Genomic DNA, 67,422 nt, shown 5'->3' on the forward strand with positions numbered 1-67,422 from the left:
GCACGCCAATCACAACCTCCACAAAGACCAGCCAAATCACAATCCACTCCAGTCGCGCGCCATGCCGTTGCGAGAAGTCCTCGGCCAGCATGGACAAGATCTCGTTCGCCGCATCCAGCTTGTTGTCCAGCGCCTCGACCCGCTCGCTGATCTCGTACTCCTCTTTGGTCGCTTGAAAGACCGGCTTCAGATACGAGTTCTCCCAGAAGAAGTCCGGCTCATCCAGCAAGTCAGAGCCGCTCTTCAGCATGAGTCGGTACGATAGAACCTCACCACGCAGCTGCAGCAGACGCCGTTCCGTGATGCTGACGGCGCCCTTCTCCCGCAGCTCGCGCGGCAGCGGTGAGCAGCTGTCAGCCAGCTCCTGTACCTGCAGCTCGATGTAGTCGATCTTGGCAGACTGCGCAAGTGCGTGCGAAGCGCACAGCATCAGCACGCTGCCCGTCGCCAACTCGCCGCGCCTGTACGGGATGACGAAGTGGTCGAAACGCAGGCGCGCTTTGAAGTTGTCGTCCACCTCCAGCGTGTCGCGAGCGACGAGGTTGAAGGTGCACCACACCGGGTAGTTCTCGTTCACGAGCTGCGTCGTGTAGCGGTTGGTCATGCAGTGGCCGATCGCGCTGTGTGGCAGCATGTAGTCGTTCTCCACAATCTTGAAGTACCGCTGGTCGAAGCCCCACCAGACAACGGCGCCGTAAGGGAAAACGAAGAGGTCAAAGTAATGCATGACGCTGTTGCTCGAGTTCGGCGTCGCCGCGGCAGCTTCACCTCCTTCACCAACCTGCGCGAGGGTACTGTTTACGGCTGCCTTACTCCTCGTGTTGCTCCCCAACGCACCGTAGCCCTGAGAGGAGGCGGAGGTAGACTCGCCGAAGCGCTGGGCGGCAGCTGCGACGGCCCCCCGTTCGAGAAGCGGGGGCGGTGGCGGGATGCTGCCGGTATCCTCGCCGTGCACGACTAGATCGCCGCTGCGCTGCGCCGCCGGTGCGTGACGCGAGCGTTGGCGATCGCGTTGTGCGGCCGGCGCGTTCGCTCTGTCGCCTGCGTTCGCCTCGACGTTCACGAAGGATGGCTGCGCGAAGCGCACGTGCAGGACATCGAAGTCGAACTTTGTGTAGTACCCCTGCGCACGGTAGTAGGCCTCCAGCTTGCCCAGGTGCAACTCGTCCGCGACGCAGATGTAGCCGACACGGCCGACGGGACCCGGGTAGCTCGCCGCGTCCTCCAGGCCGCGCTGGCCTGGCTTGGTCCACGTTCCGCCCGCGCGGCGGCGTGTTAAGAGAGCGACGCTGCAGTGTGCGGTAGCGAGGCCGGAGTCCGACCGATAGCCACTCGCGACGGCGTTGCCACCACCGCCGCGGTAGCTGTGGCGGCTGTTCGATCGATGCTGACGGTACCCAGCAATAAGTGGCGTTGGTCCAACACGACCGCCGCGGACGCCACCGCCAACTACGTCCACGTCACTCAGCGCCAGCAGCGCTGCCTCATCATCGTCTTCGAGGTTGTCCTTTGGCGCCAGCAGCGACCGCACGATCTGCTGCTCCGCGTCGTACTGGGCAAACCGACTCCGCGCAAGCAGGTCAAGAAGATGCTGATACTGCTCCTCGCCCTCAACGCCGAGGATAGAGGCGATTTGCGAGACGCGCAGCGTTGTGCAACGCCCCGAAGGGCGCAAGAGCTCCACGAGCTGTCTCTGCAGCTTGCTGGATGACTCCGTTTCGCTGTCCATGATTGCGTAGTCACAGTGGCGTGTGTCTCTGCGTGTGAGGGGGCAGGGAGGTGGTGGAGGGTGTGTATGGGAGCAGCGCGAGATCTGCAGCGCGAGTGCGACACGCGTTCAAAGCAACACCGGAAGCGCCACAGCAGGCATATGCGCGAGGCAGAGCTGTAGAGATGCGCCGGTGCAGCAGGGCGAGAAGTGGTGTGGGTGGGTGGGGCGGGGGGGGGCGAGGGGCTCGCTTCGCGTCACGGCCGCCGCGCTCACTGAATCGATAAAGCCGCAGAGAACGGAAAGAAGAGGATGGTGGTGGGGTTGCGAGAACGGCTAGCAAAACATTAAAGCACTGCAAGGCGAGTGCTTGGGGTGCTTCGACCCTGTGTGAGCTGCCCGCGGTGTGTGTCTGTGCCTGTGTCTGTGTGTCTGTGTGTGTGTGTGTGTGTGAGGGAGAAAGTTGGCGGGGGATGGCTGCTATAATTGATGGAGCGATGAGGTGATTGGATGCAATAAAGATAGGGAGGGGGTCGGGGCAGGCGGGCGTTCCCAGAGGAAGTTGGGTGAGGGACGAGGGGAGGGGAGATGGAGACGGAGAGGGCAGGGCACCAGCCGAACGACGAAGAAGGTGCACACACCGGCACAGCCTCCGTTGTACCCCTCTCTGACTGGGGGACGAGATGAAAGGACATCAAGTCCACATAAGGCAGAATCCGATGATTCGGAATGATGGCACTGTAAGACCGGCGAGCACACACGGGCACGCAAACACATGCGGGCACATCCGCACGAGTGCGTATCGTCTGTGTATGCGTGTGTACCTCTGCATGCGTGCCACGTGTATCCCGTTACCACGGCTGTGGGTTTCTTCGCTTCGGCCTTTGACCTACATTTGCGTGTGCGGTATCATTTTCCGTGTGCAACAGGCTCACACGTGTGTGTGTGTGTGTCCGCACCTTGCTAGGGCGGACATCTACGGGAAGTGCCGTGTAAAGACACGAACACGAATACGAGCACTGGCATACACACACACACACACGTTCAAGCGCGCATCTTGAGAAGCGGAAGGGGGGGGGAAGAAAGGTTGGGCCGGAGGTGGGCGGCAGAACGTGTCGAGCGCCGTCTTGGCAGCTCTCACCTCCCCACCCCGAGAACTCCAAGATGACTCTCTTGCGCTTCACGGCTGTGAAATGAGGGACGCGATGAACGGCGCCACGGCGTCGGTGAACTCCTTCGGCTTCTCGTAATGCACAAAGTGCCCGGCGCCGGGCACCTCCACCTGCGTTGCGTTGGAGAAGAAGCGCGAAATGTGCTGGCGGTGATCCGGCTCGTTGTAAGGCGACTTACCACCAAAGACGAACATGACAGGAAGCGTGCACAGCCGCGGCGCGGCAGCCGAGGGCGCTTGCCCCATCGTCGTTGCCGACGACGTAAACCAGCGAGTGATGGATGGCTGGAAGCTGCCGTAGTCGCCGGCGAGGACCGGCAGATTGCACTTCCACTGCGCCGACTTCGACTTGTCTTTAGGATCAAGGACGATGTTCGTTGCCACAAAATCGCGCATTTCCTGGTCAGCCATGCCGACCCGGATCAGCTCCGCCGTTGCGTCCTTGTAGCTGTGAATCCCGTCCAGCCGCACCTGCGTCATGCGCTCGAGCGTCTCCTTGACGTTGTCAGCGCAGCTGCGCTGTTCACCCAGCCGCATTGTTGGCGTCACGTCCACAATGACAGCACCAGCAACGCGGCCCAGCAGCGGGATGCGGGAAGCATTACCGTTGCCCGTTGATGGTGAGGAGGACGCACCACGGTTATTGAAGAGCACTTCCGCGATGGGCTGCGAGGAAGCGAAGCCAAACTCCTCGTTCACGGCACGCATTCCAGCAATGCACTGACGACGGTACTCCGCCGGCCACGCCCCGTATGACGAAGCCGAGCCCGCGTCGTCGCAGTGATCAGCCCACGATGTCAGCAGCCGATCTTCGTTGGCGCGCCGCAACAGCGCGCCCATCACCGACAAGCCGCCCATGCTGTGCCCAATCAAGATCGCGTTCCGTGTCGTGCACGAGGCTGGGTCACGAAAGGCGCGGCCCAGCTCCTGCTGTTCGCGCAGCACCAGCGCTTCGAGATCGGATGCAAGCGCCGCGTTTGTGTGGTCACTACTGTGCGCACTGCTGCCGTGGTTGCGCATGTCCACCGCGATCGCGCGCCGGAGCTTGTCTTTGAGAGCAGAGTGCTCGACAAGGTGGCGCGAGGCGGTTGCCCAGTTGCCCGAATTGCCAAGGAGACCGTGGGCCACGTACAGCTGACTCGCCGCTGTTGAACACACCGTATTGGCGCTGAACACCTTCTTCGCCAGTTTTATCGGGCGCACGTCGGCCCCCCGTTGCATTATGCAGGGATGTGTGTGTGTGTGTGTGTGTGTGTGTGTGTGTGTCGTGAACACTTCCTTTCCTCCGCCAGCGTGAGAGGGAGGGAGAGACAAGAGGAGGCTTAAGGCGTAGAGGAGCGAGGAAGGGCCGTGCCACCAGCGGCGCGCACGCATGGTCCGGTGATCGAAAGTACGGAGAGGCGTGCACGACCGTGCCGCTGAACACTGAGCCGCACGCCTCAAGGTGGTGGTATGGCGGTACGGTGTGCATACGTTTTCGGTTTGGTGCGCACGAGACTGCCCGGACACCCACCCTTCCACAGCTTTCCTGTCTTGCCTGGGCGGGGACGCGGGCAGAGCTTGGATGAGGTGGGATTGACATCGACACACCCACAACCGTGCGGAGAAGGCCTAAGCAGGAAATTCGAGTGGCAACGTGAGCGAACCGCAATGGCATAGATGAGCCAATGGAAGGAGACGGGGAGGGGAGGAGGTGGTGGGGTTCAAGGCAGATGAGACAACAGAGCAGAGGGCCCTCGGCGGACGTCTGCATTCACTGCCCATGGCCAGCCTTCACCGCAGTCTGGCTGCGTCGTCGCTGCCGTCGCGCACCTCTCGGGAATGGACAGGCACCGCAACATGAGTTCCCTGTCGAGCAGAAGGAGGGGATTGGGTGGGGGGAGGGTGAAAAGAGCACGGGGCGGCTGAGGTGTCCTTGCTTGGCGGTATGTGCGCACGCTTGCGCATGCAGATACGGAAAGAGAAAGAGAGACCCAGAGGGGGAGGAGAATGAAGGCAGCAGCGAAGATGGGAGAAATGATAGAGACGGGGAGGGGCCTGCGACTAAGCCGGGGAAGCGCAGACATGTGCGCGGAGGCGCAGGGCTAAGTACGCAAGTAAGCGAGGTGGCGCCTTTTCTTGCCCTCCCTCTTTCCTTTGGGTCTCTCCGCAGATAGCCAACCTGAAGATGGCTGATAAGCAAGCAAACACCCCCGAAAAAAAAAGCTATTCCCACGTGGCACGTACCGCAAAGCATGCACGGCGGGCACACACACATACACACAGAGAGGAAGCCATAATCAGCCAACAATGCCCAGAAGTCCAGAAAGAGGAGAAAAGAGGCGGGGAGTAGCACATGCTAGCCCCCTTTTCACGCACACGCATGCAGAGGTCTGCAGCCGTCCGCTGCCTACCTGCGCGAACACCATCGCATGCCCTCCGCTGATTGCTTCTCATCCGCCCCATCACAGCTCAAACCGCTCAGACGCGCTCTTTCCTCCGAAGAGGTTGGCGCGCAGATTGCGGAAGTTAAAGTCGTCGCTTGGCGACCGATCTGCCTTGGCGAAGTAGTACGGGTCCTCCTCCCACCGCTCGTAGCGACGCGCATCGTTGTAGCCCACGTCGTACGCCTCGAGCAGTTCATCCTTGCGCACGTCGCCGCCCACCAGCGGAGCGAAGGCCATAAGCACCTGCTTGGGAAAGGAAAAATGGGTGTTGCCAACGTACCCGTGGCGACCAAACATGATATTGTGCCGTGCTTGGTTCTTGTTGTAGCGGTAGCCAGCGTAGCCGTGGATGTAAACGTGCCGGCAGTACTGGTCGAGCTCGCTACTGAGCGACATCATTGTGCCGCGCAGTACGTTGTCCGCGCCCCGAAACACACACGGCTTCTGCGTGTTTGGCGCGGTCGCTGCGATGATGTTCTGCGCCAGGTCATCGAAGTCGGTCCACTCCGCAATGTGGTGACCAAAATAGACGTTCTCCTTGGCCTGTGCCATGTATCCCGGGTCCTTGTTCGAAAAGCCGATCGTCAAGGCGAGGCGGCCCTTCACCAAGTCGACGGCGTTCTTTGGAAGGAGCTGATTGATGCCGGCTGCCATAGTCTCGATCCGCTTCTCCTCGTCCGTGACAATGAACCTGTTGTTCACAATGAAGTCACGGACACGCTCGAGATTGACGGCTCGCGGCCCGCACGCCAGCGCCACTGCCGGCAACACTCCTGACCCCGCGCCCAGCAGGAAGCTGTTGGCCAGGAGCTCCTTCTTCTCTTGCTGCAGGTACAGCGCGACGCCGAGTGCGTACGTGACGAGGAAGCCGCAGCCACCAAAACTAAGCACGGCCTTTGGCACCGGCTTGCCCACCTCGAGCAGCTGCGGCGTCTTGGCACGCACCTTCTTCGCCCACTCCCGCGGATCGGTAGGCGGCATTTTCTTTGTCTCTTCGAGAGGAGGACCCGGCGGATGTTACCTGACGTGCGCGCACTCGGATCCGTGTCCTCGCAACGCAGACGCAGATGCACAGCCCTCCTAGGACAAGGCAGTGGAGGGGGGAGGAGAAGGGGAGGGGGAGGGGGAGGGGGGCAGAGTTGGTGTGTAGCAAGAGCGCAGGCTCGAACCGCGCTCACGGACACTGGGCACACGCACACGTGTGTGCGCACGCGGTACGCTTGCAGACCAAGAGCGATAGAGAGACATAGGAGCGTCATCCGGCGATGTGCGTCGTCTTTCCTTGTCGCTGAGAAGTGTTGCCTTTTGATCGCTTCATTGCGTTCCAGAGCATCTGCGGAGGAGGTGACGCGCTCGCGCGCGTGGAAGGTCCTGCGCAGCTCGACCTGTACATCTGTAAGGGCGCCGTGAGCGCCTGTGTATGACAATCCTCGTGTGACCGCATGACGAAGTGCCGTGCACCTGCGCGCATGACACTCGCCACAGGGAGGCAAAGAGCGAAAAAGGAAAACTGCCGTCACCGCCGTCTTTCGTCACGTGCGCACGTCAGCGAGCTCACGAGGAAGACGTGAAGGCTGACGGGAGAGTGAAGTCATCATGAGAGGAATCAAAGAAAAGAGAAAGGGACAGTGGGGACAGGTAGAGGGGAGGGCTGCCCCCCCCTCCCCGTGCACCTCATATGCCGCTGACATCGTTTTCATCACTACCGTGGCCGTCAACATCACATCGTCACGGTATCCACGAACTCGTAGTAGTTCACTCGGCCCGTATTGTTCGGGTCGATGGCCGCCATGAGGCGATCGATCTCTTCCTTATCGAGTTTCTTCGACCCGTACGTCGCCAGGGCGTGGGCCAGGACACTAGTTGACACGAAACCTTCTGGCATGTCAGGGGACTCGAAGAGCTGGAAGGCGTTGCGAAGCTGCTTGGCGGTGTACTCGGACTGCACGCGGCGTGCCATCATGGTGGCAAACTGCGGGAAAGTCACCATGCGCGCCGATGCTGCCGCGGCCGTCGCTTCGGAGGACGCATTGATGTCGCTGTGGGAGTTGTTCACAACGCTACCGTCATGGGGTGCGGCAGCGGCGATGAAGGAGGGCGGGAGCGGCAAGGACGACGCCGAAGGGGACCCGGCACTCGCCTTCGTGATGGATGGCAAGCTGCAAGTTTCCTCAAACACCTCTTCTAGCTCCTGTTCGGTTGGTTTCAGGTGCAGAGCTGCCATGAGCTTGCGCAGCTCCTGGAGCGAGATGACGCCGGATTGGTCGGAGTCGATGAGGTCGAAAATCTCCTTCAGCTCCTTCTGCTCTGTCTCGGAGAGTTTCTGCATTGTGGCGCCGCTGTGCGCGTGTGTGGGCGGAGGGAAGAAAGAGGGATGAGGGAGCGAGGGGGTGGGATGGAGGGGGGGGGGACGTGGCCAGCGGGATGACGAAGAGAAGCGCACGTCTGCTTCTGCGGTCGAGGGAGAAGAAGCGTCCACTTGAAGAAGAGCGAGCGAGAGAGGGGGAAATCTAGTCGAGCGTGCATGTGGCGGCGGTGGCGTTGGCAGGGCGTGGTGGGCGACGGGGAGGGGGAGTACAGCTAGAAGCGAGGAAAGCGTTAAGGCATCGTGTATGCTACGCGCATCCACGCACGCAGACACCCGTGCGTGTAGCGAAGAGAAGCAGCGGGAGGAGAGGGAGAGGGAAGGAAGGGGTGGCGGTTGCATGGGCGCAGCAGCTCCTCCGCCGGCGCTGGTCTGAACTCGCTTTCTCGTGCCCTTTCCAGCGCCATCGGAGACACTCGATCACTGCTTGTTAACACTTCTCCTCAGCCATTCTTGTCGTTTCGCCCCCTCCACTCCCTCTCCCACCTGGTCAGCGGCAACTGCGGCATGTCTTTTTCTGCTCCGTTTCTTCGCTTCGTCTTGTTACCTGGTTTAGCGTGTGTGTGTGTGTGTGTGTGCGACGAAGCGTGCACACACACACACAGAGACGTATACGCAGAATAAGAAATGGGCGATCGTGGCTGTACGCTGCTGGCAGGGGCACGCGGAGTCCTTTGCTCTCTTTCATCGCGCTGCACGCGTGTCAGAGTGTTTGCTTCAGCGTTGCGGCAAGCTGCATCCACTGCGCCAGCCAGCCAACGTACTCCTCCTGCTCCAAAAAGAACTGCATCTGACACACGTACTCGGCCACTTCGTTGGTGATGCCGACGTTCATCATGATGTACTCGCTCAGCGCCTCGCGCAGTTCCTTGGACAGCTCCGTGATGTAGGGGCCGGCGTAGGCAAACGTCCGTGCGTACTCGCCGCTGCGATCGAACTGCGAGGTCAGCACGCGGGCTGAGTTGAAGGACGACACCGTCCGTGGAGCCGCGGCCGCTGGCGTGGCCGGGGTCGGCTCCGGGGCGTCAAAGACGTTCACTGGCGAGGCGGCACTCACCGTGGACGGTTGGGCCTTCCTCTCCAAAGAGCTACTGCCCCGCCGCTGCGATGGCTTGTGGAAAGAAACGTCCATGGGCAGGCGGCGCAGCATCTCCAGATAGAGCGGCTCGCCTTTGCCGAAGACGGCGTGCTCCTCCAGTGCACGCGCCAGCTTGTGCGACACAAACTGCAATGAGCGCACGCGCAGCTCGCCATTCACATACGCAAGGCGCAAAAACATGCAGCGTCCTTCGTCCCACACCTCCTGCTGTCCTTCCAGCGTCGTCGCCAGCAGCGGCGACGAACGTGACGCCGCCGCCGCCGCCGCGGCTTTCGGTCGCTCTTTGCGGATCAAAACGTCGAACCGCGTCCACTCGCAGATGCCGACGCGTGGGTTGTACAGCGTCAAATCGAGGCTGCGGAACGGAGCGAAGAGGGTGATGTGCATGTCGGAGCGGGCGTAGCGCACGGCATCTCTGCGGCGACTGCCGCCGTGCTGACGACAGTCACCCTCATCCCCCGCCGGGCTATTCCGCTGCGGCGCAGCTTGTCCGTCCTGCGCTGCCGTGTAGCGGCCCCGGCGCAACACCCACATCTCCCTCTCCGCTGCGGCGTCGTCACGTTTGGCGGAGCGCGGTGGACGTCCACCGCCTGTGACGAGATCGTGTACGCTGCGGTACCGCGGTACCATGTCTGACGCGGGCAGCGGTGAGTCGCCATTATCGTTCGCCCTCCTGCCGACGGCTCGGCTGTCCACGTAGCAGCCCTTCTTCAGGCGCGACATGGTAAAGTAGCTCGAGCCGGTTGTGTGCAAAACGCGCCACCCACTCGGCGCAAGCGGTGGCACGGCCGCCACGCCGTCCTTCATGTCCCGCGCCACCTCGGCGCGCAGCTCCTCTTGCACGACGTCAGCCAGTTCGGTGCATTGTGCGAAGAGCCGGCGTCGCTGATCGAGAGCAGCGCGCTCGCTTACTGCGGTAGGGTCCGACTGCGGCGGCAGCGGGTCAGGCGATGCCGTGGCCGAGAAGGCGCTCGATGACGAAGGTGGCGCATCCCATCCCGCGTCCTGGAAAGGAAGAAATTTTACGCTGCCCCATGCCGCCGCGTCGTCTTCTTCTGCGGCTTCCCTCTCATCCTGCCTGTCGGATAGTCGCTCTGCCACGTCGCCGAGGATGCGGTCAGCGTGGCCACTGCCGCCGCCGCTACCACGCCGCCACCCCTCTCCATCGTGCAGCCCAGAGGAATAGCGGCGAGTCGAAGCGGTGATCGCGGATATCGATAGCTTCAAGTTCATGGCACAATTCGATACGCCGCTAGTCACATTCTTGGTGCCATGCCGTCGGCATGGCAGGACTGACCGAGACAGATTTTTAGCGCAGGGCGTACAGGACCACTCCACCGCCTGCCGACGCCTGTGCTCCAACGCTGCCCGCTGTGCGCACCAAAGGAGGCGAGAACGGCGAGCTTCAGCGACATGAGCGCCACAGCAGCACTGCACGACTGCTGTGCGCTGCATTCATGTGGGAACTGTGAGCCAAACCACACACACACACACACGAAGAGACTAACCCAAAAATTGTGCAAGAGCTCCCGGCACAACGCGCCTACGCAGCGCAGGCTCTTGTTCCTGTGTCTCTCTCTGTGTGCTTGAGAGAGAGAGGGAGGGGAAGGCGGGGGAACGGTATAATGGGCGCACGCAAGCCTGCCCATCCCCCCGAAAAAGGGGAGGGATGGAGTGGGGGCGGTCAGATCGCGTGAGCGAGGGGAAGGAAGAGAAGGATTTCCTAACACAGCGAGCGGGCGCAGCCTGCGGAGCGCGATGGACAAGAGGATGCCGCCGCGCAGCAGTGCATGCACACCCATACCGACGTGAACCGGACGGACTCTTGAGCACGGCTCAAACCACCACAGACGAACCCGCAAAGACCTTCGCCAGCACTTGCGAGGAGGGATTGTGACAGACCGTAGAATGGGATGGGGGGAGGTTGGATGGGATGAAGCGGTGCTCAACTTGTAGAAGGTGCAGGTGAGGCGACGAAAAGGCGTGCGAGGCGCTTTATTGTGTTGGCTCTATGGCTCATCCCGTACTTCTGGGATACTCTCAGATACATGACGCACAGGCACGCAAAGACACGCGAGGAGCAGTCAATCAATACCCCCTCTCCCCCTAAACACACCAAACACCGCCCCCTCACCCTTTTTGCTGCGTGGGTACCAAACAAGGATGGCACAGCTCATCGGAGGAGAGGGGGAGGAGAGAAGTGGGAAAGGGGTGCGCGTTGTTTTCGTTCCTTCTTTGATGTGGGACCCTCTGCCTTCCCACACCCCACCCCTCCCTTTCTCGCAGCTTCTGGTTTACATCGACGACAACGCCAGCATACAGACACAGCACAACACACGCACACATGCATATGCACAAGTACACCGACAGCGGCACCAAGGACGAAGGGCATCACGAGCGAGCGGCGAGGAGAGGGAGCGGTAAGGAGGTCGAGGGTGGCGGTGGCGGCGGCTGGAGGGGAAGAGAGTAGGAAAAGAAAAAAAGCAGCGACGAGAACAGTGCGTCGCATACGTGCTCAACGCGCACGGGATGCACGCCCGCCGTGCGCCAACACTCTCCTGCCAGTCTCCTCCCTCCCTCTATTCACTCATTCCACCTTGCTTCACCCTTACACCTTTTGCCGCACTACCGCCACCTCTCCTGTGTTCCCCCCCGCTGCATGGCGGCAACGTCGACGCCGACGCAGCCTAGTCGTTCTTCAAGAAGTACACCGTCACCAAGCAGTGAAACGAGTCGTTCTCGAAGGGGACGTGCACCATGCCGTCCTTTGTATTGTCCCAGAGGCTAATGAACCCGACAGAAAGCGCGGCACCGGTGCGCTGCATGAACACGCACGTGACAATGTACTTGTACGGTTTCTTGAGCTCCGCGAGCTCCGTCAGGATCGAGTTCACAATGTCCTCTACCCAGCCATCTACCTTGGCGGGGTTCCACTGTTCGCCCGCTAGTTTTGTGCGCAACAAGTTGCTTATATCCTCTTGGATGCTTTCACTGCTCAAGGTGCTGTTCTGTTCGAGGTTGTCCTCGGGCTCGTAGTCCGCCATGGTGGCTTGAGAGCAAGGAGGGCGGGGCGGGGCTTGGTGATGGATGATAACGATGGTGAGCGCTTCACCACGGGGTTCTGCTTAGTGTTACGGCGGTGCCGCAGAGGGCACGCGGGTAGCCGAGGTGGAGACGAAGAATGGGAGGAGGGTGTACCAACGAAAAAGCTACACGAGCCATTTGGGGGCGGGGCACTCACTTGTGCGCCGACAGGCATTAACACGTCGGCGTCGTCCATAGACACACACACACACGCAGCTACAGACATGCTCAGAGAGGAAGAGAGGCGCTGGATATATGGAAGCGACGAAGGCGGCTCCCGCCATGCCCTCTTCCCATCACCGAATTCACGGATGTACAATAAAGTCGCCGCTGCCGCCCTCCTCCTCAGCACAGCATCAACGCCATCGCATCCCGTGTAGGAGAGGGAGGGGAGGGGGGGCGAGTGTGTAGGGAAGAGCAGCCGATGACATATCTCAATCGCTGCTCCACCCCCTGCTTTCTGCAAGTACTTCAGTGTGGACGCCTGCGCGTTTCTGTTTTCCATGCATCATGCGTTCTTCTCTTCCTTTCCTTTGTGCATCTTGTGCGCTGCTTGCTTGCTAAGTGTACATGGCAGGGCCACTGGGGCGGCGGCAGCGGCGGCTGAGTGAGGACGACGACGACGAGGGAGTTAAGAAAGAAAAAAGGCGTGTGCGTGGGAGACGGCGGCGTTCCATACAGCGAGGAGAAACAGAGAGCGAGCGGGCGCCCACACGCAGACGTGCTCACACACGCGCGTTGGTGCACGTGTGGGCAATTTCATCTCTTTCAATTGTGTGCGTCGCCCTTCTTTTCGTTTCGGAGCACATGCCCGGGGGACGTAAGGAAAGGGGTTAAGGGGCAGGGAGGCCGCGAACCTACACGCACACACACAAACATCTCTGCAAGTTTGTGTGTGTGTGCGTGTGTGTGTGTGTGCGTGCATCACCGGCAGCGCTGCAACTTCCATCCTCAGCAGCCTCGGCAGAAGGGCGGCGCCACGCAGCAATCGCGCATCCTCACCGACCCAAGACAACAACGCGAGGGATAGTCAGAGCGGCATTTTTGTGTAAGCATGCATGTATGCAGGGAGTGAGCTGCCACAGTGGAGCGGGGGCCAGCACACACCTTCTGCAGCAGCGACCTCCCCCCATCCGCTACACAACTTGCAAACACCATAAGGCTGCCGTATTGCAGTGCTAAGGCTCCCTCCCTCTCTCTCCCCCGCTATCTCGGGCATACTCCCTCCTCCCCTAACGTTTTTTTTTTGCGTGGGTGCGCTTGTCTTCGCCTTCACACTCCGCCGCCTTGGGAGCACGAGCGGGCAATCCTACTGGAGAACATCTCACTTGAGACGCTAGGCGCCGATATAAGAGTGGCTGCGGCGCTCGCAGCAGGAGAGAGGGCGCGTGGTGGCCAAGAGAGGGGGAGGGGGCAGGAAGACACACACACACACACAAACGCACACACACACGCACCGCAAGAGATGGAGAGCAAACCACCAGAAGTAACAGTGAACACGCGAAGCATGCAGCGGCTCGCGCACAACGACGTTATCCACCGCAGCTAAACAACAACGAAGGAACAACACCAAAAGAAATGGGGTAGTGCGGTTGCTACGCTGCAGGCCCATACACATACACACACACACACACAAGCGCGTCCAAGGCGCACACTACACATCTGTTCTCGCCGTCCACCCCCTTTCGTTTTCCAGTTCACTTTGCGAAGGGGCGGTGGCATTCTCAACCCGCCACCGCCCCCTCCCCCCCTCCCTCTACACTCACCTTCTCTCACTTACTCGCGCTCTTGATTCTCTGCCCACCACCACCGCCCTCCTCCCCGGGCTGCTGCAGCTCGCAGTGAAGCGCGCACTGACACTGTAGTGTTGAAAGGCGAGGAAAGAGTGAAAGGGGGAGGGAGGGAGGGAGGGATAGTGCTATCCTGTCCTTCTGCTACGGCTGCTTTTTATAAGCAAGCCCCCGCCCGCCAACCTGCTCGTTGCCACGCTTCTGAAGCGTCCACCTCGTCGCTATCCCTGCGTTTTTTTTTTGTTTCTCAGCCCACACAGTTACCTTTAACCGTCGGCGCACATCCCTTCAGGGTTTTGTTCTGCTGGTGGCCTTCTCTGCCTTCCAAGCACTCCCTCTTCTTCTCCCTTCTACCCATTCCGAGCCCCCACAGACGCACCAGACACACACACACACATATACATGAGAGCTGGAGTGACCAGTGTGCGTGCGTAGAGGCTACAACGGTACTCAACGACTCGGCCTCTTTCGCATAGACGGGAGGAAGAGGCAAGGGAGACGATAGAGGCTGCTGCAGCACGCGCACACCCACACGCACGCACATTCCCTTATTCAGGTAGAGAGGTGCGCGTGAAATAGAGGTGCGTAGGAGAGAGGAAGAAGGGGGAGGAGGGCCATGTAGAGAGGACCGCAGCAAGAGGGATACCTGCAGCGATGGTGGTGGCGGTGGATGGTGGGCGCTAGTGCAGTTTTGCTGCTTCTCCCGTTGCAGAGGAGTCTTTCTCATTCACGCACAAGGACGTATACAGCTTCAACATCTTGTTTGTCGGCATGTGTGTGTCTGTCTGTGCTGGAGAACCTGCCGTGAGGTGTGCCAGCGCAGGGGTCGTCGTCTTTTGCGGCTGCCCTCGATGGGTACTAATCTCTCTGTCTCTCTCGCTTCCGGGTGGCCGCTCCCCTCTGCGAGGCTGCCGCTGGCTACGCCCCGCTGTTACCGGGAACGCTCCCACGTCTCCGCCATCCGTGCCGACGCCCCTAACTCCTTTGCAGAGCCCGAGCAACAACACAGAATCAAGCGGCGTTACTGCCGGAGGTAGATGATGTCGTCTCCGTTCGGCCCGTTGCCGATCGAGAGGATCTTGCAGTTGGTGAAGTACTCGATGGTGGAAAGAAGCTCGCACACGCCGCGCGGCAGCGGTGCGTTGCGGCGGCGCTTCGCCGCGGCGATCGGGTTGTCGCGCCAGCCGTCGATCAACTTTACAATCGGATGGCAGTGGTAGAGAGCAGGCTCGCTCGGCACCGGATCGCCGGCGCGGATGATGTCGCCGTTCTTGTACACGTGCCCATTCACGTCCACCTGCTTGCCCTCTGGGTTGTAGTAGACGTAGGCGATGGTCACGCCGACCTTATCGTACTCGTCTCCGCGGTCGAGGGCGGAGATGGTAAGGTACGGACCTTGGATGCTGTTCACCTCGTGCTGAAGGACGCAGTCGAAGAAGCCGCACACGCGCGGCTTCTTCGTGACGGCGCCGCATTCGCCGTGGTGCTGTGCCGAAGCGATAGCCATGGCGACGCCGATGTTGTACTTGCCGGTCTCGTCCGAGTACTCTACCGGGGCCATGATGCCGTTGTGCCTCGCCTTGTCATTGCTGTGTGGGAAGCCGTCGCGGAAGAGCGTGCGCTGCACAGCCTCGAAGTTGGCACACGTCTCCGACGGCAAGTCGCGCAGCGTCTTGATGTTCTGGGCACTGAAGTAGTCCTGCGGGACGAAGCTGCTGGGGCAGGCACCAATGCCGACCCGGCTGGACCCCGGCGCCTTGTGCACGTTCAGCACGACAGATTTGAACTTCTGGAAGTTCAGCTGGGAGGCCGCCAGTAGCCCGGCCGCCGTTGTGTCTGCCGACGTCGTGCTCTCCCAGAACTTTGTGCGCGCGTTGCTAAGCCAGTACGACTGCGGGCCCTCGAGCAACACTTTCTCGCCACGCAGCACCGCCGCATGCAGCTCGTAGGTGACATCGCAGCGAGCGGGGAAGTCCGGGTTGTGCCGCACACGGTCGCGATACAGCTTCACGAGGAACTCGACCTTGTCCTTCGCCTGCGCGAACGCAATGACGTAGTCAGGCACGCGCACAACGCCGTCGCTGTTCTCTTCGCGGCAGAGGCGCACTACGTCGGCGTCCGAGAGGTTCTTCACCTTGAGCAGACCAAGGTACGTGTCCATGTCCTTCTCCAGCCGCTTGCGCAGCGTCTCGTCGTCGTTGAAGATGTGGTCCAGGCGGATGCCACGCTTCATTACTTTGCTGCCGTGAACGGGCGCCATGCCCTTCAGCGTTGACGAGTTCGCCGCTGAGCCGAGCAGATCCAGAAGCTTGTGGTACGGCGTTACAATGCATACATTGCCGATGAAGAGGCGGTCGCGGTAGTCGATACCGGCGTCGATCAGCTGAATAATCTCCTTCTCCATGAAGCTGACGGGGTCCATGACGCACTCGGGTCCGATGTAGTTTCTCTTGCCAGGCAACAGCAGACCGGACGGTGCGAGGTTGAAGACGAACTTGCGGCCGGCCTTGTCGTAGACGGTGTGGCCGGCGTTCTCGCCGCTGTTTACGCGCGCGATGCACGTGCAGAGCGGGTGGTGGGCCACCGCATCCACGGTCTTGCCCTTGCCCTCGTCGCCGAAAAAGGCGCCGGCCACCATGATCACGTCGTGTGCCTCGATAATGCGGTAGAGCGAGTCCTTGAGCGACGTCTCCGCGTACTCTTTCACGCGGCGCGGCTCTTGCAGCTCCGCCAAAGGCCGCAGCGAGCGCAACGCCTCATAGACAGTTTTCTGGCGCTCATTGGTGTAAAAGGTGTAGCCAGACGCCGTTATGGCGTTGCGTTTCGACCTGCCGCTGCTGCTGCTGGCGTTCGCGGTGTACGGCGCCACGCTCAACGACTTCTGCGAACCATGCGGCGGCTCGTCGTCTATCATCTCCACCTCAACCTCGACGCTTGGCTCCCGGAAGGGGGCCTGCTGCTGGTGCCAAGCGTCCGCTTCATCATTCACGTAGTAGGCCTCCTGTGGGACAGGATCGTGGTGCGTGGACGCGAGCTTCGAGCCCGCTGCTGGCGACGGCGATAGCGGCCGACCGGCGGTGGTGCTCGGGCTCAGTGCATTCGACACGCCGGGCGAGGAGTTGTTGTAGCGCCCACCGTAGCGGCGAACCGGCATCTCCGCTCAAAGAGAGGGAAGGGGGAGGTGGTGGTGGTGGTGGTGGTGGTGCTTCTTTTCCGAAGCACGAAAAAAAGATTTGAGGGACAAGGAGGGAAACAAACGACGCACGTGCGGGTGCTGGAGAGAAAGGCGAGACACAGGGGAAAGGAATGGTGCGACGCGGGAAGGAGGGTGCGGAGGTGCCAGAGGGAGGTAGGGAGGCTGGTGTATAAAGGGGTAAGTGTAAGAAAAAAAGGAGGGAAAGAAAGGATGAGGAAGTGAAGAAGCTCTGGCGAGCTGTTCCAGATGTGGCCGTGTGTTTGGGTAGGGTGGTGGTGGTGGCAGTGACGTTGCCGACTGCTTTTCGAGCCTAAACTCTGCAGTGCTGGGCGTGTTTGCGGGCATGAAGGCATTTAGCGAAGAGAGAGAGACGTGAAGAGTTGATAAGGCTGAAGAGGGCGGAACGTCCACATCGAAGGTCATCCCGCGAGGTGAGGGGGATGTGCGAGATAAGCTCGCTGCCGCCGTGGATACGAAATCGGTACTCTTTTTCAACGGCAGAGGTGAAAGGGAGATATGCCTGGGGGCTGGATGTTGAGAGGATCAGCTCTGTAGTGACAGCTCCGAGCGAAGGGGTGAGAGCGACGGAGAGAGGGAGGACAAGCGAGCTCTACGAGATGATGAATGCCCACTGCGGCTCCACAGCGAAAGTTCCAAACAACAACAAAATGTACATTTCACGAACCGAATGTGCCACATGTGCGTGTATGCATATATATATATATATAGATAGGTATGACGCGCGTAAACTGCACTGCCGTATAAAAATACACTCCACGGGCCTCTAAGTCCGACCCTGTCACAGCCCCCCACCCCCCGACTGCGTGGTGCGAAGCAGCAGCAGCAGCAGCAGCCGAAGCACACGCCGGTAGAGCAGTGCGCCGACTCCGTCATCGGAGCACGGCCCCAGCCCCAAACGCTGCCCACCCGCCCCCTGAGCGGGTCGCCTCACAGCCGCTCCCATTGTGCCGGCCGCCACGCGGTGCACCCGCCCCATCGGGGGGGGGCACTCGGGCCTCCCCACACCAGCGGTGGGCACGATGAGGGCCGGGGGTGGGACACGCTCGAGTCGTGATGACATCTCGCCCATCATGTGGATGGCACAGACGTGTTCACGGTCGCAGGTTGCTCCGACGCCACGCCATCCACGGGCCTCACCGCCACCACGCGCAGCGATGTATCGTGCAGACCTCCTTTGCGTCGCAGGCACTGGACCCTGTCACTGCCAGAAGTGGATCGGCACGGGCATGGACAAGGGGGCCGACTGGCTTTCCCAGAGATAGTGGGGGCATTGGACACTAACACCGCACACGGAGGCGTCTCCCCGTCCATCAGAGGGATGGGGGAATCAATCGTCTGAAGAAAGTTACAAAAGCGAAGGCGTGTGTGCGTGGAGGCGCTGATGATTTTATTGTCCTCCGCACCAGATGGAAAGGCAGAGCAGGGAGGAGGTGGCTGCACATGCATGCATGCTATGAGGGCGACTGACGATGGCGCGTCGCTCGTGCCTTCGCCGTCGTGCACGCCGCAGTGCAGTCAGCCAGAGAGAGAAAGAGAGGACGGAGTGGAAAAGAGAAAGCAGCGACATCCACTCACGCACCCACACGGCACATACACATGTTAAGAGCGTCCACACACCAATTTTCCAAGCAGCCGTGGAGACACGGAACGGGCGCCCCTCCTTTCCTCCCTCGCCTGATTCCCCACTCTACCACCACCACCAGAGAAAGAGCGTCTTGCCGCTACCAATGCACGAGGACCGTACTGGTTGCTCACCTTCCTGTGTGTGCGCGACTGATGAGGTGATGCTCGGTGGCTTGGCCATCTTTTATTTTGTTGTATCGTCTTTTTTTTTCGATGCACGTCTGATGTCGCGTACGTTTTTGCTTCCTCTTCATTGTAGCCGAGGATGGGCGGTGATCTCGCCATCAACCATCCTCCTCCCTTCACGCAAACACACCCAAGGAGGCGCGAAGGCGAAGGCGGGCCCCCTTTTTTGTTGTTGGCGGCAGAGAGCCGAGAAGGAGGGTGAGCAGCGCAGCCTTTGAGTCGGGGGGATCTTGCCAATGGCCTTTCCTTGCCTCCATCGGCTTGGTCACCGTCAGACGGTGCGCGTGCACATGCTGCGCCCCTGCGTCAATGAGGCAGAGACACTTCACTCGTACGAGTAGCGGCTAAGCGGGCGCAGGAAGGGCACCAGTCCACGAGTAAAGCAGTTGGGGTCCTGGAAGCGCTCCGTTGCCTTCGGCACCCTCATCACGCGCTCGCGCCAGTGCGGCTCCGTCACATGATCCAGCTCAGCACGGTAGTGCGCGTTGCCCGCTACCATCATGGAGGCCTTTCCGCGGGCCTGAAGGGCGGCGCGCATGCATCGACTGCGGTACACCTTCTGAATGTCGGGCTCCACGTCGAGCCACTTGCACGAAGGGTTGATGCGCGAGGTGCGGATGGTCATGACACCCTTCGTCGTCGCATATAGAGTGAAGGTGTTGGGGTCCATGCGGACGTTGCGCCCTGGCCTGTACTCGGGTTGCCGCGAGTACCGGTCCTGGCCAAAGCGGCGGCGCTGCTCCTTCAGCTTCTCCACCGGCGTGACGGGGGTGCCAGGGATGACGTGGAAGATCTTCGCCTTCTGCCGCGGCGACCCGGCCTGATTCTTGGCATTGCCGGCCGTCACCTTGCTGGCGTACCGGCTGGGGGTTATGCGCAGCATCGTCAGCGATGCGAATCAACACGACAAGGGGTGAGGAGGAGCCGCAGGTAAGTCGGCGGTGCGAAGGAAGAGAGAGACAGACGCAAGAGCGAGGCAGGACTGCCTTTCTCTTTCTCTCGGAGCCCTTTCTGCTTTTCATGCTTGCCAAGCATCGAGTATTGGTATCGTTGCGTCGTCAACGACGCATGACACACGCGTGCGCATGGCCGCACAGACGACAGCAGCAACGGCAAAAAAAAAAGAAAAGGACAACAACACAGGAGGATGACGAGAAAGAAAGCGTTGAGGCGATGAGGTCCCAGAGATACAGGAAGAGGAAGAGGAGGAGGGGGAAGGGGGCAGCGTGCGTGTGTGTGCGCGCGACAGGTGCGCCGTGCCACCACAAACCACATCGATGACGCCGTTGCTGGTGACATGCGCGGAGAGGCGTGATAAGAGGAGGAGATCATGCGGCACTTCCCTTGCAACTCCTCCCCTCTGTACGGTCCTTCGTCCGCTGTGGCGATGCGTTTGACATCCCATAGCTGCTCATGTTCTCCTTGTTGCCTTTTTCTTGAGTATGATGGGAGGAATCACAGATGTATCCATATATATATATATATCAAGTACTTCAACACTTTCAACTCGCGCGCACACGAACCTTGCGCTTTCTTTTTTTTTTTACAGTCTATCCAGCAAGCCTCTGTTGATCATGGGCGTGCGTGGTTTTCTTGTGCTAAGACTTCCACACAACACACACACATATATATATATATCGTGTGTCTGTGTGTGTGTTGTGTGGAAGTCGGCGTTGCCGCCCTTTTTGTTTTCTCTGTTTTTGTTTCGTTCATTTCCGGCACTCCACCCTCGCCTGCCGCCCCTCTACACACACAACAACAGCAACGAAAAAAAAAACACCATGGCCACTTTCGTCGTTTTTTTGTTGTGTTGTTTCGTCTCCGAGCCTCACGCAAGCATCGTCTCCGTCGTCTCCGCGTGCGTTGTGAGCATGGTGTGAGTCGTGAGGTGGCTGAAAAAAGAGGAGGAGAGATCGCCGTCGCTTGCCCCTCTCTCTCATCGCCCGGACATAAGAGAGCCACACGCCCACAACAAAACACATACACAGATATGGATGCATGCATACACATCACGAAGAGGCGAGAAAGAGAGACGCAAGTGGACCAGGGAAGGGAAGAGGGTGGGCTGTGTGAGTCTCTATGCAGGAGCGAGCGCGAGACAACCGAACGGGGAACAAAACGGCAAACACGAAAAAAAAAGGAAATCACAGCCCACAAAAACCACGAAGAAGCGCTTTCTACGCACACACACAACGAAACAAGATGAGAGTCAAAACATTACAATTAAAAAAAAATACACACCATGTGTCGAAGCTCACAACACAGAACACACGGAAGAACTAAAGAAGATACACACGCACACGCACACGCGCACACGCACAAGCAGAAAATGAGCGGGACTGCTTGCGTGTGATTTTTGTGTGTGCATGCGTGTGTGTATGGGTGTAAATTTCTTTGTTGTTGGAGGGAGAACGTGGGGGAGGAGGAGGAGGAGTCGAAAGAGGCGGAAAAAAAATAGAAACACGCACGCAAAGAAAGAGAGAGAGAGGACAGGTGGAGGAGGTGGTGGTGACCGGAGAAGGGCGACACTCCGGCCACACGTACGCGGGGTGTAGGTCGTGTGCTTGTGCAACCGTGCATGCTTGGGTGGAAGTCAGCGAAAAGGGCACGCACGCACACACAAACAAACACACGCGCGTAGGAGAGGGGGGGAGGGGTTTGTGTGTGTGTGTGTGTATGTGATGGATGGGAGGATTTTCCACACACACACACACACAAACCTTCAAAAAAGAAAGTATATATACACACGAAAGGCGGAGAGAGAGAGAGAGATGCAAAAGCACAAGAACAGCAGGAGATCAGAACAACACGCAAACGCCGAGCGGTGAAGAAAGTAAAAAGAGTGAGCGAGTGAGTGAAGCGGGAAAACCAAAAAGTGAAAATAGCGCTTAATGGCGGCCGGGAATGTTAAGGTGTGCGAGCAGACGGAGAGAAAGACTCAGAGACCGGCAACCAAGGAGAACAGGGTGTCTGAGGGGGAAGGGGAGATGATCACAGTTAGACTGAGGCGCACACGCACTCACGAAGGCACGATCAATTAGTAGTAACCGTAAGACCAGAGAGAGAGATGCGATGAGAGGAGGGGCGAGTGAGCAAGAAGAGGTGAAGAAAAAGTGTCTGCTGTTGTTTTTCTTCATCTCAGAGCCTTCTCGTCTCCCTTCCTTATTCCGCTAATCCCACTCTTGCTGTGTCCGTGTGTGTACGTGCGCTGCTGCTGCTGTCACCGTGCATCGTGTAAGAGTGTGCTATTGCTCTCTTCCTCTTCCGTTGACGTTACCTTGAACAAGTTAACCTCGATTGTCTTGGGAGGGAAGGGTGGGGGGAGAGAAGAGGTGATGATAGAGGGGAGATGAGGGCAGCGAAAAAAAAAAGCAAGGCATAAAAAACAGTCGATTACAATCAACACGGTGTGCTTAAAAGTCAGGGGACACTTAAAAAAGAAACATGTATCACACAAACTCGAAATTAAGACAGAAAAAAAGAAAATCGAGGGTCGACAGTAGGTAGGAGGAGGAAAGAGGGTGGTGGTGGTGGTGGAAGACGAGAAAGGTACTGGGGAAAAGAAGGGAAGTGCAAGAGAAAGCATACGAACACACACACACACACGCACCCCCATAAAAAAAAGAAGGACGATCGGCGAATATGAGTCGAGTACACCAATCGACACGCAAAAAGAAAAGCCAATGCAGGCGTGTGAAAGTTCAGAAAGCAAAACGAAAAGAGCTCAACCGTGAAAAATTAGTCTAAGCACGCACGTGCGCGCGCCCAATGTGGTGCAGGATGATGACCTCACTCGTGTTTGCATTCCTGTTGCTTTTTTTGTTTTATATATGGAGAAACTACCACTCCTTTCTTTTTTTACTCCAAAAATAAGAGACAAACCCTACACACTCGAAGACGGATGATCTCCGCTGAGTTCTTTCGCGTGTCTTCAGCAAGTGTGTGTGTGAGTCGGAGAGGGAGAGGAGCTGTCCTCTGACGGCTGTTTCCACCTCTTCATCTTCCCCTCTTACATTATTGTCTTCTTTTCGGGAGGGGATTAGTAGGGCATACACAGCTCCTCACGCATTCTCTTTTTCCACTTGCAAGAGCTTCACACGTTTTATTTTGCCAGTTGTTTTCTTATTTTTTATTTTCGCCACGTCTCTCTCTCTAGACCCCAACACAACCCGCATCCACTTCGATCTTCACTTTTCCTCTTCTTCCTCTATCACCGGGCCCCTTCTTGCGAGGCGGAGAGGTCGTTGTGTGTGTGTGTGTGGGAGGGAGGAGGGGGGAAGAGAGGGGTTCGTAAGATGTGGTGAGGTGGCGAGTGTGTGTAAGGGGTTAGCGAGCTCGCTCTCTTTTTTTTTCTCTCACGCACCTTGCTGACGGCTTGCGTTTCTTTTTTTTGTTGTTGTTGTTTGCCCGCTCTGGTTTTGCTCTGTCGCTTTAGTCGTCGTGTTCCGTCACTGTCCACCAGCGTCGAGATGGATGGATGGATGAGCGGATGGGGGTGGATGGAGACATATATATATATATATGCGTGTGTGTGTGTGGTTTGCGCCCCTTCGCTGTTGGTGTGGCTGTCGTTCTCCGTCGCTCCGTGTTTCTGTGTGTGTATGTGTGTCGTGTGTATCGTGCGACGCTGCCACCCATCACCTCCGCAAAACAACAAACAAACACACACACACACAAGCACATACACGCACGTCTCCTCCTCGTTTTGTTTCGTTGTCCAGAGAGGACCGAAAAAGAAAGAGAGGAGCGAAACACGTCCGAGGGAGAAAAGCGACCACATGATGGAAGCCTGAAAAGCCAACAAGAAAACAACAAGGAGGGAGGGGGCGCATGTGGGTGGGGAGGGAAGGAGGAGCAGATCAGGCGAAAAGCAGCACGGGAACAAATAGAGAACCATGGCGTGCATGATCAAACACGACGAAGAACCCAACCAAAAAACAACAAAAGAAGAAAGAGACGCGCCTTGCTGAGTTCATCACTCGGGAAGAGGGGGAGGGGGAGGGGGAGGGGAGAAGCATAAAGTAGCACAAAGGAGAACACGGCCCACAAAAGAAAAAAAAAAGGAAGGGCAGAGGGAGGGAGGGGGAGGGGGAGGGGGAGGGTGGGTAGAGGGAGGTGGAGTACAAAGACAACGAAAAAAGAGAGAAAGAAACGAGAACACACAGGCAAACACATGAGAAACGAACAACGAAGACAGGTCAACTTAACGAGGAAGACAATATAAAGCGTGAACCAACGAAGAAAAAAAAAGAGAGGGGGAGAGAGAGGGAAGAGGCTTTTTGTGTGTGTGTGTGTGCGTGTCTGTAGGTGTCTGTGTGTGTGTGTGTGGGTGTGTGTGTTATTCGATCAACGTTGTTGCTGTGGGTTTATATATATATATATCAGATATATATGTAATAGTGAATATATATACATATATATATGTGTGTGTGTTCTTTCGTGTGTACGTGTGTTCGCGCGTGGCACCGTACGCATCCTTTCTTTGTCTGCACGTCTCCTCGGTGCTTCCTCTGGTTTTGGCTTCGCTCCTTGTACTCTCCGTCTCATATTACTTCTTCTGCGAGGGCGACGAGCACACACAGACACAGACACACACACACACACACACACACACGCACACACACACCTACAGACAGACACACAGACATACAGAGCAGGTGTACCAGCAATAAGAAAAGGCGAAGCAACTAAGACGCGGTGGGGGCCGACGGGTGGAGTCAGAGAGGTTGAGAGAGTGAACGACAGTGTGTGCGGTGGTCGTCGTCACCTTTTTTTTCCTGTGTCGCTTACACACACACACACATGCTCTCGCCCCCTTGACCTCGAGCCTGCCGCTGCTGCTGCCGCCGCTGCCTCGTGCCCGCGTTTCATTTTGCATTGTGCTTAGGGCAGGAAGGGCACGATTGCCATCGCCAGCATGGCGGACAGCGATGCACCAGCGAGGAGCGCGACACCCATCAGCTGACCGGCCATCACGCGCTGGCCCTCCGTGCGCAGGCGTGCGTCGATCGGGCCGAACACCATCGAAATCGCACCGAAGAAGCCGTTCGTGAGGCCGAGCAGCGCAAAGAACACGTACGGGGCCGGGTGGCCAGGGATGTACTTGAAGATGCACAGGAAGGTCAGCGGAATGAAGATGAAGCGGCACCCGACGCCAATAAAGAGCACCAAGTGCGAGGGCCACAGGAACTTCACTGAGGATAGCCAGCGGCCGGTCGCATCACCGCAGTTGTACAGCAGAATCGCGATGGTTGCAAACCACCTGTCCGCGCGGTCGACCGGGATCATGAGGGACGGCAGGATGAGCAACGAAACAAAGAAGTTGCAGAAGCAGGCAACCATGAGAGGCCAAATGAACTTCACCACAGGCCACGCGCGCGTGCGCTGCAGCTGCTCCGAGGTGGTCAGGTTGCGGTCGTCAGCGTTGCTGTCGCTGTAGGTGTCGCCAGCCTGGCGGCCCACCACCCGCACCTCGTCGCACTCGCTCAGCTCGTCAGAGCCACCCGCGCCCTCGGCCTTGCGGCGCGCCTTATCAGCCTCCTCGTCGACGAGATCGCCGTAGATCTCATTGCCCTTAGCCGCCGGATTGGTGGTAAAGGGTTGACGCTGGTTGCTGCTGCTGAGGGTGGCGTTCAGCTCCTCCTGGGCGGCTTTGTTGGTCTCCTCGACGTCCAGGCCCTTTGCGGCGTCATTGGCCCGCTTGATGGCACGGAACTCACCGACGTGCTCCTGCGCATAGGAGTTGAAGCGCAGCGAGAGCGCCATGGCGAGCGCAACACCCATGAAGCCGAGGGCGAGGCTGAAGTAGAGGTACGCCTGGCGGAGCACCGAGTCGTACGTGTCCTCCATGGACGCCTTGATGATGCACTGCAGCGTCGAGGAAATCACACCGGAGAAGCCGCAGCCGAACATGATGGCGGACATGAACTTCGGCGGCATCGTACCCACCAGCGCGTAGCACGTCGCCTCCAGGTAGGACTTGCCCACGCCAGCCGCGATGGTCACGATGAAGAAGGCGACCATGGCGCCGACCTGCGACACGCCCCCGGCGGGAATGACCAGAATTACGAACACCTCCACCATCATGAGCGTCAGGGCCATGAAGAAGCGAAAGGAGAGGGAGAGCTTGCGCGCCCACGGGGTCAGCACCGTTGGGCCGACCAATGCCTGCGTCACCACCGACGCCACGTTGTAGAAGGTGAGAATGTTATTCCAGAAAATGGGGCTGTTCGGCTTCGCATTCGGGTCTCGGGTTGCGTACTTGTAGTAGTCGAGCATGTACGCCGGTGCCGATGCGAGGGCATTCAGCGGCATGAGCATCGAAACACCGAGGAGCACGCACGTGGCATACACGTACAGCTCCGCCAGGGAGGAGAAGTTGAGGATCATCTTGCTGTACTAGGGCGAGGAGGAAAGCCGTTTTTCTTGTAGAGCTTCAACAACAACAAGACGTAAAGCAAGACTGGTCCGTGATGGACTTCCACTTCTGTAGTATCCTTGAGGGAGGGAGGGGGGGGGATTGCCTCTTAGGATTATGTGCGCTTGAATCGCTTGGTCGTCGTCTACCTCTTTTCCGATGCGTGCTCTCCCCACTGGTATCTCCAATATAGCCTTCACGTCTTTTGCGGGAAGAGAGAGAGGAGGGGCGAGATGGGTGTGGAGGGCTGCTGATGCACACGTCTCTGCGGTTTAGTGAAGATGCGAAGAGACTGTGTGTGTGTATGTGCGCTCACGTAATTCTTCGTCGCTCTTTCTGCTATCAACGAGAAAGAGGGATTCGGGACGCAAAACGAGAAGGGGGCGTGATGGCGCGTGGTACACGCGAGGGCTACAGAAATGAGGGAAAGACGGAGAGGGGGCAGAGGCGGGGGAACACGGAAGCGGACTTCTTGTGCGAGAACAAAACGCGGTGAGCTGGCGAGAAAAGAAGGAAAATGACTGAATAGGACGGCGGTGAGTACGCCGAGTGGAAAGAAGGGGTGGGGAGTGGGGCGGTTCGAGGTGGGAGGAATGCGTGGTGCGCAGCGGAAGAGGCGGAGACGGCGGATAAGCGCGGCGGTTGCACCAATTCGCACACCCATACACGCAAAAACACCCGAGCAAGAGACGAGAGAGAGGGAGGGAGGGGGATAAAGAAATCGGTCAGCGTGAAACACAGACATGGAGACGGTGTAGGAGGCGCGGGCGAGAAAGGAAAGATGAAGGCGGAGGTGGACCCCTCTCCACACAGGTCCAGCCACACCGCGGCCCACGAGTCTAAGTGGAAAATGCCCGTGTCGCGATTCTCCTACGCTCTGCCCGCCGCCTCCCTCTCGTTTGCCTGGTCACAGCCAACGCCACGCTCAAACACGCACACGCACACCAAACATCACATGCGTTCAGGGATGCGTGCTGGAGTTGATGCTGGAGGCAGCGGGGCACTGTGCCAGTGGAGGCGTGAAGAGGAGGAGGGGGGCCAGGCCCATGCACGCAAGAGTCCATCCTCATCGTCATTATCCCTTCGCCGCTGTCCTCGCCGGTGGGGGGGGTGGACGATATACTCATGTCGTCTTTCGCTTTTTGCGCGTTGGTCGTGAGGAAATAACGAACGAAAACAGCTAAACTGAGAAAGGAAAACAGCTGTAGAACACGAGAGAACCACTAAAGCGGAGCCCGTCCCGTGCGACACACGCACACCCACTCACAGAGAGAGGGAGGGAGAGGGAGACCGGCCAAGAGACAGACACACACGCACGCGCCTACGCGGATGCATGCAAATAACGTGAAGCGATTTGGGGAAAGGCACAGCAAAAGCACAGAGAGGGCCGAGAGGGGAGAAGCGCTTCACACACCTCAAGCACCTCTTCTCGAACCCTCACAGTCCACCCGCTAAGTCGCTTCAGAGTCACAAACACGCACACACGCACGCGTGTAATCGCCTCCTCACTTGCGGGCCTTGCGGGCACCACGAGCTGGCGCGTTCTTGCGAGCCTCGGCCGCGATCAGGCGCTCCTCGCGCTCCTGGATCACATTCATGCGCAGACCCTGCTGCTTCGGCACCGTTACCTGCAGGTGGTTCAGGTCCTTGCCGATCACGAAGATGTTCGCGGCGCGGGTGGCGAACTCGGCGCCCGACGCGTCCTTCAGGTGCGCAATGTTGAACGCACCGGGGTGGCACTCCACCTTCACGATCTCGCCGATGCGGCCGCGGTTGGCGCCGCCGGTCACGATCACGGCCTTGCCCTGGCGGTTCTTGATCAGGTCCACGCACTTCTTCTCCTTGACGTTGTACACGATGGTGTCACCAATGGAGGTGTGCGGGTCCGGGTAGCGGATGCGGTGGCCGTCGTGCGTCACGGCGACCGGCACGCGGCCGGTGGCCGTGTACAGATTCACCACCTTCATCAGCTTGATCTGCGCCTCCGCCTCGGACAGGCTCACCAACGCGAAGCGGCCCTTGACGTCGTACATCAGGCGGAAGCGGTCGCCCGTCTTTGGGATCTCGACCACGTCCATGAAACCGGCGGGGTACTTGCCGTCGCGGCGCGGGTGGTTGTCCACGTGCACCAGACCCTGGCGCAGGATCATCTCACCCTCGCGCGCGTTCAGCGCGTACTTCAGCCGGTTGCGGATGATCACCAGCAGCGGCAGGCACTCGCGCAGCTTGTGCGGACCCGGACGCGGACGCGGCGCGAACACGCCGGTCAGCTTGCTCAGCATCCAGTCCTTGGGCGCATACAAGCGCTTGAGGTGCTTCTTGGCCATCTTTGTGGGAAGAACGTGTTCTACTGATGTTCTGTGAGGAGGAGAGCGAGAAACACAGAAAGAAGAGGGGAGAAGAGTAAGGTCGAAAAGGCCGAGGAGGAGAAGATGGGCACCAACACCTGCAGCAGCACACACGTGGGTAAGGGCATATATAATAATAATAATATATATATATGCGTGCGAAAGAGGCAATGCAGCATACCAGAAGGCGATATAGAAGGCGAGCAAGAGAAGAGACGAGAGCGGAGAGCGGGAGAAGGCGCCACCACGGAGGGCACAAGAAGAGGAAGAAGGCGAGGCAACCAGCACCCCCCCTTCGCCTTCTTTGCGTCCCCCCTCCCCACCGCAGCTTCCCATACCAATACTTCACTCTCGACCCTCGTCGTACTCCGGTCTTTTTTTCCACGGAAGTGGTACCATCCACTCGCCTGAGCTGTCGTTGTCGCGCAACAGCGGCCTCGGTGTGAGTAACTATCCCTATATATATATATATATATATATGTATATACATATACGCGTGTGGGAGAGGGAGCGACAGAGACAGAGGGATTCGTCTCGCCGCTGCTGCTGCTGCTGTGGTGGGTGCTGTGTTGTGTTGTGTTGCAGGTTTGTTTGTTTGGCGTCGTTGGCTTGGTCGCGTGAAATGAGCAAAGAAAAAAAAGAACGAAAAGACGAAGGAGGACGACGCAGACACACACACACACACACAGACCCCTCCCCCCTACCCCACCCCCAAGCGGTGAGGGAGAGGAAGAAGAGGGGGGAAGGGGGAGCGACCTTGGGAATGCCGCTCGTGCCGAACCGTCGGCTAACGAGCAAGAAAACAAAAGAGGGCGCGCGCGTACTGGATCGAGACACGAGAGAGCGAGCTGCCTGCAGGGCGGGTGAGCGTGTGTGTGTATTGGGGGGTCAGTGATGTGCAGTGCAGTAAGTGGTGGATGGGGCGTGTACATGACCTTGAAAGAACGTCACTCGCGAGCAGAGAGGGCGCGAAGAAGAGGAGGGCGAGCGTGACGAGAGAACTGCGACGGCGCAAAATGAAGCTGGACAGCACCACAGAAGGCGCGGGGGAGGGTGGGGCGCAACAGCCGCGGTGCAAGCGCGCATGCGAGGGAGAGGGACGGAGGAGCAGGAAGACAGGCCCAACGAAACAACGAAAAGAGGGAGAGGGGTAGCGAGGTGCACCTGTGGAGAGAGGAAAACTGCAACACATGTGCCTCCTTTACCATACAGGCTTACGTATGTATTGCATTTGCGTGCTCCTCTTCCAATGCAGCCGCGGACTACATCCTACGCCCCCCCCTCTTCTCCTTTTCGATAATATGATCACTACCTTCGGTGCTCGACCCTGTCCCTTCCATCTCCAGCGAACCCCCCCGTCCCTTCGCCGTGCGCGCAGACGGGCAGGCACACAAACCAACGTACCCCTCCCTCTTCCTCTCTCGTCACTCATCAGCAGCATTCCTCGTCGTCCAAATGGATGCACCCACGCCAGACACGAAGCGAGCTCCTCCCTCTCCAACCGGCAACCCCTGACGACGGCGCTACCACCACTCCTCCGCACTCGCTCTGCTTCGCCAACCCCCTCCCTTCCCACACTATCACCCTCGCTCTGTCTCCATCCTTCAAAGACACATCCACGCTTGTACACAGTAATCCACACACGCGCACGCACTCCCTTTCCTTTCTCGTTGTCCTTTCCACTCGCAGTCTTCCGCGGCGGCGGGCGTGACACCCGCGACGATTAACGCTCTGTGGGCGCCGATGACCGTGAAGCTGTGCGCACGGCGTCACACGCACACACACGCACACACGCACGCGTGTAATCGCCTCCTCACTTGCGGGCCTTGCGGGCACCACGAGCTGGCGCGTTCTTGCGAGCCTCGGCCGCGATCAGGCGCTCCTCGCGCTCCTGGATCACATTCATGCGCAGACCCTGCTGCTTCGGCACCGTTACCTGCAGGTGGTTCAGGTCCTTGCCGATCACGAAGATGTTCGCGGCGCGGGTGGCGAACTCGGCGCCCGACGCGTCCTTCAGGTGCGCAATGTTGAACGCACCGGGGTGGCACTCCACCTTCACGATCTCGCCGATGCGGCCGCGGTTGGCGCCGCCGGTCACGATCACGGCCTTGCCCTGGCGGTTCTTGATCAGGTCCACGCACTTCTTCTCCTTGACGTTGTACACGATGGTGTCACCAATGGAGGTGTGCGGGTCCGGGTAGCGGATGCGGTGGCCGTCGTGCGTCACGGCGACCGGCACGCGGCCGGTGGCCGTGTACAGATTCACCACCTTCATCAGCTTGATCTGCGCCTCCGCCTCGGACAGGCTCACCAACGCGAAGCGGCCCTTGACGTCGTACATCAGGCGGAAGCGGTCGCCCGTCTTTGGGATCTCGACCACGTCCATGAAACCGGCGGGGTACTTGCCGTCGCGGCGCGGGTGGTTGTCCACGTGCACCAGACCCTGGCGCAGGATCATCTCACCCTCGCGCGCGTTCAGCGCGTACTTCAGCCGGTTGCGGATGATCACCAGCAGCGGCAGGCACTCGCGCAGCTTGTGCGGACCCGGACGCGGACGCGGCGCGAACACGCCGGTCAGCTTGCTCAGCATCCAGTCCTTGGGCGCATACAAGCGCTTGAGGTGCTTCTTGGCCATCTTTGTGGGAAGAGCGTTGCGGGGGCGTCGAGCTCGACCGAGAAATGAGGGGAAGGTGTTGCGTTCCTCTTGCTTATGTGCAGCGCGAGTCGGGCCGAAGCGTGTGTTGCGCGCGCACGTGTGTATGTTTGAGGGGGGGGGGAGCGCGCACAGAGGAGCAGCAAGGAGGTAGGTGAGGAGCGAGGTAGGGGTTCGAAGAAAGGTGGTTGAGGTATCGATCGAGAAGAATAATATGCTTATTGCGACTGCGATGAGATGCCATGGCAGAAGGGGCGGTGATGAAGAACACCTGACAACAGTACAAGACGTTGCACGTGGTCCATCCCCGCCTCTTGTAACGGCAGTGCATGTCTGGGGGGTGTGCGCGTGTTCCATACTTGGAAGAGCACAAATTACTGTTGAAGGCCGCTTTTCTGTTATACACAGCGTATATGTATCTGTGTATATGATGTTGCGACGATGTTGCTGCCGCGTTGCGGCAGGTCTCTTCGTTGTGGTGGGCAGATGGTGGAAAAGCGAGCCGTTATATACTCGCGGGAGACAGAGGCAGAGGGATGGGCTTCGATAAGAAAGGGATGCACATGTGTAAAGGCCATGCACGTAGGCCAATATAGCAGCCATGTTGGCCCGCAAGAGACGCAGTTCATACAACGAAACAGACAAGCGAGGTGGGAACGATAAGGAGAGGAGGAGACACGTGCGTGCACTTGGGATCACGAGCTGATCAACGGTTACGGGGGTGGTGCACACACACGCACTCACAGAGTAAAAAGGAAAGGCGGAACTACCAGAAGAGGGAGATAACGGAAGAGACGTCGGTGATAGCCGGAAGACTACACCCGGTAAGGTGTGTGCGTGCCTGCTCCCCCACCCCACACCACCCCGCTCTCTCTTTCTCTCCCGTTTTATTTTGCAAGTGGCTCCTTGCACTCGTCAAACGGGCTACAAACGTGGCCTCACCTTCAGCCTCCCGCTCTGGGTGCCTGCACACACTACCACCAGCACCACGACCGCTCGAGGCCCATCTGCAGGCCCAGCCAGCATCCAGCCCGTCACGATGCCTCAGCGACTCTTGGGGTTGCACTGCGTTCTGTTTTTCTTTTTCGCGCGTCGCTCGCTGTATTTTGACGGTGTCTTCTCGCGCACGTCTTCCCACGCGTGCAGAAGTGCGATCACCGAATACGCGTCGCGGACGGGAAGTGGAGAGGGACATGTTCAAGCACGGACACACGGCGGGCAAAAAAAGTCCGAGGCACAGGCGGGGCGGGGCGGGGCGGGTGGTCGGCTTCGTGAGCGCCGATAAATGGCCGCTCCCGTACAGCATCGGCGAAAAAAAGGAGTCGAGCGTGGGGAGGGCGTGGCGAGTCGTGGACGGTAGTGCGGCAAGCCCACAACGCATTACCAGCTATCCGTCGACGCACAGAAGACTGCCGTTCGTTTCGTTGAGCCGGCGTGCTCGAAAGCCTAAAATGCGAGGAAGCACTGTACACAGGCGTCATCTGCCATCATCACTAGGAACGCCTTCAGTCACATTCCGCATCCCTTTGCCCTTCGCCCACCTGCCATGGTCTGATGCCTTCCGCTCTCGCTGTCCTTACAAGGACGCCGGCGCATCTTCGTGATAATCAGGGCATACCCTGGGCAACCCCAGCGTGAACAGGGTGGGCGGATTTACGGAGGGCGCATCCGGGTCGCAACTGCACTTCATGGGAGCTGCGGAGCCTGGAAAGCACGGCCCTAGCGCGCAGTGCAGCGGCCGCACATCGATCGTCACGACCGGGGATGTCACAGTGTTGCAGGCCGAGACAAGTCCGTCGAAAGCGAGGCGGTAATTGTTCGTCTGCGTGTAGCCGTCGTACACCTCGGGGCGGCCTTTCACCACATTCCAGCGAAGCCCGGCCGTCTCCATTTCGCGCACGAAGCCGAAAGGGATAATGCCGCACATGTACGGCGCTGCCGTCTCCCTCGGCGCCGGGCCTGAAGACGACCACGACGGCGGTAGGACGAGCTGCGTCACCCCGTCTGGCCAGCACGCAAAGAGCACGTTGTACTTGTTCATGGCCATGATATGAAAGACTCGCGCGTAACATAAAAGGCAGCAGACAACACCGAACTCGTGATCGATGCGACCGCCAAGTGCGCCGAGGACGGCGATGTTGGGCAGGACGCGCGTCTCCAGGCGTTGAGCAGGCTGTTCAGTGGTGAATGGCGCCGATGTCGTTATCGACTCGAGAAGGCGTCGGCAGCGGTCAGCCTCCTGCCGATCCTCCCCCGCCTGCACCTCGGCGGTGGACAATGCCTCGGGGAGACGAGCCACGCAATCGAATGCAAGGGAAGTGACGTCGGGCGACTGCGCCGCAAGCGGAACCTCTTTATCGAAGCCTCGCAGGGGGTCCACCCCGTTCAGCGAATCCGGCATCCCAACGTCAAGTGCCCACAGACGCTGCAGCAGTGCCACACACTTCATAAAGTCCGTCGACATCTGGCACGCTACGGGCAGCAGAACAAACGGCTCGACTGGCGTTGTGGGCGACGCGGACGCCTCGCGGTGCCTGTGGGCATCACGCCGCCGCCGGATCTTCTCCAGCAGCGTCACGGGAATCGAGTTCACGCTATCATGGAAAAGTAGGCGCTTGTCGCCACCATTGTTGCCCTGGCCATCATCACGGCGGCGAGGCGGCTCTGCATCAGCCGCAGCGGCGAGCACGACTTCTGCGTCACCAGCGTCAGCGAGGAGCATGGCGTGCGTGGCGGGGAGGCTGTCCAAGTCCCCGATGAGGGCATCGCACAAGCGCGACGCGATGAAGGCGCTCTGCGCCGCGGTGCTGCCGCTGCCGCTGCCCGCGATACCGATGCAGCGCTTTGCGCAGTACCTCTTCAGCGCAGCGTACGCGCCGTCCGCGCAAATGAAGTAGGGACGGTGCTCATGGAGCCTGCTGCTGGCGGGGGTGGCTTCGGCTTCCTCTTCGCCCTCCCTCGCCCAGGACGCCGGCGCGACACGGCCACGGTGGCGCTCAAAAAGGCGGATGTAAGAGGCGAAGTCCTCGTCTGTGTTCGCCGGGCTGTTCAACAGAATGACCCCAAAGAGCGACGTGTCAGGGACAGGTGCGTCCGTGGTTACGGCATCCGTTCTACCCAGCGCCAGCACCGCGTTACACGAGCACAGCTTGCGCGTGTGGAGAGCGGGCTGGGTGCCGGGTTGCATGTATGTCTCGAGGCGAGACATGGCGCTCGAGAGGCGGCCAACGGTAACTTTCAGCGGAAGGTCCGGGGAGAGGAAAAGGGCAAAGGGCGCGTGTGTGACATGTGTTTTTCTTCTCTTTTTGGCGCATGGCACCAGGGGTTCACGGACGAGCCAATGGAAGGAGACGGGAAGGGGAGGAGGTGGTGGGGTTCAAGGCAGATGAGACAACAGAGCAGAGGGCCCTCGGCGGACGTCTGCATTCACTGCCCATGGCCAGCCTTCACCGCAGTCTGACTGCGTCGTCGCTGCCGTCGCGCACCTCTCGGGAATGGACAGGCACCGCAACATGAGTTCCCTGTCGAGCACAAGGAGGGGATTGGGGAGGAGGGTGCCGACGGAGGGAGAGACAGAGGGGGGAAGAGGGGAGGGGGAAGATGATGAAGACAGAAAAGGATGCGTGAGAGAAAAGCAAGTAGGATCGACCAGAGGGAGATGGCCGAAGTAGAGAAGTGTACGCCACCCCCGCCTCCTTTCGAGAGAAGGGGGGGGATAGAACAACAAAAACAAAAAATAACATAATGAGAAGATGTCATTGCAACTAGCGGCTGTAGGATACCCACGCAGGGATGCGCGCACACACATACATACACGTATACCAGCACATAGACAAGTGTACACAAACACGAAGAGAGAAGGATAGCTTTACACATCTCTGCGCACACCTCGATGATGACGATGGCAACGCGACAGAGAGGAGGACGGGGAGGGCGGAAAGCAGTAAAACAAAACGAAGGAAAATAAGGGCACTGCAAAGACGGGAAAGAGATGCAGACATGACCGTAAAAACGCCCATCCACACACACACACACGCACACGCACGCATGACAGCTCTTCAGGCTATCTCTTGTCCTCCCCTTGTTTTGGGATGCGCATGTGCCCAGCGTCGCAGTATCAAGGTTCACCGACATTCTCTTCGTCTCTCCGTGCGCGTGTATGTCTCGGCGCACAGCGCTCTCACCGGGATGGCGGAGCACACATAGTCTCGGTGTGCAGCCGAGTTGACTAGCTCCACTCCGTCTTTCCCCGGTCAGAGCATCCTCGTTCCTCCTCTCATCGGCAACGTTGCTGCCCGTACGCCCAATTAGTCTCGCTTGTGGCTGCTCGTGGTCTTGCTATGCAGGCTCTGCGCGGACACCACCTCAGGCGTTGACCTGTGCGACTTTCTACTGTCAACCGTGCCACCGGCCGCATTCCCTGCGAAGCTGCGCTTCGTGGTGGTGCTGCACTTGCAGGAGGCTCTGCTCTCCTCCAACTCGACGCTGCTAGAGCGGCTGCTGAGCTCACTGCCGTAATGGCTAAGGCCATCTTTGTCCACCTTGTCCTCGAGCAGACGCCTCCCTGGGGTACGGACGTAGAGCAGGTAGTAGGCTAGCAGGGCCGCGAAGGCGACGAAGAGGGCGAGGCACTCGATCGTGAGCAGCACCCACCAGTTGTTCTGCACCCACGAACGCTTGTTGCGGGGCACTGCCTGGATGGGGATCGTCGGGAACGGGACCGGGGTGGAGATTATATCTTTTTTCTCACGTCCGGGCATTTTCGCCCTCTGGCCGAAGTGTGTGTGTGTGTGTGTGTGTGTGGCGGTGGCTCGCGCTCTGTCGGACGGGCGTTGCCGCTTCTTTGCGTTGCGCCTGCAGATTATTCAGGTGCGTGCCTGGACGGTCGTGAGGGCGAGTGTGTCGCACTTCACAGAACTGCGTTGCGAAGGATGAAGGGGTGGGAGTGGGAGGAAGAGGATGAGACTGCAGAGGAGGTAGAGCGACACGAAATAGAAAGAGCGAGTTTCCAGGGCACACCGGCGAGAAGGAGGCAGGAGCGGAAGAAAAAACACGCACACACACGCACAACTTCGTCGAGCATGCAGAAAGTGGGCCGACGAGTCAGCAGCGGAGCAGAGACACTGCGGAGAGTAGAGGATAATGGAAGCACGCGGCAGTGAGCGGAACAGTAGCAACTGTCGTCCGTGGCATGGTTAAGGAGGCGAGGGGCGGGAAAAATACGCAGTGGTGTGTCATCCCTATATCCCTCTCGTCCTGTGACGCTGCTCTGCACCGTGCGCTGCATGCTCACGCGTGCGTGAGCGTGGGTTTCGTGTCTTTGCTTGGCTCGGTACGAGGGCTAAGCTGCGTGGGTGTGGGTGCGCGCTGAAGTGCTGGCGCAGGTGCGCGAAAGGTGCGCCGCCGATAATAAGAAGCATCTTAAACGCGTCGGTGCACAGTTCACGGAAAAACACACGCCAAGCATGACTGGGCTTGAGCAACGGTCATGGCCCTCGCCTTATGAGTTCCGTTGCGCACGTGCGCAGGGTTTTGGCACACGCGTACCTGGCAAGACGGTGAGAAGAAAAAAAACGCCGACAGGCCATGCATTCTTCGTTGCGCGGCACGCTCGTGTAAGGGACGCGGGTGATGTGGGGACTGTGCGTGTAAGAGCGACGAGAACGATGAGGGAAGAGAGAGGGGGGAGGGTGAGGTGCCTTGAGGAGAGAGCGGAGGTGTTAAAAAAACGTACAAGGAGCTTCAAGGCACACACCGCCTGCGCGCACGACACCTTCAGAAATGCACATCGTCATCGCTAGCAGGTACATGTGGTACGGTGCACGCGCACACACACAACACATGCGTGTGTACGCATCTCTGTCAGACTACCGGCTCCTGCAGCACACTTCACCAGTGGCGGCTAATGCTGGAAGCACTGAGAGAGGGAGAGGAGCAAGGAAGGGAGACAATAGTGGTGGAAGAAGAGCAGGAGTGCAGGTGCTGCTGTTGCCAGCGCCTGCGCATTACTAGTAACAGCCGCAACCACCACTATCACGGTGCATCATAATTTTTGTCCCTCATTCCCTGGCGTTGATGTCTGCAGCAGCGTTTCTCCATTTCAACGCAGCTGCTGGGCGTGCTCTGCGGGGGGCGATAGGGAGACACAATGAGAGGGCGACAACGCCCATCCACGAAACCAAGCAACACGTGCGCGTACAAAACATGCGCCCGAGGAATACAGCAGGGGAATCATCAAAAAGAGAACGGTAAAAGAAAGCGAAAGGAGCGAAGGTGAGGTTGCGTCGCGAGCATCTGTGACAGCCGTCCCTTCCGCACAAACACACATGCTTGCAGCGACACATCTCTGCTCGAGGGTACAACAACATCCACGTAAAGGACAAGACAGCGAGGAAAGATGCTCTGCGGCAGAGAGCGGGTGAGAGAGACTGGAGGGGGGGGGGGCGGCGGCAGTGAGGGGGTCCGTGCTGAGGTGGAGCTCTACGATCGACTATGATTGATACGCCTAGACACATACAGATAGAAAAATGAGCACATCACACAAGACGAGAGAACGAGGGCAGGAAAAGAGGTATATCGAAAATGAAAAGGCGTGCCTGCGTCTGCGCCGTGGGTAGCCCATGGGAGTGGGTGGGAGCAGCAGCAGCAGCAGGAAAAGGAAGGGGACATTGTGGGTCATAGGGGTCTGCCGGTGGATAGGCGAATGGGTCTAGTTCAATGTCACGCGTTTGCCAGCTAGCACAATCGGATAATGGAGAAGGCGAGACACACACACAAGCACACATAAAGATCCTCGAGGCGACCAATACCGGCAGTGTCGCGCGACGAAGGCAGCGGCAACAACAACGCCAGCACAATATGAGAGAAAGGAGGGGTGGAGGTGGGGGGGTGGGGGAGCAGAGCGCAGTCCCAAGCGGGGGAAGTACCGAACGAGAAACGCAGACATGTGGGAAGAGAGCAGGAGAGTTATGCAGGTGTGCCTATCGGTGTCGGTGTGTGTGTGTGTATAGATGCTTCACTGCAATGTCCTCCGCACATACTCGCAGGCACGTGGACACCTTTCAGATGTCCATGGTCCGCGTCAGACCTCGTCACTGCTGTTACTCCACTCGCCTTCTTCTTCCTCGTCATCGCAGCTATCGTACGAGGAGTCATCGCTCTCCTCCGCCGCATGGCTGTCATCATGCGGTAGGGATCGTGCATCATGCTCTCTGTGGGAGTGCGCGTCGTCGTCGGAGTCACTGTGGCTCTTTCTCTTCGACTTATCTTGGGCTTCACGGTGACGCTCAAAAACGATACAGGCAAGTACCAGGCCCACCACTGCGAGACAGATGATGGAGGAGACAATGATGAGCACCACGGCCCACTTGTACGCCTTCGGCCAGCTCTCGTTCATCGGCTGTAGACTTCCACCGAGCTCGTAGTCTAGGTCACGGATCACCATGTTCGCCGCTATGGGTACGCCGTATAAAAGAATCCGCTGAAGAGCGTAATGAATAGCGTCATCAATAATCGACAGCTCCGCGACGCGGGGCACTGCCGCTACCACATCACTGTTACCGGGCGGCACGACCAGAAGCTTGTCAGCACTAAGTGAATCCACTGCACCGGGATGGGCCGGCAGTAGTTGCTGCCGCTGCCGTTTTTGCTCGAGCGGCATGCTGCTGCTGCTGTGCTCGGTAGCCGGCCAAGAGGACTAAGAAGGAAGCTCCGTTGTACGCGCCGGCTGTTGGTTATACTGACTCGATCTATCTTTTTTCGACTTCCACCACGCTGCGTTTCGCGATCTCGCGCTCGCCCTTCTTCTGCACCGGTGCCTTCCGTGCCACGAGGGAGGGAGGAAGAGGGAGGAGAGAGAGGTATGCGCGCTGCCGGCGTGCTTGCTCGCCTTTCGTCCCCACTTCCCTTCTTGGATTTCCAAGAGGGAGGAGCGAGAGCTGAGGAGGAGGTGCCGTGGTTGAGGGAGGCTGGCTGGCAGAAAGCGAAGCGACGGATCAGACAGTGATGAGATGGAAAGAAAAAAAAAGAAGGCACGCTGAGGGCTGTCGTGAGAGCACTGGGGAGACAGAAGAAGTGGAATGAGAAGAGCCTCTCGAGAGTGAAGCGAGAGGCCGATGAAGGAGAGCGCGCGCTTCGACAGCGGTGTGCCCACTACTCTCCTCGCCTCCCACCACCACAGCAACCCCCGCCCCCCCCAAAAAAAAAAGAAAAAATTGAAGAGAGGCGAGTGTGTTCATGGGCACGGAAAGCGCCGCGAGAAAACGAAACGGAAAGCGGAGGCATCACAGGCAAAGTGAAGGGCGAAGCCGCGAGGGCGGCGGGACGACACATGGAGGGCCACCGTCGTAAGGAAGCCGACGTGACGCAGCGCCATCTGCACTCCTATACGAGCATACGCACGCAACAAGAAGAAAGTGTCCCTGCAGTGCCTTCGCGCAAGGCGACGCGTGGAGGCCGGAGATGCGCAAACCGCTGTAGTTTCCCTCCATTTTGAGGAGAACCGAGATGCCGATGCACGAGGCCCTCTACCGTACAACGAGCGCGCGGAGCTCTTCTTCTCTTGGTTTCGCACACACGAAGGCTTCGCGTCGTCACGGCCTCCTTCTTCCTTTCGGTGTTTTGTTCGATAACGTCAACGCTTCGGCTGGCGCCATTTTCGTTCGCCCGCGCCCGCCCCCCTTCACAGGATGACAACCACGCAGACGGACGCGCTTGCGCAACGACAGCGGCGTGCTGGTCGGGGTGATGTGGGAGCGGGAGGGACGGAATGTGGAGGGGGCGGAGCCATCAAAAAAAAAATTGAAAAGCGACAAGATGAGCACCACCGGTGCAAGGCAAACGACGAGGGGAGAGACCGAGGCAGCAGAAACTGTTGAACACTGAAATTATGTGTGGATGTGTGTGGACGCACACTTGTGGGCGTCGGGGCAGAGCAGGGAAGAGGGGTATTCAGAGACGATGAGGACGTGGAGAGGACAGAGAGAGAGCGAGAAACAAAGGAAAGGAGAGCAGATAGATCGAGTGGGTGGAAAGAGGCGACGGGGAAGCGCGCGGAACACCACCCTGTCCCTGTGCACGCGCTCGGCTTGTGCGCAACATGCATGCGTGTGAGTTGCGGTGGCGGTGCACTACTGGGGAGGGGGAGGGGTGCAGGAGAGAGGCACAGAAGAAGAGGGGGTGCTAGTCTTAGAGATGAGGACCAGGCAGGCGCTAGGGGACCAAAAAGACGAAGTGAGGGTGGGCAGAAAAGCATACACGAAGATGCTGCTCGCTGTTTCGCGCGCGTATGTGCAAGGGAGGAGGCGGAAAGAGATAGGGGCGAGGGAGGAAGGGAGGGAGCGGGCGGACGAGGGACGAGAGAGTCTCAACCCGCAAGCGCTGAGCAGAAACGAAGAGACGATCCCATGTCTACATATCAAGCGGAATGAAAGGAGAATGAGAAGGGGAAACGAAAGTAAGAGACGGAAGACATGTTGGATGGCACACACACACACACACATGCACGCACAGAGGTCCCCACATTCACAAAGGGAGAAAGATGCACGTGTGTGCGTGTGTGTGCAGGTGTCTCTCTATATGCACACGTAGACATGTATAGAAGCAGAATAGCGGAGTCACACGGGCGCACAAACACAGACATCGTGCAAGACACCCACACAGACAAGATGAGTGGCCCATACGACGCAGTCGAGAGCTTCGACCCACACCTGACAGAAACTCCACCCCTTCATCCGATAAAATCGAAAACGGTGAAGGACGATCGCCATCGATGAGAGGTCCTGCGTTGGCGGTGGTGGACCGAGGAGACAAGACAGCAGCAGGGTAAGTCAAGGGGAGGGGGCAGAAATGAGAGAACAAGAAAACGGACCAGGGATACAGATGCACACATGCAGAGGTAGAGAGAGACATCAGAGCAGAGGCACACGCATCGGCGATTCTCAAAACGCGGCAGACGAAAAGGAAAGGAAGAGGGGCAAAAAAATATCTTTTCTTCGAAAAGGAACGGCCAGTAGAATGAGGAAGCGCCAAACGCGCAGGTGAAACAAACAACATAGCAACGGGCGAGTCGTGATCTGCAGGTTAGGGGGCGCAGACAGACGGACAGTGATGGTGGTCGTGTTACAGCAGCCAGTGTCGCTGATGCAAAGCAGCCCTGTCGCACGCACTCGGCCCCTCTCTGCCTCTCTCGCTGTGTCGTCAACTCGGTGTTGGTGAATCCCCTGTAACACGTGCGCGTACGCCAGCGAAAGAGACAGAGAGAGAGCTTAAAAAACGATGTACAACAAAGAAGTGAAAAGGAGAAGCACACGCACACACGCACGAAGTTCGAAAGCCACAAGAAGACTGCATAAAGAAGGGAGGGCGTAGCGAGCGAGCGAGCGAGAAGCACGGACCAGATTCGGCTCACTCGCAACACGTGCGCGTTCTTCTTCGTTGTGCTATGGTTTCTCCCTCATCGTGAGTCGCCCGCCTCGACGTCGCGCGTGGCAGGCGACTCGGAGGGCGACTCGGAGAGGCGGGGGGAGGGGCAGGCCTCGGAGCGCCCTTGCGACGCGGACTTAGTCCTTTTGTGAGACAGGGAGCTCATCAAGAACAGCATGCCGCTCGTGCGCCTGCACCGCTCCCCCCGCTCGTGGCGGTGCTTGATGCGGCGGTACCATCGAAAACTCTGAAAAGCACATCCCATGCTGCACAAGATGACGATGATGCCAATGATAAGCCAGACATACCACAAGTCCCTCGACCAGCTCTTCACCGTCGGCATTGCATAGAGCAGTCGGTTCTGCTCCGCTGCCGGCTCCATGCACAGCGTGCCATACTTTGACACCACATACTCTTTTCGGCCGAGGTACGCATCACAGCCTGGAAGCGTGACCCCCCTGCCCTTGGAGTCAGCCATGGCGACGCGTGAAAGCCGTGGGGGGGGGGGGAATGTGCTCTATTCTGTGATGCGACTGCTGTTGTCGACGTCACCTGCACACACCTATGCATACGCACGCAGGAGCGCAGAGAATCGCATATATATATATATGTCTGTATGTATGTGCGATGGCAGAAGGGGGGGAGGGGGCGTTGTCCTTGCCTTCCGGAGGGCAAGGCAGTAGTGGCTGGGGTGACTCGTGGGAGGGAATGCAGGGCGGACACGTGGCGAGCAAGCTCAGAACAAGACGATCTGCGTGTGTGATGACGATGACTGCCACCCGCACATGTACCAGAAAGCGTGATGGTGCGCGCTCCCGATTGCGTTCACGTGGAGCCGACGTGCTCGTCGGGAGGGGGGAGGCAGGAGAGTGGAGAGGGGGACGGTGAGACGCACAGCATTGCATTACCAGAGATGAGTGGAAGAGAGAGTGGAAAAAAGAAAGTGGCAAGACTCGGAGAGGGACATGACGCTCCGTGAGGAAGGGGGCTCTGCCAGTGGCGCAGCAGCAGAGAGCGAGCGAGGTCCACGCACAGCCTATAGACGACGCCTACAGCACCAGAGCCGCCGCGGCGGCGGGCGGTAGCACTTCCTTTCTGCAGGCGACAGCATCGACACAATTGGCTCCGGCGACAGCTTACCCGCACCAGCGCAACAGAGGCTCCGATGCGTCTGCAAGGGCGCAGCGACAGGGCGTTCCGTGAGGGAGGGAATTGGGTCTCGGTGAGTGGGTAATAGCTTGGAGACTAAGGCGGGAAAGAGACAGGGGGTAGAGGAGGCACCGATGAAGGGCGGGAAACAAGCGAGAGCGCACGTGCTTTTTGTTTCGGTCTAGCGACACGCACAAAAGGAGAGGGAGAAAGAGAGAAGGGGTACCTACACAGAGGCACACAGAAAGGAGTGCGGCGGCGGCGGCAGCAGCAGCAGGGCATGACAGGACATGGGGAGTCTCCCCACAGCCCCAAGCAGAGGCACAACAACGAAAAGAAGGCGAGCAAACAAGAGAGGGGGGTAGGCGAGGGAGCACGGCGAAGTCGTAGGGGAGGTGTAGTGTCAGGGGAAGGAGGGGAGTCGATGAGAGTTGTGGTGAGGGGTGAGCGAGGGATAGAGGGAGAGTAGGGTGTGGGCGGCACGCACACATGCACACGAGGAATGAGGGAAACCACACATCTGCTCTCTGTCTCTCTCTCCACCACTCTCGCGCATGCGCGGCCGACAGAGCGGCGAGAGAGGAGGAAGCGCAGAGGCCAAAACACCCACGCGTGAGGACATCACAAAGTCACACAATGGGGGGATATTGACAAGAAAACGCACACGCGCACACACAAACACACACAAGCGCAGCTCTCCACACAGCTCTGTGCGTGAGAGAGATGCGTGGGGTGATGCGCGCTCGTGTGATGGCGAATCTGTGCATCTAGGCGCTTGCATCTATGCAAAAAAAAAAGAAAAGCGAGCAGGAGCAACCGAAGAAACGAGAGAGCACTGGCGACCCTCACGTCCACCGCAGACGACGAGAAAGAAGACAAGGCAACCGCGAGATGAGTGGGCGAGACGGCTGAGCGAGGGGATCGAGCTCGCCTCCAACGCGAGGGAGCTCACCGTACCCGCAAGGCGAGAGGGAAACACGAGTCAGCGGCGAATTCGAGTGGTGCCGGCACCGCCCGACGTCCCGTCCTCCACAAGGTGAGTGCGCCTCAGCGACCGCCACCACCAATGCCGCAGTGCCGCCACATCCATCGCTGTCGATAGACTGGGAAGAGGCTAAAGTGCGTCCGCAGCGCTACCGACGGAGCGGCGCGATCGATGTTGCTCATGCTGTCGCGACTGGTCGCGTCCGTCACTCCGGCCGACATGCATCGTGAGCGCAGCTCCACCAACGACTCGGCGAAAAGTTGTTCCAGCTCTACTGTAGACACAACGAGGGATCGTAGAGCCGTCTCCAAACCGTCTGACGACCATCTCGACGGGTGCGTCGAGCGGTGCCGTCGTCGTCGTCGCGATGGGAACGACTTCGACGCCGCTGCTCCCGCTGCTGTCGAACGCCTGGCCGCCACGGCCGCAGTGACCGCTCGTATCGAAGCTGCGTCGGGGTGGTTTGGTACGATCAGGTGCACATGCTCGTGAGTGTGCACGTTCCAGAGCGAGAAGAAGAAGGCGTCAGGGATGAAGAGCGACTGCTGCGGCGGCGGCGGTGGCGGCGAGGACCATGTCGGAGGCGAGGCTGCGTTTCCAGGCCTCCGCCGTTGCATGACCTGCCGCGACCTGTAGCAGCACAAAAGAGGCAGTGCGACGGCATCCGATGATGCTGCAGCGATAGCGGGCGTCCTCCCTGTCGCCGTGCTGCTGCCCCGCCAGCTGCCCAGCCCTACATCATTCGTCCGTTTGTAGTAAAGCGGCCCTACATTGACAGCGACCTCGCGCTCACGCTGGCGATGAAAGGCTGCACCGCTGCAGTGCGGCCACCACCACCGCCACCATTCCCGGCAGCATCGAAGCGTTCGTGCCACGCATCCCCGAGCACCATCTCCTTGGAGTCTCAAGTGCGAGCCAGCCCCGCTTCCGACGCCCGGTGCGGCGAGCAGGCGGGCGATGAGCTCACTGTCCCGCGGTAAGCCTCGGTGTAAGCCGCTGCGACTGCTCCTCTTCGCTGCCTGACCACAGGTAGAGCAGCAGCGAGCTGGTGAAACAAAAAGTGATGACGCCGACTTCGGCGGACGTCCACGGCGTCCCTTACAACCAGCGCCGTGGCGCGGAGGTACAGACATTGGACCCGCCTGCGTGGAGCTTGCGGCTTCTGAAAGGGACGCAGTCCCTGCACCCACAGCTCCAGTCGAGCTTTCCTTTCTCACGCGCTGCTGCTGAATCGCCACGGCGTGCGGCACATCGGCAAGCGGCAGCTGTCGCACGTACGCCCTCGTCGCCGCTTCCAGCCAGCGCCACACGCCTCGGTTGATCTGGCGGTGTTGCAGCAGCACATTCGACAGCAGAGCCGCCTCGATGGCCGCCTGTGGGCTCGCGGCGACGGATGCATGCGGGGCGAGATGACCGCGATCGTGTCCGCGTGCCTTTAGCTCTGCCGGTACCCGTCGCGCTGTCTTGTCCAGTGAGCGGTCCGTGAAGAAGGTGATGCAGCGGTTCTGTCGCCGTGCACGGTCGACCGTTTCGCGGGTGAGATAGTACCCGCACCACACAGAAAGGCGGGCGACGGGGTCGTATAATAGGGTAAACCCCTGGCGCGGCAGACACAGAAGCGGCGACGCAGCCACCCGAGTCGCAGAACGCGGGTTTTCGGTATTCTGGCAAGTAGCGGAGACGAAAACGTCTACCAAGTGCTGCGGCAGCGGTTGCCACTGATGCAAGGGTGCTCGTGTGAGGCGTGCGATGGAGAAGAGTGCCGAGGCGGCAAGGGAGGCGGTAGAGCCCCTGGACGCTGCTGCGGCAGCGGCGGAGCGCTTTGCGAGAGGGCGCGTGCCTTTGTTTATCATACGCGTGCCCCACTGAACTTCTTTGGCCGTGTCGCGATCGGCGCTGCTCTGCCGTGAGTGGCGCGCAGGGGAGTAGAGCTTCAGCAGCGTGGGCCGTGAGATGCGCTGTGGGAGCCAGCGGTGGCCTGTGCAGGCAGCCAACCACTCCGCGGCATGTCCGTAGTCGAGCCGCCGCGTCTCGCACACGGATCGATGCGCTGAGCTGCACCAGAGCCTCCGCCACCACCATGACCCCGGCCATGCGGCTGCTGCGGGAGAGGGCAGCAGCTGCAGCGGATTGCGGTACTTGGCCTCGCGCTGAGTGTACAAGCGAGCTGCGCGGCGGCTCAGCCACAGGCTCAGGTGCGCGCCGACGATCACACCGCAGGTGCCCGCAACTGCTGCGGTGGCACATGTCAGCCACAGCTTAAGCGGCTGCGACGGCGCGGGGGACGACAGCGATGATGCTGGCGTCGGCTGTGCACGAGCGCCGCGCAGCGCCCCAGCTGCGAAGTACGCGTGGTCATGCAACAGGCGCCGCGCCGCCTGCGCGCAACACGGCGGAAAGAGCGAAAACAGTGAAGGCGACGAGACCTCTGGTGCTACGCAGTCGCGTGATGAGCTGAGTGTCGATGGTTGCAGAGCGGCCGGGCTAGCGGGTACGCTCTCCATCTGCGTGCTTCTTCGTAGATGTTTTTCGAGGCCACCCAACACCACCACCACCGCTCCGAAGACACGGAAACAGATCGACCTCGGAGAGAGAAGCACAGGGAGGAGAGAGCCGCACATGGGGAGCAGCAGAAAACAGAGAGCGAGAGGAGAGGCCAACGCAAGCAATGGCGACTCGTTGCGGCAGCATGTCCCGCAACCCATATATACGCACTCGCGTGCAAGCGCTGGGTAGCTCAGGGAGATGCTAAAAGGGTCCTCAGAGTGATAGATGGAGTTGGACGACCGCAAGCGTCACCGGTAGACCCTACCGTCTTGTGAGGAGGGCACCTCGCTGCAGTGTTTATACATGCGTATGTATACACCTGTTGGGCTTTGCGCGGGCTATATGGCAGATGAGGTCTCGAGTTCACTTCAGCAGCGGGAGTAGCAACATCTATATCCAGTAGCACACAAGTTGCGTTGGCGAGAGAGAGAGGCAGACACAGCATACGGTGGAAGGGCAGAATGAGGAGATATGCGTGGAGCGGAGGGATGGGTGGGCGCGCGGTGGTGGTGGTGAGCAAAGAGAAGCCAAGGCACCCCTACGTGAGAGAGACACAGACATAAACACAGACACACACGCACACCCTCTCCCACGCGAGGCGGCATGTGCGCGAGCAAGCGAAGGAACACGGAAAAGGCGTCCACAGACAGAGACGCAGCACAGCGACCCCACTCCACTCACTCGACCACTTCCCTGCAGTCAAAGGAAAAGATGCGCACACGCACACACCTGTCCGAAAACCTCTCTCAACGCTCTACCGCCCCCTCTTCCCCCCCTTCCTCCTCGTCGTGCACGTCGGCGGCTCGGTTGGCCTTCCCCCTCCCTCTCCTCTTTTCCACACCACGGCCATCCCCCCATCCTCTCGATGGCCTCGAGAGCAACCATGCGTGAGAATAAACGAAGGGGTGGGGGTGGAGAGGGAGGAGGGGGTGCAGGAACGAAGCTACGGCGGGAAAAATTGTGGAGACGCGTGGGGAGTCCACCTTCCTCGTCCTTCAAGAGCACGCCCGCACGCAAAATAGATAAGGACCATGAACCAACGGGCGGGTTGCTTCTCAGACACTTGCCAACAGCACAGGGAAGACGATGCTGTGTGTGAGAGAGAGACACGGCGGCATCTCCTGTAGCGCAGACGCGCTGGCCATCGAAGCATCCACCTACGCAAAGGCGTGTACCGCCTCAGCACACTCACGGCCGCACCATGTAGCGCACCCGTGCACGGTGTTGTTGATCGGCTTGATGGAGCCCCAAAGCGCATGCGGCTCCCTGTGTTTTTCCATCGGTTTGGCAGGTCCATATTGCCCATGCAGTACATCCGCAGCTGGTGCAAGCATACCTCCGGCTCCGTGTACTTGTCTGGCGACGGTTCTATGTCGAGCTCGCGGGAGGCTGTCGCCGCTCTCCTTCGAGCTGGATACGCCGTCGCTGAACGACTCTGCGTAACTGGAGCGTGGGCGGTGCTGCTTGCACTGCAGACGCGCCATCCTCGCGGAGACCTTGGCTTTCTTGTCCGACGGCACTCGGTAGGAAATGCGCATCACGCGCAGCATGCCGTCCCCCCGCTTGGCAAGCACATCGCACCCGTGGCAGTGGTGATTGCAGCCGTTTCATCACACACGGAAAGGCGATGCACACTACCACGAGGAGCATTATGAGCACTGAGAATGATGAGGGCAAGCCAGTTCTTGTGTCCTCAATACGAGGGGGACGGCGGCGTGTAGGAGAGGGCGTTCTGGCACGCCGCCGATATCCTGCACAGACTGTCCAACTTCATGGCGGGCACCATACCGGGTCAGACACGCTTTTAAGAGGGGTTCGGAATGAGGCCCGCATGTTGTCGCTGTTCATTTCTTTGCGTGTTTGGTGGGGAGGAGGGGGTGAGGGCGCTGCTTGCCTCTTGCGTGCTCAGCGCGAGTTCTCGCGCATGTCGATGCGGATGCGGCTGTGGATTTTTAGGCGAGGATGGGGGATGGGGGGGGGGGCGGAAACGACATGTATGCGCGCCCCGAAAAGGGAGGAAAGCACGCTTTGGCAGTGGTGACGCTGAGAGACGGGGGAGACGGGGGTGGAAAGGCAAGAACGAGGTCATGAGCGCTGCGAGGGAGTACGAAGGCACAGCGAAAGAAGCAGCGAAACAACGTCTGTCACGTGTTCCGTTATGAGCATTCCCGTCTTGCTCGTTCTGCGCGTCTCTACGTGTGTTTGTGTGTGCTTCGCTAGGAGACATGCCCGCCTCCCTCCGCAGGAGAAGATGGTGCAGGTGCGCCCCCCCCTCTCCTTCGCGTGCCGTTGTTGCTGCCGCTTCGATTTCGTTACTCTTGTGATGTTACGGAGCACCACTTCAAGACTGGCCCCTCAAACGCCAATCGCGCTGTCGACGGAAAAGAAAAGGCCGACCGCACTTGTGCCGCTCTGTAGCTGTAGGCCTCTGTGTACGATGATGCGTAGAGCAAGAGATGCGCAAGCACTACCACGCACGCGTCGCTTCTCTGTCTCGTAACTTCCCCAGATGCTCCTCATGCCCCTCAGGCCAACCTCCTGCTCATACAGGCACACGCGCGCATAAGAAAGGTGATGATCCGATGCATTGTGTAGCCACCGCGCACCGGTATTGACATGACGCGGTGGCTACACGCGCTACCTTGTGTGCAGACAGGGAGCACACACACACACATATATATATATACAAGACAAGAAATCCAACAAGGCGGCATTGCAAGGGGGAGGGGGGAGGGCAGCCTCATGCGCATGGCACGTCGAGAACGACACACCACCTCCGAAGAGTTCTTCAGTGTGCACTACGCGCTGCCTTTGCCTCCAGTGCTTGTTGCTTGCCCCGCTCAATGGAGGCTGCGAGCTCGCTCATGCCCGCACCCGATGCCGCCGATACTGCCGCGTACGGCAAGTCTTCGTAGAACTCATGCAGAAACAGAGACATAGACTGCGCCAGTGTCCCCGCATAGCTGTTCCCCTGGTTGGCGAGCAGCACGTCCTGGGAGCCGAGCGCGGCCACCCCGATGCGCGTGCCCTCGCCCCTCCAGTCGGCGTCCTCGCCATCGCCGGGCTCTCCGGAGACGGCGCGTCTGCTCTGATTGCTGCGACGGGGGTTGGTCACGGCCTCGTCGAGCGCGTCGTTGTCCCGCATCCACGCAATCACCGAGTCTGCAGAGACCACGTCGGTCTTGTTGAACACCACGACGAGGGGCACCTGCTGCTTGAGCATGATGCCGCTCGAGTACAACATGGTCGACACGAAGGTTTGCGGGCTGCTCACACAACGCACCGTGTCCGCGACAAAGAGGAGCACCGTGGGGAGCACAGCGCCAAAGGAATCCGCGATGAGATGCCCTGAGGCGGACCATGTGAACACCTCAATCTGGCCAGGTGTGTCCACGATGATCCAGTCCAGCGTCTCCTTCTTCTTCTCCAGCAGCGACACGACCTGGTGAATCTTTGTGGCGAAGAGGTTCAGCGACGTCATGATGGCGCCGTTCGGGCCCAGCCGGTAGTTCTTCATGACCTCCCCATACTGCACGCTGTCACGGATGTCGATGTTCACGTTATACGGGGTGTGGGTCACGGCGGGGTCGAGATTGATGAAGTACGAGCGGATGCCGCTCGTGTGGGCGTAGTGCTGCATGCGATGCACCAGCGTTGTTTTGCCAGTACCGGCCATGCCTACCACAAGGATCACCACCGGCGTTGTCGCGTCGGCAGAGGTCGTGACGGCTGGCGAGGCTGAGGCCGCGGCAGACGAAGATGTGTCGACCATGATGCAGGGAGATGATGGGCCGAGAACGCAGTATACACAGAGAAATGTGTGTGTGTGTGTGTGTCGAAGGGGACGGCGACTGAGGAGGCTGAAGGTTGCTGCACTGGTAAGTCGAAAGATCCGTGTGATACGCTGTATGTATGTACACGCACACACAGGAAAGCCATGCTCACAGAGAGAGGAGGAAGGGGGTGTGGGATGTGGGTGGCAGTCAAGATGGCCATGGAGAAAGTATGTGGCTAGACATCACATCATAGGTGTGCCCGAAAGCAACGAGAAATCGAGAACTTTGCATGTTTGTGCGAAGGAGTCGAGGGAGGAGACGGCCACGCGCGCGCATGTCATAACGGACGTGCCCCCCCCTCCTCCTCCTTTCCGGTGTAGCGCACGTTCCCCACCCTTCAGTGCTCGTCCGTTAACGCACACAATTGCTGCGCCACCTTTGCTTCACGTCCCAAAACATGCCCGCCTCCTGCCTGAGAGGTTCAGCACGTGCACCCGCACCACAGAGACGAAGACAAGGATCCCACGCGTCGCGGTTGTGTTGGGGCGTTGGCCTGATGCGTTCCTGTTTCCTTCTCTTGTAAAGTTAGTTAGACGCCGCTGCCATCCATGCGCTGTCATTGAGAGGGGGGCGAGAGGGGAGGGGGAAAGCACCGCGTGAGTGGCAACTCTGTGCAGAGTGTGGGGAGGAGGGGGGGGCAGAGAGGGGCGGGGGCGTGGCGGCGGCTTGGGTTGTAGCGAGAAAAAAAAGAGAAGGATGGAGGGAGGGAAACAAAGGAGACGAGTGGGGCGCTACGAGGAGAAGTCGTCAGAGTCGTCCTCCACGAGCGCACACCACTCCCTCTCCTCTCCAGAGTCTCCCTCTTACACACAGACCCTCTCTCAGGCATCATTAAAGAGAGAGAGGGGGGGGGGATAGAAAAACGCAGAGGCTACGGCACACTCGTGGCGCGTGTAGATATACACACGTACACTCAGCCATTCATCAACCAACAACACATCCAGGCACACATCCCCTCGGGTGCTGGTGCCAGGGCAGGAAGAGAGACGGGAGGGAGAGGGAAAGGGCCAAACACATAGCGAGATTGTCCATCGAGACATCCACAGCGCCTCTGTTCCTGTGCGCGTGCTTGTATTGTGAGTGTGCATGAGCGCGCATGAGGGCTATTGGTGGAGGAAGGGAGTGGTGCCGGTCACTGCGTCACTGCCGCGTGCAGCCTCTTCCCTCTCCGCACAGACTTTGCATCACACCATGCTCCATCTTTTGCTTCCTACTCCTCCTTTCGATAGTGCGCCCGCTCTACTCCCTCGCCCCTCTGCATTCATCGCTGCATCACACTCTGATCATGTCTTCTACATGCTGAATCAATTACGTCAGGCGACATCACTGAAAATCACGTGGCCTGTGCCATGAGCGCGCAGAGGTGACCCATCGCCGCCGCATACTCGCGCTCGCTCATGCACGATGACCGGAGCAGCGTCGCACGCCACTGTGCCAGGCGACTCGCGACACACAGCAGGTCTCCCTTCATCGGCAGCTGAACGTGGAGAAGCAAAGCCGATACGGTGGCCGCCAACCGCGCCGCCGTCGCAAACAAGGTTAGTTTTGCCATCTTGCATTCACCGTCGTGCCGAAGACGGGGCGAAAGGTGCATGTAGGCGGCGCTGCTGGCCCGCACACCGTTGCCCTCCTCGTCCTCCTCAGCATTTCGAGTGTCGTCCTGTGGCTGCCAGAGCATGGGCAATTCGTTGCAGAGACGGCATACAGCGTAGAGGAGCTGGTAGTGTAGCTGGCACGTCCGTGACCGCAGCTGCGAATTGTCCAGTGCACTGATGCACACTCGTGACGCGGACGGCGAGCCAGGAGGCCCACCGCGCGGCGTTGACAAAGACGAAGATGACGGATGCGGGTGCAGCTGGTGCTGGCGATCCTCACCGGCAACAACCGCAGCAGTGGCAGTGGAGAGACTACCCGGCGACGCTGGCGAGCCTTCATCTTCATGCCGTGTCGTCGTTTTCGCATCATCGTTCGCAGTCCCGCCCGTCAACGCGGTGCCGCAACAGCCGTCAACTTGCACCAGCGTCCGAAGCTGCTGGAGAACTCGGGGTGGGCTCACGTAGAGAGACGTGAGAAGGCGGAGGAGCGCCAGGCAGGTGTGCTGTGCCTTAGCGAATGCAGCGACAGCGACTTCTGCCTGCAGATCGGGGCAAGAGGTAGTTTGTGACGCGCTTCGAGGCTGACCAATGACAGCAGTGCTGTGTAGCAGCTCACTGACGGCGCGCACAAACGCGTCCACCAACGCATCCAGCAGCGTGCGCATGCCTTCTGTCACAACAGCCGCGAGGATGCCTTGCAGAACAAAGGCAGCCTCTGGCGGCTGCGGTTGAGGCGGCTGTAGTTCACCACCATGGCTGGTCTCAGTCCGCCGCCCAGTCGTCTCCTTTCGATTCATAGCCGCTGGCGTCGCCGAAGACACGCTCAAGGTGGCGGGAATGGCGGTGTCACACGCTACAAGATCGGTCCAAGCCGGGTGGCCCATCCACCACTCCACATAACCGAGCGTCGCTGCTTCGCATGGCCACTGGGAGAGCACTTCGCACCACTGCCGCATGAGACGGCGCAGCTGCTCGACAAGTTCATCGAATACGCCGGAGGCAGCCGCTGCTGCAGGCGGAGATGGGAAAAATGAAAAGGAGGCGCGACAGTCACGAACACCCACGCCCTGAAAAAAATTGGAGGAGCCGTGCGTCCTCGGTCTGTCCAACAACACCTCCGCCAGGTCCGCCTCAAATCGTTCTAGTCCATCGAAGATAAGCAGCAGCGCGGACCGTAGCGTGCACGGCTGCGCTGAAGCGGAGGCCACCGACGCGGTAGCGGTAGCCGCATGCGCAACAGGAAAAAATGAATCTAGGCCCTGGGCGGAGGTAGCCGCAGAGCTAGCAGCCGCGGTGACGGTGTCCGCGTCGCGCTCGAGATGAGCAGCCATAGCGCGCGAGAGGGCGTGCGACAGCCACGGCCGCAACCACGCAGGCGGTCGCGTGGGAGGCACAGTGGCAGTTGCCAGAGGCGGACCAATGGCACCGGCTGTCAATGCAGCTATCCCAGACGGTGCAGGGCCAAAGGCAGCGAGGAGTGCGTTGAACGGCGGCGATGCAGCCGGTGGCCGGGTAGCGCTGATACCACTTGCTGGCGCCGCCGCGGAAACGAGAGCCGTCGCCGGCGACTGTGGAGACGCCAACGCCACCGATGACGAAGATGACGCGGACGGCGATGCTAGACGCCGCATCGGCACCGCCGCGCCACCGCCACCGTCATGGCTGCTTGTGTAGCTGAGGCGCTGGTCCAGCTGCGCAGCCGCAGAGCTCCCCATGCGCTCGGGCCGGCGCCGTCGCTTTGACCCGGGCACTAATCGGACGCTCCCGACATCTGATGGCGGCCTTTCTTCAGCGCCCAGTCCGGACGGATGGCGGGAGATGCGGTACCCGCGGGCCACCTGTACCGTCAGCAACGACGAGGGCACCGGCACCTGGGTCCGTCCTGCCTCACCCGAGCGGCTACCCGTTGACCAGGGCAGCACCGTCTCGGACTCCTCGCAGATACCACAACTTGCATGCAACTCCGCCGCGCGATGAGCACGCTCCTCCAGCGCATCCATGCCGCTTGGGGAGCGACTCGCTTCCGGTGGCAGCCGCAGCTGCCTGTGCGTGGGGCCCTCGGCGGAGATACGAGGGGGAGCCGGGCCTGTGAATGTGTCGCCATGGCCACGGTGGTTGCGTGCGGCCGACAGCGCCGCCGACGACGTGAAGCTGTTGTGCGCGTAGAAGGCTGAAGGCACGCGGTAAAGGTGCTGCACAGGCACGGCGGTAGACGAGACAGCGTGCGAGGAAGGGCTCCCTGGAGAAACCGGTTGCTGGCGTTGCTGTGGAAGCTTGTCGAGGATGCGGCTTGAGCTTTCCATCTTCGCCGAGCGAGGCGAGGATGCTAGCGACGTGGAGGAGGTTGGAAGTGCCTGCGGAGCGGCCACCGTCACCGGGTACTGGCGCGCCTTTGCCGCAGCTGTTCCTGTCGGCTTTACGAGACAGTCATGGTGAGGGCTGCCGCTGCTACGGCACCTTTCCTCGTCGCGCTCGCTGTTTTGAGCAGCTGTCAAGCATCTGTCGACCGCCTCGGCCATGGTGGTCGCCGCCGCAGAGCCGGCCCGCATGCCGATGCCACCAGAGCAAGTGTGGCTGTCGCGCGCGATGGACGTGCCGGCAACAGCAGATTCGCTCATTACCAAGTGCGAAGGAGGTGCTTGTCTGACTGAGCAGCCGCCCGCACCACCCGCGTCGCCACCAACACTATCAGTGGTCGAAGCGTCACAGTCGGTGAGGTGAACGTGTCTGCGCGTGCTCGCCGCGATGGTCGCGAGGGCTCTGACGCCGCCCGTCACAGGGACCGCGCCAACCAACTCGACCCCGGCAGCTCCGAAGGACATCGTTAGGAAGTCCGAGGACGTCGTGTGGTGGGCAACGGCGACGCTGGTGTAGCTGGCCGCTTGCACACTGCCGTCCTCAATGAGCGCCGCTAAGCGGGGGGAGGGAGGGAGGGAGGAGGAGGGGGGGGTCGACAGGAAGATTTGAGAAGAGAAAGACGAAGCGACTCTCTGAGAGAGGGCGAAAAGAAACAAGAAAGCGTTACACACAAGAGATCTCTCTATGGCAAAGAGGGGGAGGGGAGAGGCTTAAGGGAGCACTACGGGGGATGGAGGGAGAGGGCCCGCGCCAATCGCCGACAACGTCCACGCCAATGCCAAGCCACCGTCTAGTTATAAGGGAGGGGGGTGGGCACCGGGTGTGCAACGTTCACACCGACCCGACTTCCTTTTCGTTTTCTCTTCCCCCTACCCCCAACAAGGAAGTGCGAACGACCGGAAAAGCGCGTGTGCTTCTAACGTGAGAGTTGGTCCGGTGAACCGTGCACTCTATGTAAGAGCCGCACGCGAGAGAGAAGGGATGGGGGGTGAAGTGGTAGGGTGTAAAAAAACAGAGGAAGCCATCTGGTGCAGGACAGGTGTAAGGGAGGAAGGTGGGTGGCCGGAATAGAGACGGTGAAATGTCAGGGCTGGCAACCGCCAGAAATAGCGGAGACGCAGCGAATTGGCTGCACCGCACGTAGGCATGTGTATCGGGCGCGACGAGACGAAGGTGGGAGGCCGCTGACCGATGCGACGAGTCCGTCTGTTCGCCGGAGAAAAAACCATAGGCACACACAGAGACACCACTCCACACGTGCACGCGCTGTGCCTGTTGTTGTTACTTGTCTTCGACGCGCTTGGCGCACTGCTCTCAGGAGGAGGGGGGAGGGACAGCGAGACAGACAACGAGGGCCGAATCATCACCAGTCAATGCGCTGTAAAAGGGCGTCTACCCTCACCACATACAAACCCAGGCACGTACGCGAGCACGGGACTCGAGGGAGGGAGAGCCGCAGGCATCCGCAGACACATCACCACAGGCACACGCACGAAGAGAGAGAGGGATACAGAAGATAGCAGTAAGGAAACAAACAAAAAAAAAACAAGAGTAGCGAGCAAGAGGGAGTGCGCGTTGGGCGTCCATGGAGAGGGGCTCAGGGGGCGAGGAGGGTTGAAACAACGCAATGAACACACCCACGACGTGTGCGTCACTGGATGCATGCCCCCCCCCCACCTCCAGCTACTGCACATTCAGCAAGAACTAGCGTCACGAGCTAACGCATCCCGCGCCACCCTCTCCCCTTCCCTGACCCAACGCTCAACTCGCCACCTCCTCGCCACTTCCCTCCTCCCTCTCTCTCAGCCTCGCCCCTTTGACCCACTCACCAGCCTTGAGGAAACATGGCCTTGAAGCGACGCACAAAAAACTTCTGCCGCGGCCCACCCACGTCCGAGCCGTACTGCCCGCGTGCACGCCACACGTCCCGTGAGTGAGTCAGCGGCTTCTGGCCAATTTTGGAGTGGTAATCGGGGTGGACGTTGTAGTAGGTCGACTTGAACTCCGTCACCTCCTCAGTTTTGCAGCGGATGTCACCGACCTGGTTGAAGCGGCGCATCTCCGCCGCCTTCTTGCGATCCCGCTCTTCGGAGAAGTACATCATCTCCTTCGTCACCTCGTCGCGCGAGTGAAACCAGTGCATGTTCTCCGCGTACGTCTTGATCGACTTGGCCCGCTCCCATCCAAGGATGAGTCGGTAGTCAATGTCCTTCTCACTCAGCATCTCGTTGTTCGGGTCGCGGAAGGTACTCCGCACCTCCTCGGTAATGACATCGCGGCGCGAGCGCATCGGAAAGCCGTGGGCCCCTTTCAGCAAGCTACGGTAGAGACGAATCTTCTCTTGATGCCTGTACGAGACCGGCGCCCCGGTAGCCTCAGCAGCAGTGCGGCGTGCGACGAGAGACGTGCGCAGCATACTTCCAAGAGGAGGGGGGAGGGGGGGGGGGCTATTTGATGGAGCTAAGAAGTAGGGCGCCGGGCAACAGCGTAGGGAAGAGGTCCATACGTATCTGCAGCGACGAAGCGTCTCTTTGAGTTGAGGATGTTCTACTCAACCGCCAATGACCGCTACGCGCGTGCTGCGATCACAGCCGACAGGAATGGAAGACACGAAACGGTACAGGAGGTGGAGTGCTAGATTCAACGGAAAATAAAAGAACAACAAGGAGGTCCGACGGAGTGGAGTAGAGAGAGACACTCCTCAACGCCTAGCACACGCAGTAACAACGAGGGGAGTGGCAGCGGCAGCAGCTGTTGTTGTTGCTGCAGTCTTCGTGACGTGGCCACACCGGCCAACGCACCACCCCAGGAAAAACGAGGGAGCAAGAACACGAAAGATGCGCGAGGGGAGGACGAGGGCAATGAAGATAGAGCGAAGCACACACACACACACACAAGGAGAGATGCGCACACACGCATGTGCATGCGTAGGCGGTGAAAGGAGGAGGAAGAGGAGACAAGACACGAGTACAGGCATCATCGTGTCTTTGTCTCCTCAAACAAACGCCCCTTTCCCCCTCTTCTCTCTGCTGCCATGCCGTTGTCCCACAGAGAGAGAGAACGCGGCAGCGAGACTGCAAGGGTGGAAGTGGGGGTGCTGTGACACGATCCGTTTTTTGTTTTGCTCGCCAGCAGGCTTGTGCAAAAACTCCCTTCCTTTCTGCTGAGCGCCGGTTTTCCATGGGAGAAGGAGAAGGCGAAGGCGAGGAGCAGGAGAGTGAGAGATACAAGAAGATCTGCAGAATATCACGGTATGGCCATGCCCGTCTGCCCATCCTACCCATCCCTCGTTTTCCGCTGCGCCAGTGGGCGCCCATCGCACGCCTCGACGCCTCAATTCGCCGTGTTTTTTTAGCTCCTTTCGTGGGCTGTGCTCGCCTGGCCCTCTGTATCGTGAAGAGAGTCAACGAAACAGACAAGATGAAGCGAGAGTAGAACACCGAAGGCAAGAGCTGTGTGTGCGTGTGTGTGGACGTGCATTGCTGCTCTGTCCCTCTACCTCTCCACGTACGCGCGAAGGCGAAGCCGAAGATGAACTGGGAAGGGAGCGGGGGAGGGGGCAAGCCGTCATGCGTGGATGTCTCAAACATTTAGAAGGGATGTAGCACCGAGACTGTCATAAAAAAGCGAAAATGGGCTAAAGAGAGACACGAGAAAGGACACGCACCCGAGAAAATTTCTACACTTGAGGAGAACGAGAGCGTCGCCATCGAGGGCGTCCATCTGATCCACAAGGAGGGGTGTGGGCGTGTGCCCGTCCTCTCATCATTTCCCACCCACCCACCCTCAACAACAACAAAGAAAGGAATACCACATCTCTCTTTCTCTCACATGGCGTGTGTGCGTGCACCGAAAACGACAGTGACTGCGAAGATGGTAGAGAAGAGAAAGACGACTCCACAAAAAAAAAGAAGGATGGGGTTGTGGAGTCGCCGCAGGCGGCACCGAGAAAAGGAAGGGCATGCGGAAGAGGGGTGAGGGAGGAAGGGAGGAGGAGGGAGGGGCATAGCAATTACCCGAAGAGTCATACACATGTGCGCACCCGGCTGCTCCCCCCTCCCACCCGCGCACGCACAAAGGCCAAGTAAAAAAAAAAGAATGCCAGAGTATAGACGGAGCACACACATACACACATGCGCACGCACACACGTAGCGAGAGACACCCGTGAGGCATGCAAAAGAAAAATGCACATGTTGAGGGCAATCGTTGAGATGCTTACATAGAGAGTCAGAGCAAGAGCAAGAAGGAAGAGACACGACAGCAATAGTTCCAGTTCTCGAAGCAAGAAGAGCCACACACCTGCACACCGACACGAGGGCGAGCGATGAGAGGCATACACACTACAGCTCTAGCGGTAAGAGAGAGCGGGTCGCATGAGTAGCCGCGGCATAAAAGGGCACACACACACACACTCGTACAGAGACACAAAAGTATATACACAGGGTAAGACACATGGATCCTTGCCCACCAGAGCCGTCGCCGCTGCTGCATCTCCTTTCCTTTCCCTGACGTCCTCTCACGCAAGCGTGTGCACTATGTGTACGACGGAGAGAGAAGCGGCACGAATGCCGTCATCCTTTTTCCTCCGCCAACGCGTCGGCATGGCAGCCATCCGTAGCGAGCGTGAGGGGCGTGGGTTGGGAAGGAGCATCTGCACAGTCTGAAGAAAGAGAAAGTGTGTGAAGGGAGGAAGCAAGAGTGAAAAGAATGCGAGGTGCTGTGTCTCTGCGTTTGTGTGCCTGTGCCCTCCCTCCCCCTCGTCTCCCGTCTCCCGTCCCCCTCCCCCATCGCCCTGCTTTGCAGTTCATCGTTGTGTTGCTGTCCCATCCGCAAACTCCGCACAAGCGCGCGCGAGAGAGGGGGCTAAGCAGCAGATGAAGAAACGACGTGGGGCAGAGGCAGAGCGACCGCGAACAGCAGAGGAGCCGAGCCGCCACCGCCACAGAAAGAAGCGCGAACGCCCGTGTGCAGGCCATGTTCTCGCGCAGAGGGAAGAAGAATGCAAGCCAACCAGCCAACCGTGGAGGCTCCCTTTTCAGGCGCGAAGTGGAAAATAAAACAATAAAACATAAACGAAGGCAGAGAAAGCTATATAGAGAGAAGTAACGACAGAGTGGGAGGGTGGGGTGTGGACGGAAGAGAGAGACACACGCACACAAACGCCAGGATCACCTCTGCAAGGACGAAGAGCGCCTGCGTACGTGTGGCCGTGGCCCACATACATATAAATATATATATATATATATGTATATTGACGAGTGAAATCAGCATAACGACTTACCCCCCCCCCGCCGCCGTCGCCGCCACCGTCGACGTGTGACGGTGCCTTCTCTCCTCGCACAGTTAATAACGAAGTACCTCTGTAGGCCACCATAAAAGACAGCCGCACGCACCAGGCGAAAACCGGAAAACAGCGAAAGGCGCGTGCCGCCGAGAGAAGTCATGTGCGAAGCTAAGGAAGGTGGTGAAGAACGTGTGCCGCACAGTTATGGAATAGGCAATCGCATGAATGTCCTCCGTTTCTCTAAGGAATCCACGTACGCCGCTGGTCCCAGGTGTGTCGCTGCTGCCTTGGGGCTTTGTTGTCCTGCGCTTACATCCAATTGCCTGTAGCTTTCCTGCCACCAGTGTACAAGGAGTGGGCGCCTTCGTTGTCGGCGCCGTTTGGGCTCGAGAAGGAGTTGGGGTACTGATTCGGTGGCATCTGATTTGCCGCACTGTGGTTGTCGCCGTACATGGTGCCTTGCTTCATGTTGAGTTGCTGCACCGAGTTTCCCATATCCCCGTCGTAGTCGCCTGAGGTGTGCTGGCTGCACTGCTGCACGAAGGAGCGTGTAGACACAAAGGACTTTGTGCGCGTGGCCTGATTCGTCTCCTCCTGCGCCCACTCCGGCGCATCCTCCGGCGGCTCGTCCATGCCTTCGTTGTCCTGGCAGCACGCCGTCACAATGAAGACGACGAGGCACAGCACCATGAGAATGGAGAAGAAGATGACCCACCAGTTGTTCTGCACGCTGCTCGAAGTGTTGTGGAGCTCGTACATCATACGGCTGGGACCTTGTGTCTGGCACACAGCCCAGAAGAACGCCCGGCTTGCCCTCTGCGACTCTTCCTTCCACCTGCTGCCATTGTAGACGCTGCTAAAGAGGAATCCTGCGTAGGTGTAGCCGCCCGAGGCCTTGTTGTCGGACCAGGTGGATGTGTCGCCGTTTCCGACAGCAAGGAGGTCCTGGCCAAACATAGAGCTCGGTCGCAACTGAGACTTCTTGGGGGCGGTGGCATTGAACCATGACGGGAAGCCGCTCTGCACGCCGTACACATTCACTGACGGCGACGTCGGCTCCCCGAAGTAGTTGCCGATGTAGAAGGTAACGCCAACGTTGCTAATGTGCAGCGGCAGCTCCGGGTTATCGTCTGTCTCGGTCCAGCGGCCTTGGTTCCAGCGCCAGTAGCAGCCGAAGGACAGGCCGGCGCCGGAGCCGAGGATATGCTCGGTGAGGGGTGGAGGGCAATCGCCAGCCGGGCTGGCGTCCGTGCTGGCCCCAAGGTACGCATACCACTCCGTGCCAGCACCGGCACCGCGCGCCGCCTCGATGACAGCGGTGTGCGCCGCGGCCGTCGGCTCACCAGCAATGTAGCCGCCACCCTCCTGACAGACAAGGCGGCTCTCAATCTTGTGGCCGCTTCCCTCGGGCCTCGCGAAGGTGTTGACCACCGGAACGAACGCAAACCCTTGAGCGTGCTCGACGCCGTGACTGAGGAGCACGACAAGCAACACGGCAACGGACAGAACGACCAGACGACAATGGCGAGCGCCACCCACGTGGTGGGGCGCTGCTGGCCTGCTCAGCTGCATCGCTATGATAAGTGCAGTATGTGCGTGTCGTTTTCCTGCTGCTGCCCGGCGCCCCTACGTTCTTGCGAGGGATACACAGCGAGAGAGATGGCGGAGGAAGACGCGGTAGACGGATGCGGAAAAGAAAGCCGGGCAACTCAGATCCCAACTGGTTCGGAGGCGAACTACAGGAGGGAGAGAGAGGGGTGCGGAAGAGCCTGTTTGGAGATGCGCGAGTGTACACACTGACAGAAAGACAGAGAGGTGAGTGGTAAGGAGGAGGAGGTCACCAACAATGAAAAATGGAGACACAAGTTCGATAGGCACAACTTCTCAGAAGGTTCGTGATGATACTTCGTCTTACTCGTGTCTTTGGTGCGCTGTCCTTTTCTGTGTTTCCTTGCGAATCTCGTGGTCCCCTTGTCTCTTGTTTTTCTTTGAGGCGAGGGGAGGGGGAAGGGGTCGAGGTGTTTTGCGGCCGTTTGATGAGATGCGCGGCTGCATTGGTGTGTTCGTCGCGAGGGGTGGGTGGAAGGAGTGAAAAAAGGACAAGGAGAGGTGTGTGTATGTGTCTTTGGGAGCACCGGGGAGACGCGGAAAGAGGGAGCATGCATGGCGGCGCATCTTTCTCTTTTCGTTTGTGGTGGTGGTGGTGTTGGGGAGGGCCCTTCTTCTCTTCCACTGTCTGAGCGCACTTCTGGACGGATAGAAGAGCGAGAAAACGTTTTTTTTTTCACTTGCGGGCAGAGAGGGCAGGCCAGACAAACAACGGCACAAGTGAAACTGAACCTCCAGATAATGGCGCCGAGTACTGCCACGGTGCTCGCAGCGAAGATGGAGAGGAGGGAGAAAGGGCAGCAGCAGCAGCAGACACACACAGACACAGACACAGAGGCCTGTTCACTTTCACGTGTGTGTGTGTGTAGAGGGGTCTGTGCTTGCTCTACCGCGGTTCTGTCTCGTCATGAAACGTGTGTGCAGGCCTGCCGCATAGCCTCCCTTGCATCCGTATGTTCGCTTTTTCTTTTCGCGTACACGGCATTACCGCTTCTCTCTCGATTTTGCTCTTTTCGTGCGTTCTGCTCTTCAGTGCTTCGCCTCTTGCATGCGCATGTGTGTGCTTCGCCCTTTGCATAGAAAAGCAGTGAAACCGCCACCAAAACAAGGGGCGCACACAGGGAAAACAAAGAAGGGCGAGGGCCACACAAAAACACGAGACGATCCAAAATTCGAAGACGCCGGTGACGATCGCAGGAAAACATAAACAGTAAAAGATAGAGATTTGGGAGACTCAGATAGGAAGCGGCGGGGATGCTCGTCGTTCAACAGCCTCGCGGCTTGGAGGAGGAGCAGGAAAGGAAGAGGGAAGGACCGAGGGCCGTGAAAGAGAAGAGAGCAGAAAAAAAAAGAAGGAAAGAAAAGGGCCTCTACGCTCCCCCTCACCCCCCTTTCCTATCTCTGGCTCTCCTCTCTCTCCTCAATCTTCGCCCATTCTTTTTCTTTGTTTTCAGCGTCGTCTTCTCTTGTAACGGTTCGAGACGGCAAACCTCGCATGGAGTCAAACACGCGGCGCTGCCACTTGTGTGTGCATCGGCCCGTCGCGTGAGCCTGTATTGCATCCCTTTCGCGTCTCTCTTTCGCTTTCTGGGCACCATGGTAGGAGTTCCTTCGCCGCTTCCATTGGTGCCCTGCTCCCCACCGGCACACCAGCCCCGTCATCCTATGCAACTGTAAGGAGACACACATAACACCACTCACCTTCTCCCACGTGCAAGTCTGCAGGAGCGTTGCCATGGACAGCGGAAACACGCGCAGACGTGCTCTCGTGCAGACAGAGGATAGAGCCAAAGAAAAAAAAAGCAATAAAAAAGAAGAGAGCAACGCGAAGGAATGACAGAGGACAGCCATGGAGATGCGCGCACGCGCAGGGTACATCAGCCCTCCCTCCTGTGGCCTCACCACAAGAAAAGCAGCTTTCTTTTCCAAAACCAAAGCCCCCCATCCCCCCCAAAAAAAAAACAAAGAGAAAGAGAGAGATGACGTGCAAGAGACACAGCGCCAACAGACACCCACGCACCCACACACAAAGGGTTGAAAGCGCATGCCAAGGGAGAGCCACACAAAACAAGGCGTCACGGCAGCGCAAACGAAAGGCGACGGGCATCAGTGCTCGAAGGAGCCGCCCCTCCCTCCTCCCGCAAAAAGAAAGAGAAGGACGAGAAGGAAAAAGTGCAAAGACAAAGAGACCGGCCAGAAAGACGAAATGAGAAGAAGCCAAACACAGGCACGCGTACAGATATACATGTCTATATGTACGCACATGCATATATGTATATATGTACGCACATGTATATATGTATATATGTACGCACATGTATATATGTATATATGTACGCACATGTATATATGTACGCACATGTATATATGTATATATGTACGCACATGTATATATGTACGCACATGTATATATGTATATATGTACGCACATGTATATATGTACGCACATGTATATATGTATATATGTACGCACATGTATATATGTATATATGTACGCACATGTATATATGTATATATGTACGCACATGTATATATGTACGCACATGTATATATGTATATATGTACGCACATGCATATATGTACGCACATGTATATATGTACGCACATGTATATATGTATATATGTACGCACATGTATATATGTATATATGTACGCACATGCATATATGTACGCACATGCATATATGTACGCACATGCATATATGTACGCACATGTATATATGTACGCACATGTATATATGTACGCACATGTATATATGTACGCATATGCATATATGTATATATGTACGCACATGCATATATGTACGCACATGCATATATGTACGCACATGCATATATGTACGCACATGCATATATGTACGCACATGTATATATGTACGCACATGTATATATGTATATATGTACGCACATGTATATATGTATATATACGCACATGTATATATGTATATATGTACGCACATGCATATATGTACGCACATGTATATATGTACGCACATGTATATATGTATATATGTACGCACATGTATATATGTATATATGTACGCACATGTATATATGTACGCACATGTATATATGTATATATGTACGCACATGTATATATGTATATATGTACGCACATGTATATATGTACGCACATGTATATATGTATATATGTACGCACATGTATATATGTACGCACATGTATATATGTATATATGTACGCACATGTATATATGTATATATGTACGCACATGTATATATGTATATATGTACGCACATGCATATATGTATATATGTACGCACATGTATATATGTATATATGTACGCACATGTATATATGTATATATGTACGCACATGTATATATGTATATATGTACGCACATGCATATATGTACGCACATGCATATATGTACGCACATGTATATATGTACGCACATGCATATATGTACGCACATGTATATATGTACGCACATGTATATATGTACGCACATGCATATATGTACGCATATGCATATATGTACGCACATGCATATATGTACGCACATGCATATATGTACGCACATGTATATATGTATATATGTACGCACATGTATATATGTATATATGTACGCACATGTATATATGTATATATGTACGCACATGTATATATGTATATATGTACGCACATGCATATATGTATATATGTACGCACATGCATATATGTATATATGTACGCACATGCATATATGTACGCACATGCATATATGTACGCACATGCATATATGTACGCACATGTATATATGTACGCACATGTATATATGTATATATGTACGCACATGTATATATGTATATATGTACGCACATGCATATATGTACGCACATGCATATATGTACGCACATGCATATATGTACGCACATGTATATATGTACGCACATGTATATATGTACGCACATGTATATATGTACGCATATGCATATATGTATATATGTACGCACATGCATATATGTACGCACATGCATATATGTACGCACATGCATATATGTACGCACATGCATATATGTACGCACATGTATATATGTACGCACATGTATATATGTATATATGTACGCACATGTATATATGTATATATGTACGCACATGCATATATGTACGCACATGCATATATGTACGCACATGCATATATGTACGCACATGTATATATGTACGCACATGTATATATGTACGCACATGTATATATGTACGCATATGCATATATGTATATATGTACGCACATGCATATATGTACGCACATGCATATATGTACGCACATGCATATATGTACGCACATGCATATATGTACGCACATGTATATATGTATATATGTACGCACATGCATATATGTACGCACATGCATATATGTACGCACATGTATATATGTACGCACATGTATATATGTATATATGTACGCACATGTATATATGTATATATGTACGCACATGTATATATGTACGCACATGTATATATGTACGCACATGTATATATGTATATATGTACGCACATGTATATATGTACGCACATGTATATATGTATATATGTACGCACATGCATATATGTATATATGTACGCACATGCATATATGTACGCACATGCATATATGTACGCACATGTATATATGTACGCACATGCATATATGTACGCACATGTATATATGTACGCACATGTATATATGTATATATGTACGCACATGCATATATGTATATATGTACGCACATGCATATATGTACGCACATGCATATATGTACGCACATGTATATATGTACGCACATGCATATATGTACGCACATGTATATATGTACGCACATGCATATATGTACGCACATGCATATATGTACGCACATGTATATATGTACGCACATGCATATATGTACGCACATGTATATATGTACGCACATGTATATATGTATATATGTACGCACATGCATATATGTACGCACATGTATATATGTATATATGTACGCACATGCATATATGTATATATGTACGCACATGTATATATGTATATATGTACGCACATCAATCATCCAGAATCCTTAACGTTCCCGAAGAGGCAAGGCAACGGTAAAGGGCACAAGGAGCCAAGCAAGCATCCGAACGGAAAGGAGAAAAGGAGCTCCCCTCTGCACAGTAACTGCGCACACGTTGATGCATACACACCACACCGGCACACACACACTCACTCACAGGACGTGTGAATGCGTGGGGTCATCGGCGAATAACAGAAGAAGCGAGAAATGCAAAAACAACAAAAAAGAGGAGAGCCATCGGGCGGAATGGAGGGGGAGGGAGGAGGGAAAAAGTAAAGCTGGACAAGAACAAAGAGGGAGCTCACATGGCACCACACACCCACACACCACCACACAAGCGCGGACGCATGCGCGCAGAGAAAGAGAGAGAGGGCATGGAAACGGAGCTACGAAGCCCGAAGGAGAACAAGCGGTGGGGCGAGGGGAGGGGCGAGAGGAAGGAGGGAAGCGGGTGGCAAGAGCGAGACAAAGAGGAAAACGCTTCCGCACAGAATAATGAGAAACAGAAAAAAAAAGGACAAACTGCAATACGCTTCATGGCGAGCACAGAAGTAGTATAAGGGCGGTTGTTGATGGACCTCTGCGTCCTTCGTTTTCTTGAACTCGTTCATGGATCCGTGGAATCACGCGAAGAACAAAAAGAAAACTCCGCCGTCACCGCCCTCACTCCCCCCTTCCCTCTTTCCCTCGTCGAGAGGATGTAAGGCTCACAAGGGTCGAGCGCCGTGCAGGTGTGGAAAATAAAACGGGTTTATCGAAGAAAATCCGATGGACAGCGCGAAGGGTGGGGGTTGGGGGGGGGGCAGAGAGCGCGCGTGCTGGTGTTTGGATGCAGTCTCACCGGAAAACGAACGAAAAAAAAAAGGATGTGCACAGCAGCAGGGGTTTTCGAAAGGGGGTGGGTGTAAAGAAAGAAAACAAGCGCTGGTCAAGACACATACATGCGCACACCCACGCACCCACACTCCCCCTTCCCGCCATCTCCCTCTAGAGTCCATCGAAAGGAATAGGATGGGGAGTGCGGGGAGGGGTGTAGAGGGGAAAAGAAACAGAACATAAAAAAAATTGAAGAAGTCGCATGCGCTCATTGCGTGTGTGTCTTCTTTTTCTTTTCCTCGCTCCCTTACAGGTTCACATCGTTCTCATTAATCTCGCCAGCCTGCGGCATCTCAACATCACTAAAGGCCTGCGAAATGCTGCGGCCACGGCTGCGACGGCTGCTGCGACGCGTCAACAGAACAGCACTGGGCTCCTGGTAGGTACCTTCTTTGTCATTCTGCTCCTCCGTACCTGATTGCGGTCCTTCTGGCGAAAGGGTACTCTCGCCCATGTCAAACTTCCTCTGGATGAGGTTGTCCACGGAGTTCTCTGACAGTATGCCGTCTGCGTACTGGCGGCGCTCTCCAACGCTGTAGATGCCAGTCGCACCCATGGTCGTGTCCTCCGGATCTCCCGGCTGGTTCGGATTAAAGCCGCGACCGTAGCGCATCCGGCGACGCTGCACTTCCTGCTCGGGCGACAGCATGTGC

General features: G+C 57.9%; 20 protein-coding genes across 20 annotated transcripts in view; all 20 read right to left on the minus strand.

Moving 5' to 3' along the window:
• The window catches only part of LINJ_13_1030 (conserved hypothetical protein), a gene marked incomplete at both ends in the record, with an annotated part of 1,779 nt that extends 50 nt beyond the window's left edge, over positions 1-1,729 (minus strand). The window contains one exon of the mRNA XM_001464095.1: positions 1-1,729. This exon is cut by the window's left edge and continues 50 nt beyond it. Coding sequence (XP_001464132.1) covers positions 1-1,729 — 1,729 coding nt within the window.
• A 1,159-nt stretch (positions 1,730-2,888) lies between these two features.
• LINJ_13_1040 (conserved hypothetical protein) lies at positions 2,889-4,100 on the minus strand (the record flags this gene model as incomplete). Its single annotated transcript, XM_001464096.1, has 1 exon — positions 2,889-4,100. One exon carries the CDS (start codon positions 4,098-4,100, stop codon positions 2,889-2,891), a length of 1,212 nt encoding a protein of 403 aa, XP_001464133.1.
• Positions 4,101-5,323: 1,223 nt separating this feature from the next.
• Positions 5,324-6,286, minus strand: LINJ_13_1050 (conserved hypothetical protein; the record flags this gene model as incomplete). The annotated part of the gene is made up of 1 exon (XM_001464097.1): positions 5,324-6,286. The coding sequence occupies one exon, from the start codon at positions 6,284-6,286 to the stop codon at positions 5,324-5,326; it is 963 nt and encodes a 320-aa protein (XP_001464134.1).
• A 739-nt stretch (positions 6,287-7,025) lies between these two features.
• LINJ_13_1060 (putative calmodulin) lies at positions 7,026-7,634 on the minus strand (the record flags this gene model as incomplete). Its single annotated transcript, XM_001464098.1, has 1 exon — positions 7,026-7,634. One exon carries the CDS (start codon positions 7,632-7,634, stop codon positions 7,026-7,028), a length of 609 nt encoding a protein of 202 aa, XP_001464135.1.
• A 739-nt stretch (positions 7,635-8,373) lies between these two features.
• LINJ_13_1070 (conserved hypothetical protein) lies at positions 8,374-10,002 on the minus strand (the record flags this gene model as incomplete). Its single annotated transcript, XM_001464099.1, has 1 exon — positions 8,374-10,002. One exon carries the CDS (start codon positions 10,000-10,002, stop codon positions 8,374-8,376), a length of 1,629 nt encoding a protein of 542 aa, XP_001464136.1.
• Positions 10,003-11,456: 1,454 nt separating this feature from the next.
• Positions 11,457-11,813, minus strand: LINJ_13_1080 (outer arm dynein-like protein; the record flags this gene model as incomplete). Its single annotated transcript, XM_001464100.1, has 1 exon — positions 11,457-11,813. The coding sequence occupies one exon, from the start codon at positions 11,811-11,813 to the stop codon at positions 11,457-11,459; it is 357 nt and encodes a 118-aa protein (XP_001464137.1).
• Positions 11,814-14,664: 2,851 nt separating this feature from the next.
• On the minus strand, positions 14,665-16,797 carry LINJ_13_1090 (putative adenylosuccinate synthetase; the record flags this gene model as incomplete). Its single annotated transcript, XM_001464101.1, has 1 exon — positions 14,665-16,797. One exon carries the CDS (start codon positions 16,795-16,797, stop codon positions 14,665-14,667), a length of 2,133 nt encoding a protein of 710 aa, XP_001464138.1.
• A 2,197-nt stretch (positions 16,798-18,994) lies between these two features.
• LINJ_13_1100 (conserved hypothetical protein) lies at positions 18,995-19,552 on the minus strand (the record flags this gene model as incomplete). Its single annotated transcript, XM_001464102.1, has 1 exon — positions 18,995-19,552. The coding sequence occupies one exon, from the start codon at positions 19,550-19,552 to the stop codon at positions 18,995-18,997; it is 558 nt and encodes a 185-aa protein (XP_001464139.1).
• A 5,000-nt stretch (positions 19,553-24,552) lies between these two features.
• Positions 24,553-26,058, minus strand: NT3 (nucleobase transporter; the record flags this gene model as incomplete). Its single annotated transcript, XM_001464103.1, has 1 exon — positions 24,553-26,058. One exon carries the CDS (start codon positions 26,056-26,058, stop codon positions 24,553-24,555), a length of 1,506 nt encoding a protein of 501 aa, XP_001464140.1.
• Positions 26,059-27,591: 1,533 nt separating this feature from the next.
• Positions 27,592-28,413, minus strand: LINJ_13_1120 (putative 40S ribosomal protein S4; the record flags this gene model as incomplete). Its single annotated transcript, XM_001464104.1, has 1 exon — positions 27,592-28,413. One exon carries the CDS (start codon positions 28,411-28,413, stop codon positions 27,592-27,594), a length of 822 nt encoding a protein of 273 aa, XP_001464141.1.
• Positions 28,414-30,247: 1,834 nt separating this feature from the next.
• LINJ_13_1130 (putative 40S ribosomal protein S4) lies at positions 30,248-31,690 on the minus strand (the record flags this gene model as incomplete). Its single annotated transcript, XM_001464105.1, has 1 exon — positions 30,248-31,690. One exon carries the CDS (start codon positions 31,688-31,690, stop codon positions 30,248-30,250), a length of 1,443 nt encoding a protein of 480 aa, XP_001464142.1.
• A 973-nt stretch (positions 31,691-32,663) lies between these two features.
• LINJ_13_1140 (conserved hypothetical protein) lies at positions 32,664-34,295 on the minus strand (the record flags this gene model as incomplete). Its single annotated transcript, XM_001464106.1, has 1 exon — positions 32,664-34,295. The coding sequence occupies one exon, from the start codon at positions 34,293-34,295 to the stop codon at positions 32,664-32,666; it is 1,632 nt and encodes a 543-aa protein (XP_001464143.1).
• Positions 34,296-35,394: 1,099 nt separating this feature from the next.
• On the minus strand, positions 35,395-35,847 carry LINJ_13_1150 (hypothetical protein, unknown function; the record flags this gene model as incomplete). Its single annotated transcript, XM_001464107.1, has 1 exon — positions 35,395-35,847. One exon carries the CDS (start codon positions 35,845-35,847, stop codon positions 35,395-35,397), a length of 453 nt encoding a protein of 150 aa, XP_001464144.1.
• Positions 35,848-38,168: 2,321 nt separating this feature from the next.
• LINJ_13_1160 (hypothetical protein, unknown function) lies at positions 38,169-38,747 on the minus strand (the record flags this gene model as incomplete). Its single annotated transcript, XM_001464108.1, has 1 exon — positions 38,169-38,747. The coding sequence occupies one exon, from the start codon at positions 38,745-38,747 to the stop codon at positions 38,169-38,171; it is 579 nt and encodes a 192-aa protein (XP_001464145.1).
• Positions 38,748-43,705: 4,958 nt separating this feature from the next.
• LINJ_13_1170 (DNA/RNA non-specific endonuclease-like protein) lies at positions 43,706-46,348 on the minus strand (the record flags this gene model as incomplete). Its single annotated transcript, XM_001464109.1, has 1 exon — positions 43,706-46,348. One exon carries the CDS (start codon positions 46,346-46,348, stop codon positions 43,706-43,708), a length of 2,643 nt encoding a protein of 880 aa, XP_001464146.1.
• Positions 46,349-48,978: 2,630 nt separating this feature from the next.
• LINJ_13_1180 (putative XPA-interacting protein) lies at positions 48,979-49,962 on the minus strand (the record flags this gene model as incomplete). The annotated part of the gene is made up of 1 exon (XM_001464110.1): positions 48,979-49,962. The coding sequence occupies one exon, from the start codon at positions 49,960-49,962 to the stop codon at positions 48,979-48,981; it is 984 nt and encodes a 327-aa protein (XP_001464147.1).
• Positions 49,963-51,359: 1,397 nt separating this feature from the next.
• Positions 51,360-54,140, minus strand: LINJ_13_1190 (conserved hypothetical protein; the record flags this gene model as incomplete). The annotated part of the gene is made up of 1 exon (XM_001464111.1): positions 51,360-54,140. The coding sequence occupies one exon, from the start codon at positions 54,138-54,140 to the stop codon at positions 51,360-51,362; it is 2,781 nt and encodes a 926-aa protein (XP_001464148.1).
• Positions 54,141-55,804: 1,664 nt separating this feature from the next.
• On the minus strand, positions 55,805-56,395 carry LINJ_13_1200 (conserved hypothetical protein; the record flags this gene model as incomplete). The annotated part of the gene is made up of 1 exon (XM_001464112.1): positions 55,805-56,395. One exon carries the CDS (start codon positions 56,393-56,395, stop codon positions 55,805-55,807), a length of 591 nt encoding a protein of 196 aa, XP_001464149.1.
• Positions 56,396-59,573: 3,178 nt separating this feature from the next.
• On the minus strand, positions 59,574-60,836 carry LINJ_13_1210 (hypothetical protein, unknown function; the record flags this gene model as incomplete). The annotated part of the gene is made up of 1 exon (XM_001464113.1): positions 59,574-60,836. The coding sequence occupies one exon, from the start codon at positions 60,834-60,836 to the stop codon at positions 59,574-59,576; it is 1,263 nt and encodes a 420-aa protein (XP_001464150.1).
• A 6,180-nt stretch (positions 60,837-67,016) lies between these two features.
• The window catches only part of LINJ_13_1220 (conserved hypothetical protein), a gene marked incomplete at both ends in the record, with an annotated part of 1,398 nt that continues 992 nt past the window's right edge, over positions 67,017-67,422 (minus strand). The window contains one exon of the mRNA XM_001464114.1: positions 67,017-67,422. This exon is cut by the window's right edge and continues 992 nt beyond it. Within this exon, the coding sequence (XP_001464151.1) occupies positions 67,017-67,422 (406 nt within the window).

Source organism: Leishmania infantum, chromosome 13 (assembly GCF_000002875.2).
Source record: "Leishmania infantum JPCM5 genome chromosome 13".
Classification (NCBI taxonomy): Eukaryota; Euglenozoa; class Kinetoplastea; order Trypanosomatida; family Trypanosomatidae; genus Leishmania; species Leishmania infantum.